This window comes from Nicotiana tabacum, chromosome 11, assembly GCF_000715075.1.
Source record: "Nicotiana tabacum cultivar K326 chromosome 11, ASM71507v2, whole genome shotgun sequence".
NCBI classification, from domain to species: Eukaryota; Viridiplantae; Streptophyta; class Magnoliopsida; order Solanales; family Solanaceae; genus Nicotiana; species Nicotiana tabacum.
In genome coordinates, this window is record NC_134090.1 from 74,722,523 (window position 1) to 74,794,611 (window position 72,089).

The window sequence follows — 72,089 nt, forward strand, 5'->3', positions numbered from 1 at the left end:
TACTTTCCAAGCTGAATCAAAGGACGCATGATAAGAATTCAAGAATGTGAAGGTTTTCCTAAAGGTTCTGCAGCCTCTCGAGGATAAATACAGACGTCTCTGTACCGATCCACGAGACTCTACTAAACCTGCTCATGACTCGCAAGACCAATGTAACTTAGGCTCTGATACCAACTTATCACGACCCCAAACCGGCCCGGTCGTGATGGCGCCTCTCGTGAAGACAAGGCCAGCCAACGCAACACCCATATTAATCCTTTAATCATTAAGAGCCATTTTTAAGCCTTTAATTAAATAATATTTCATAATATAAGTCTGAATGAAAAATGTGAAAATAACATACAAGCCCAACATCGGGGTGTCACTAGTCATGAGCATCTATCAAGGTCTGAATACAATAAGAGTCTAAAAATATACTAATTACAGTAATAGAAATGAGAGGAAGGAAGCGGTGCTGCAAACATCGTGCAACCACCTTGCTAACTCTAATGACTCCACGTCTGAGCAATCAACAACCAATACTGGGTTCCGAAATACCTGAATTTGCACACGAGGTGCAGGGAGTAATGTGAGTACTCCAACCCAATAGGTAATAAGAGTAAATAAAGATTGAGCAGTAGGAAACAATGAATCCACATTTATGTTAAACTCAATAAGCACAACAGGCCTTCAAATCAAAATACGAGTCAGTCGTCTCATTTAAAATTCAGCTTTTGGTAAAAATTGTCTGAAAATACCTTCTAACAGTTTTCAGTAGGGGTTCAATACCATTTATACTAAAAGAGATGAAAACCATAATCGGCCCATCGGGCAAAACGTAGTTCGTGAACAGCCCCTCGGGAAAAACAGGAGTCATAAATGCCTCATAATAGGAAAATCTCAGTGGAACTAACGAAAACCAAATCAGTGATTAAGTTATGAACATCTCATAAAACCCAGCTTAAGTGAAAGTTATTTAAAAACATTAATTCAACGTTTTCGTCAGAGGCTCAGTATAAAGATGAGTGAAAGCAGTCAATAAATCAACATATTCGATAGAAACTCACTTAAAGAGGAGTAAAAATCAATAAGTTCATAAACAGGCCTCTCAGGCAAAGCATCACTCATGTGCATGTATATATCTATCGCCCCTCGGGCTAGCCTCTCAGTCACTCGTGACTCAACTCTTACCAATCAATACTCACGCTCAGCACTCACGCTCAATAGGTACCATATAGTAATCGTTGCAGCGTGCAGCTCGATCCATATATCGTTGTGGCGTGCATCCCAATCCATATATCTTGTCGACAGCGCTCACTAGGGGTGTGCAGACTCCGGAGGGGCTCCTACAACCCAAGCACTATATCACTGCGGCGTGTAGCCCGATCCAACATATCATTGCGGTGTGCATCCCAATCCATATACATATATACATATATATTACTGCGGTGTGTAGCCCGATCCATAAATATATAATCCTCACAACCAGGCCCTCGGCCTCTCTCAGTCATTTACCTCATAATCAGACTCTCGGTCTATCTCAGTCATCAGCCTCACGATCACTCGGACCATCAGTAAAATAGGGAACTTAGCCCAAACAGTTTTCACATTTTTTTTAAGAAATAAAGTGATGAAACCATATTTAAAAAATAAACAGGTAAAACATGACTGAGGATATGCTTTCAAAACAAATAGAGTGAGGAAAAATAGTGAAAGTGCCCCTAAGGGTCTCAGCAGGTCGGCACAACTCCAACGGACTAAGTCACAGTCCCCAACGGTGCATAACTCCATGCTCGTCATCTAGCATGTTCGTCACCTCAAAGTAACACAATGATGTGTAATCCGGGGTTTCAAACCCTCAAGACAGTATTTACAATCATTACTTACCTCGAACCGGCTAAATCTCTAGCTCGCGATGCCTTTGACCCTCGAATCGGCCTCCACACACGTCGAATCTATCCAAAATCAGAATGAGGACATCAAAATATGCTAAGGGAACAAAGCCCAAGCGAAAACAATCAATAAAGGGCACAAATCCCGAAATTACCAAAACCTAAGCCCCGGGCCCACTTCTCGAAACTCAGAAATTTTCATACCAATAGATTCTTTATCTCCCCACGAGTTCATACATATCAAGAGATCTCAAATCCGACCCCAAATGGTCCTTCAAATCCCAAATCAAAAGTCCAATTTCTCAAGCCCTAGTTCTTCAATTTAGGCTTAGCTTTCATGTTTTTCTAGGTGGAATTCACATAATAATCGAGTTTTTAGTCCAAAAATCTTATCTCCAGGTGATTCCCCTTGAATCCCTATTCAATCCTCTTAAAAAAGCCTCAAAATCGACCAACAATGGAGGAAAACAGACCCACATTCGCGGACAAGATGACCCTTTAAACATTCTACCAGGCCTAAAAATCCTTCTTTGCGAACGCAGTCAAAGCCTCGCGTTCACGAAGCACAAAAATTTCGTTGACCAAACTTCCTCTTCGCGAACGCGACCCCACAATCGTGAACGCGAAGCCTCGGCCTCACCAACCTACGCGAACGCGACCATGACTCACGCGATCGCGATGCTTACAAAACTAGCCCTTCGTGAATGCGGTAATACCCTTCGCGAATGCGGGACTACCCTTCGTGAACACGAAGACCAAAACACCTACAACAGCTGAATCATTTTTCTGCAATTTTTTCTTAACTCAAAATGATCCGATTGAGCACTCGAAACTCACCCAAGGACCCCGGGACCTCAACCAAAGGCACCAACACATCCCAAAACCTTATTCAAACTTGTTCCAATCATCAAAACGCCTCAAACAACATCAAAATTACCCAAAACACATCGGATTCAAGCCTAAGTTTCTAAAATCTTCCGAAATATGCTTTTGATCAAAAACCCAACCAAACCACGTCCGAATGACCCGAAATTTTACACACACATCCCAAATGTCACAACGAAGCTACTGCAACTCTCGGAATTTCATTCCAACCTCTATATCAAAATCTCACCTAACAACCGGAAAATGCCGAAATCTCAATTCCGCCAATTCAAACCTAAACCTTCCATGGACTTCCAAAATGCATTCTGATCACGCTCCTAAGTCCCAAAACACCCAACGGAGCTAACCAAATCATAAAAATTCCGATCCGAGATCATATACAAATAAGTCAAATCTTGGTCAAACCTTTCAAATTTCAAGCTACAAACTGAGAACTATTTTCTTCCAAATTCATTCTGATTACCCTGAAAACCAAAACCAATGATTTACATAAGTCATAATACATCACACGGGTCAAGTCATGCATGACAGAGAATTGGCAATCAAAATGCAAATGCTCAAAATGATCGGTCGGGTCATTACAATTTTCCATCAACTTGGTGACTATGAACTTTCTTTTAAACCTATACCAATTTTCTGTGATAATTCTAGTGTTATATGTCTCTCTAGAAATCCTGTACATCACTCTAGGGCAAAACATATAGACATCAAGCATCACTTCATTAGAGATCATGTCCTTAAGGGAAATATATAAATATCTTTTGTTGGAACAACTGATCAGTTAGCAGATATTTTTACCAAGCCTTTGTTAGAAAAGAGATTTTGTTCACTAAGAAAATTACATGGCATTATTTGCATTAATAGTTAAAATTAGGATCTATGTGCCATTATTTAATTTTGTATGTAAAAGATTCCATATCTTTTTCTTACTCATTAATTACGTCTCCGTTTTCCCTCATTTTTCCTCTCTTTTCACATCAGTTGCAGAATTCAAAGAAGGAAAACCAATCATCGCGTCTGATCAACTGACGTATTTTCCTTTTCTGTACTCAACCGTTAGAAACCCTCTTTTTATGTTGAATTGTCTTTTCAATATCCATCGTCTCTATTGCCTAAAAACGCTTCTCTGAAAACCTGCTCAACCATCAATCTTCTTCAATGGCTAAACAATCCAAAAATCCCTCTACCTCCACTAGAAAGAGCATCCGCTCCAGGGCAAAAACCCCTTTCCCAGCCCCCTAAACAAGTAGACCTAGGGTCCGATCATTCTGAGGGCTTTACCTCCTCTCAGGCGGACTTCTCTGATCATTCTCAACCCTTAGGAGAAAAAGCCCTGGGAAAAAGACCCATGGAAGAACCCCCTGTCTCCTCCACTCCAAAGAAATCAAAAATCGACCTTTCTAGTTCTCTTGAGTCGGAACTCAATTTTTGGGATTCTCCAAATAAGGACTTCTTTCTTGCCCTAAAAGACAAGCCTATTGCTCATGGGAGGGTAGTCGACCTTGATGACATGGAAGTCCTAAATTGTAAGGTAAAGGACCTTTTCGTTTATCAAGGGTGGTCGAAGTTCTTCTCTGTTCCTCTGCCTAAAGTCTATGAACCCCTAGTGAGAATGTTCTATGTTAATCTTCGTTCTAGTAGGTCTGATAAGTTGGAGTCCTTAGTGTTAGGAAAGCGTATTGTTCTTGACTGTGCCATGTTTGATTCAATTTTTCAGTGCAAGTGTGCTGGTTTCCCTATTCTCTTTAAAACTTCCTGGCCCGATTATTTTGAAATTTCCTTTGATCAAACCAAAAGATGTATTGCTGAGTGTCCATATGAATCCCTTCCAAACCAGCTAGGCCCTAGTGATGTTAGTTTCGAAACTCGTGTCCTTGCCCACATTGTGGCAACCACTCTACTTCCCCGTACTGGCTCTTTCTCCACCTTCTCTCTACGAGACACTTTTCTGGTCTATTCCTTGTGACCAAAATCAAAATCAAACTATCCTCCTAGGTCATAAATTTCATGATTGAAAGTGCAAAAGATCCCACTAGTCTACCCTATGGAATGGCCATCACTCACATTCTGGAAGCTCACAATATTTCCATCTTTACATATTCATTTACCTCTATTTCAAAAACGTACAAATCCAGAGCTTTTGCAAGTATGGGTTATGTGTGTGTGAAGGGTTCATGGGTCAAGAAACAAGAAGGAGATATCAAGACTGCTCATATAGACTCCAAGTCCAAGCCTTCTGCTTCCCATCCTAGCCATAGTGATCCTGACCTTGCTGAGAAACTTAGTGCCATTGACAATCAATTCTCTTCAATCAAAGATCTTCTCATTACCACTTAGTCCATTGTTGGTACAATTCATGTTATCTCTAAAGAAACAAGGTCGAATGTCTCCAAGATAAGGGTTGTGGTTCTTAGAGTAAGGAAAAACGTTGTCAAGGCATTCAAGGAGTGTAACGATCCGACTGGTCATTTTGAGTAGTTGCGCCCTATTCAGCAGTTTGAGGTCTTGAGTAGCTTTATATTATGTGTATCGACTTGCGTGCATAGTTGGATTTTATTTCCGGACGATTCAGAGTTAAATTGGAAGAAGGAAACTAGTTTTGGAAGCTTAAACTGTGAGAATTTGACCGGAATTAGAATTTTGAGTAAACGGCCTCAAAATGGGTCGTGGATGATCTCAATAGCTTCGTATGGTTATTTTGGACTTAGTCACTCATCCGAATTTGGTTTGGAGGTCCGTAGGGTAATTTGAGGTTTTTTGGCGAAAATTGGAAAAGTTAAAGTTTGGAAAATAGAGAGGTTTGATTCATAGTTGACTTTTGTGATATCGGGGTCGGAATGCGATTCCAAGAGTTGGAACAGCTCCTTATGTCATTTTGGACTTGTCTGCAAAATTTGGCGTCATTACGGGTTGATTTGATAGGTTTCGGCACGAGTTTTACAAGTTGGAAGGTTTGAAAGTTCCTAAGTTTGATTCTTGGGGTGATTCATCATTTCGACGTTGTTTGATGTGATTTGTGACCTCGAACGAGTTCGTGTTAGGTTATATGACTTGTTTGTGTGTTTGGACGGGGTCTCGGGGGCCTCGGGTGTGTTTTGGGTGGGCTACGAGTCATTTTCCCATTGTTTGGACTGCTGTATTCTGCTTCTGGTATTCCTTCTCCGCGATTGTGAACAGCCTTTTGCGTTCGCAATATGTTATTATTGGTCACCTCATTTTCCTTCTTCGCGTTCGCATACCATGCCTCACGTTCGCGAAGCTCTGCCTTATCCTTCATCGCGTTCGCATCCCCCTCACGCGTTCGCGTCCCTCTCACGCGTTTGTGTAGTTATATCGTTCCACTCTTCGCGTTCCCGTACTAGTTCACGCTTTCGCGAAGAGCAATCTTTGGGCCATAATATTTTCCTTTTTCACATTCGCGTGAGTGCTGTCGCGTTCGCGGAGCACAACTGGGCAGCCTTCCTTTTTCTTCTTCACGAATGCGATACTTCCTTCGCATTCGCGATGCTTTAAGACCTGGGCAGAATAAATAGTACTCTATTCTGAGGGTTTGCCATTTTCACCATTTTTGGAGTTCTAGAGCTCGATTTTGGGCGATTCCTTGTGGGGTTTTCAAGCAAAACGATTGGGTAAGTGTTCTTCACCTAGAATTGATAATACTCTATGAATTTGTCTTCATTTTTATCATTTAATTTGTGATTTGGGTTGAGGAAAATATTAGTTTTTGAAGAAAATTCCTAAAAATAAAAAATCATGATTTGAGGGGGCAAATGGTATAGGAATTTAATAAATTTTGTATGGTTGAACTCATATTGGAATGGGTATTCGAGTTTTGTAAAATTTGTCGGGTTCCAAGGCACGGGCCCCGAGGTCGATTTTTGGATTTTATTAAAAATTGAGACTTTATGATCTGGAATAGTTTCTTATGTGTTTTATTTGTGATTTGAAGTTAATTTGGTTAGATTTGAGCCGTCCGGAGGTCTTTTCACTCGAGAAATGCATTTTAGAGTATCAGTTTGTTGTCTTTGAGGTAAGTATCTTGCCTAACCTTGGGGGGAGGGGACTTCCCCTTAGGATTTGAATCTTCTATGCTAATTGTAGTCCGTGCATGCAAGGTGACGAGTGTGTGCTCGGACTTCTCTGTGGAAAATTTGCTCTAGGGTTCTTAAGTCTTTATGTTCATTATGTGAAAAGTATCATGTCATGATTGGGTTTAATAATTGCTTAAATTATCTCTATATGCTCCATATGATGTTGTTAGCTTCCTCAAATCCTTACGTGTTACATTGACCCTTAATTGCCTTAATTGAAGTGATTGCCTTCCTTATTATTTTGATACTTCTTGATTGTGAGTTCCTCTACGACTTCGTGCATATAGGTTACATGTCCAATCATTGTGGTTACCGGTGTAGTTATCACGTGCTTATTTGTGATTGGTGTTAATTTGTATATTGGGATCGAGTTGCACGCCGCAATATTATTATATGGGATCGGGTTGCACACCACAACAAGGAGTAATAAGGGTGGACAGGTGGAGTCGGGTTGCATGCTGCAACATCATTATATGATTTGGATCGAGTTGCATGCCGCAACAATATTATATGGTTTGGAACGGGTTGGACGCCACAACAATATTATATGATTTGGATCGGGTTGCACGCCGCAACATCATTATATGATTTGGACCGGGTTGCACGCCGCATATGATTGGGATCGGGTTGCATGCCGCAAAAAGAAAGAATAAAAGTGAATATTGATTCTTATGGTGAGAACGAGAGTAAAAGCACGAAGGGTGATGCCGTGCACTTTCTGCTGCTGTGGTTATTTGTTGTTATCAATTCAAAGGTTTAAACCGTTTAAATTCCTTTATTGCTATGATCCTTTGTGTTAGAACCTACAGTGTTTTCAATACCTCATCGTACTTATACATATATATATACACACACATTCCAATACTTCAAACTTCAATAATTGATACATCCTTAATTCAATTAGTTTTCCAATTATATCACCTTAAACAGTCTGGAGTTGCATTTTTAAAAAGGAATTTTTACTAAGTTCTAGGTTATTAACTCTCATGATAAAGGTAATAATCCATTCGATGTTGTATTTTAAATTAAAAGGGGTACTTTCTTTACTCAAATGATTTCAAAAGAAACAATTCCATCTTTTCTCGCTGGCTTTCCTAATTAGCTTAGAAATTGTAATTTTACTTATATTAGGTAAATGGGACTTCTTGGACATATTGAGTGCATTGTATGGACATTATGTATTGTATAGCATGTGGATTTTGTTGTTAAAAGTGAGATGAAAAATATGGGGGCATAAGGTGCCATGTGTGCTGAAGGTTTGGAAGTTGAGATTATGATATGAGAAATCGAGGGTTGAGATGGTCGGGATTGTGTACTAGACATGATGTGACTGATTGAGTTGGCATTGCCTTCTTTATTTGAATACATTCTTACTTGTCTCTGTTCCTGTTATGTCAGTGTTGATTTACGTGTTTATCTTATTTACTTGGTTACCGTTCGTTGCTACCCGTGTTCTCCTTTTATTGTTCCTACTATTTGTATTTTGATTTCTCTCCGCTGTTGGTATTACCTCGTTATCTTTATCTCGATATTTTATTATCATATCCTGTTTATTTCATTTGACCAGTAGGTGTCTTGACTGTTCCTCTTCACTACCCCTACCGAGGTTAGTCTTGATACTTACTAGGCACCGCCGTGGTGTGCTCATACTACACTTCTATACATTTTTTGTGTACAGATCAAGGTATTGATCGATAGTTATTGTGTGGATCATCACGGTGGAGACTCACGGTAACCTGTAGCTGCGTTCGCAGGCCTCGGCGTCCCCTTCGTTTGTATTTACGTTCCATTGATTCCTTCTCGTTCTGGAACAGTGTTTTATTTATTTTGTATAACTACTCTTAGAAAGGCTTATGACTTGTACCGCCAGTTTTGGAAATTGTGATTTATTGAGAGTTATTCAATTTGAAGTCAGTAAATGTTAATGGTATTTCAGTAAATGTTAGGCTTACCTAGTTTAGAGACTAGGTGTCATCACGACTCTTTCAGAGGGATTTTGGGTCGAGACAAGGAGGTTCATGACATGCTTGATGGAATGAGTGTCTCAGCCAATGTCAGCTTTGATCGACTAAAGGAAGCCATCTACAATACTCTTACCTATTTTCTGCATCGTTAATGTAGAAGTTTAAGACAATATTTTTTGTTGTGCTATTTTTGGACTGAGATATCAGTCGGTGGATAATTTTTTCTTTCTTTCTTTTGTTATGTTCTAAAACTGCTAGTACATTCTGCTATGAATCATGTTTATGCATGCATTATTTTTTTATTCCCTTTTTTCCTGATGTCAAAAAAGGGGAGAAAGGATATATGTATTGTGCAGGTACTGTATTGTGCAGGTACATAATAAGTCGACTATGGGTAAGTCAGCCTTGGCACTCCTTGAGGGGGAGTCACAGAACATGAATAAGTCGATTACATGCGCCTCAACGTTAACTGCTCTTATTGAGGGGGAGCAGCGCCTCAAAGTTAACTACTCTTATTGAGGGGGAGCAAACTACAGGGAAGTCAACTGCTATTTATACATATATATTATTTTGTCATCATCAAAAAGGGGGAGATTGTTAGATCTGCTTTTAATGATGAGAATAATATATTTGCTCTTGGTATAGGAACTCTTGGATATCATTCAAGATTGGAGAAATTAATCAGCAATGATCAAGGAACGTATGGATTGGTATACAAGATTGACGCGATTAAAGGAAGAAATTAATACTGACGGAATCAATCAAGGCTAAACTAAAGGAATAAAATAAATCAAGTATATTGAAGATCCTGCCGAATATTCAATCAAGCGTCTAAATATGAGAGGATCAAGATTCTGGGTTCACACACAAAGGAAAATCTTTACAGCCTCTCGTCCGAAAGAGCCATTGCGGAATAGCCTTATTCTTGGAAAGAATCAATCTCTTTCCAAGGATCAAATCTCTTGGGTTGGCAAATCTTTCCAGAATTCAAGCCTCTCTCAAAAGTATTTAAACTTGTAATCACACCTTAGCACAAATACTTTGATCGAACCAAACACCCTCTCTTTGTTCTACTGCAAACAAACATTAAAGCTCTATTAAGATCTGCTGTGTAACAAGTTAGAGAAGAAAGAGAGAACAACACTGGTGAGACATTGTATCAAAATAGACGAGTGATATAGGAACTGAGCTATCGGTGTATATCACACCATTCTCTGTGTACTCGAAGAAACTCATTCACTGAAAAAGACCTCCCTTGTAACCCAAGGGGACTGCACTAGGATTCACATTGAATCCGAACCAGTATAAAAATTCTGGTGTCTTTAATTCCTGCATTTAATTTCTACATCTTAAATTCTGTTAGAACTGTTGTTAACTTATTACATCTAGTCGACTAATTGAAAAATTAGTCAATTAACAGCAATTAAGGTTAAAAATAAATAATTCACCCCCCTTGTACTTTCAACGTTACGTTTGGTGCTCGACAAGTAAGGCTTGGATACCCGTCGCCGGCCCTCCGGTTTGGATTGTGACCCTATGCTTGACGAGTACAATGCTTTAGTACAAAATGGCACACGGTCCTTAGTACCATTTACGTTTGCCAAGAAATTGTGGGATGCAAGTAAGTGTTCAAGTTAAAATTTAATCCAGATAGATCTATTGAATGCGACAAAGCACGCTTTATAATTAAAGGGTTCAATCAAAAAGTCGGAGTGGACTATAATGATACTTCTAGTCCAGTTGTAAAATATACTATTATCTGGGTTGTTTTAATATTAGCTTTATCTAAAGGGTAGTTAGTTCATCAACTTGATGTAAATAATATATTCCTTCATCGCGAGTTGAATGAGAAGGTATACGTAACACAACCTTGACATTTTGTTAATCTCAAGTTTTCTAATCATGTTTGTAAACTTCACAAAACTCTTTATGGACTCAACCAAGCTCTTAGAGCTTGGTTTGGACGACTAAGTTCCTCATTATATGACCTAGGTTTTGTTCCTCCAAGTAAGAAACATCTTTATTCATACAGCAACATAATTCGCATCTTTCCATTGTCTTAGTCTATGTTAATGATCTTTTGGTTACAAGAAGCTCTAAGGATCTTATTTATGGTGTTATATCTCACCTTTCATTAATGATTTCTCTCAAAGACTTATGTCCTTTTTATTACTTCTTAAGTGTTGAGGCTCCATTCACTTCAAAGATATTAGTTCTTTGCCAAATAAAATGTATCTGATACCTTCTCACTAGGGCCTCCAATAAATGGTGTGAAACCAATTTCCACCTGAATACTAAGGGGTCGTTTGGTTGGAATAGGGCTTATGCCGGTATAAGTTATGTTGGTATAAGTTATGCTGGTATAAGTTATATATGCTGATTAGTTATGATTAGTTATGCTGGGATTGTTGTTTATTCACTGTTTGGTATGTTGTATTAAGAATGACAATTGTATAATTTATAAGAAGAAGGTATAAGTTATACCGCTGCTAATTACCCCACCCTCTATAAGGTATAAGTTATCCCGGTGTTAAAATTAATACCGGGATAACTTATACCTGATTTGCTAACCAAACAGAGTAATAAGGTGGTATTAAAATTTTATACCACCCATATACCTTCTTATACCTCATACCAAACGACCCCTTAAGTGGTTACAATTGTCACAACATGTTTCATTTTCTTTCCATAATCCAGTTCTCTATCGCAAAATTGCCGTAGTTCTACAATATTTCACTATTACACAATCTGATGTTGTATTTTCAGTCAGTAAATTTTGTCAATTTATGCATGAGCCTAATGAGGCTCACTTCAATGCTATGAAGCGATTTCTTAAAGGGGACGATGCACAATGGTTTGCTACTACAATCAGCAACTTCATCATACATCAATGACTATTTTGACACTGATTGGGCAGTCTGCCCAGATAAAAGGAGATCAACACATGAATAGTGCATCTTTTTGGGACCAAATCTCATCTCATGGTGCTCCAAAAAATAGCATGTAGCTCGCTCGAGCACATAATCTGAATATCGCGGGCTCACTCGCTCCTGCCTCCTACTATTGCAAAAATTACATGGATCCAAAACCTGCTTAAGGAACTCCATATTGCCTTGCCCCATACTCCAAAGTTATGGTGTGATAATCTTTCACCTACATGCTTGACTGCTGACCCCATCTTTCATGACTGCACCAAGAATGTAGAGCTTGAATTTTACTTCGACGGTTAAATATATCATCCAAAGACCCGGGTGTGCGTTATATCAGATCATTTGATTAGGTGGCTTATATTATAATTAAAAGTTTGTCTATGCGAAGGTTCACATTTCTTAGATATAAGCTTGCCGTAGTTGTACCATAGCTACATTTGCGGGGGACTATTAAGTATATGTATTATTCGGGTATAACTCTTGGAGCAGATATGAAATTTTAATTATAAAAAGTTGGTGAGAAAGGATAAAAGTTCTAGATAGATTAGTTTTCTTTTAAATCTAAGAGCTCTAGAGAGATTAGTTTTCTTTTAAATCTACTCTAGGCCTATCTCGTATATTCTGTAATTACTTGTATATATAGGAGATCACGACACTCCTATACAATCAATATAAAAAAACTATTCGTCAATTCTCAAACTCTTTCAATGTACAGGATGCAGATGAAAGTAGCTGAAATGAGTATTTTGAGATGGATGTGTGGGCGTATTAGGTTGGATAGAATTAAGAATGAAGTTATTCGAGATAAGGTGGGAGTGACCCCTATGGAGGAAAAGATGTGTGAGGCGAGGCGGAGATGGATCGGGTATGTTAAGAGGAAAAGCACAGATGCCCCAGTCAGGAGGTGTGAGAGGTCGGTCTTGGGGGTAAGAGTAGGGGTAGAGGTAGGCGAAAGAAATCTTAGGGAGAAGTGATAAAGCGGGACATGGCGCAGCTTGAGCTAACATGACCTTGGATAGAAGGGTGTGGAGGTTAAAGATTAGGATAGAAGGTTAGTATGTAGTCGTGCGTTTCCCTCTATCTTCCCTAGTTCGACAGTATTAGTGTTAGTACAATACTCTTTTATCCTTAGTTTACTATTATCGCATTTCTTGTTCTGTTATTGCTTGCCATTGGTAATTCCATAGTTTGCTAGCAGTACTTCGTTCATATTCTCGTTTGCTACCTTGGATTTAGTTTTCTAAATATATTATCTTGCTATTACTTGCTATCGGTAAATCTTTCATATTCTCTGTTGCTATCTTCAATTTAGTTTTCTAATTATATTGTCTTGCTATTACTTGCTATCAGAACTTCTTTCACCTTCTTTAGTCGAGGGTCTATCAGAAACAGTCTTTCTGTCCTTCCAGGGTAGGGGTAAAGCTACATACATCCTGCTCTCCTCATACCCCACTTGTGAGATTACACTAGGTTGTTGTTTCAATGTACACGATGCATATGCACAATGGCTGTGACAAAGCATATTAAGTAAGTATACAAGTAAATAATAGTTCCCAAGTAATTTAAAAAATGCAACTAACTAATAAATAGTAAAAGTACAATCAAAATAAAAGTTATCCTAGAATCACAATCATATGACTCTTATACAAAAAATTAATTACTTTACTAAAATATACTAGTAAGAAGCTTACCACATGAAAAAGAAAAAATCCCTCTCTAACCAAAACTTAGGGCTTTAAAATAATCCTTAAACCATTTAATTCTTGGGGAAAAAATCCAACTCATCTTTCGAGAGGCAGAGAAAACGAATTTTATGCAATAAAATTTTGATTTTAATGAAAGTGAGAGAGTGATAGTTGTTAAGCTCCTCAATAGAAGATTTGATAAATAAAGAAGACGATTTTAGGAAAATAAAGGGGCTATTAACGTGTATGCCCTCTCAAAAGGGTAAATAGTTGTATCCTTTTTCCAAAGATTGAAAAATTAGCTTCAAAAAATCAGTGGCTTAATATAAGGAGTATTCTATAAATTGCACCATAATTCCACCTTAATTTACAATATGTGGACCGTAAAACGGTGCAGTTGAATTTATAGCATGGTTTATAGACAAACAAATCAATTTTATCCAAAAACAATAAATAAATAGAAACATGAATAAGATTAGTGACTGAAATTAAAGGAGATGACAAGCTTGACTCAAAACTTAGCCTTCTCGAGAGCAAAAGCAAAAGCAATTGTTAAACTATTTAATTGAGCGTAACAAGATAGTATATTATACCTTTTATGTGCAGAATATTTTCATGTCCCTACAATGTTTGTTAACCCTGTTATTTATAGCTCTATTTTGAAGGACATGATCCTAAAATCAAACTCCTCTTGAATGAGAATAAAATCGCCATTGATGGGTGCATAACGACTAGCTTTAAATGCAAATATTCTCTGTAACAACTGCTCAATAAACGTTACCCGATGGCAATGCGGTAAATCTTTGCGATCAGTTGTTATGTCTTTGGGGCTTGTTCGGCGATGATCGCTATCTGTTTGCAACCGGTGACAATTGTTTGTTGATTCATATCCTACTTGTCTCCAATGCCAAGTGTCATACCTCTATTCGCCCAGTTGTTATAAACCAGTTTTACCCCATACAAATAGTCCCCCTACTTTTCAATAACGCAACCTAATGTTACCAAGATGTAGATAAGAATTCCTTTCTTGGCGGGAAAGTTCCTGAACGGTCTCTCACATTCGAAAGGACGCAGTCTTCTAGCATTTAATAACCCAAACACGTGTTGCTCAACGATCCAGCAAGTATTTTCGTCAGTTTTCGAGGTAATCATGACAACGGTTTTTACCGTCGGTAACTTCTACACTACTCATCATTTTTACTCTTTTACCTTCACTTTTTTCACAACTCTTTCTCCTTCTATGAATTTCCTTTGAACCTTTCTGCAACACTCAACTTTCTTAGTAATAACTTCTTCGTTGATATTTGACCGTCGTGTCTTCTTGCATTGCTATCTTAGAAAATATTGGCCTTCTCTAATATAGATGCCCAAATAAAAGTAAAACCAAAGAGGTCGACGTAGAGTCTGAACCTCCCATCGTCAATACCATCATTCCACTTCACCTTAGCACAACGTCTGATCTCCAGGAGCAAAAAGCACCTGCATATCCCACAAGTGGGAGGTTTTGGCATGTTCGTATGTACCCCACCTCCATTCATCCTTCTAGTGTCCCTGTTGTGATGGAGGATTGTAACCGCAACAATATTGATATTATCGCCCCAGATGGGGTAGAACAAGTTACTTACTCCAGAACGGGTTCATACATGTCTATACATACCCCTTTACTTTGGGTCCCTTCACCTTGGGGTCGGGTGAAGGACTTGACCCAATAATCTTAGAGTTCTGCCACCGGTACCAGGTTTGCTTGGCACAAGCTCACCCATCTATATGGCATACGGTGGCTTACCTTCATCAGTTGTGCTTTGAGACTGGGGAAACCCTGACTCTTGCGCACATGATGAATCTTTACTTCCCAAAGATTTTTCGCAAGGTGTGCTAAAACTCAGCAAGCGTGTCCACCACGCCCTTCTCCCTAGTTTTGATGATGACAACGACTATGGTTGGATAGAATGGTTAGTTGTTATTGCTACCGGGGACATCATCCCGGCCGCAACGCCAGTTGTTCCTGAATCATGGAACCTTTTCCGTAAGTCTTCATATATTTGTTTTCTTTTCTTCATGCAAAACTTTCTCCTTAACTGACATTTTATTTTTTTCATTCTAGCTACCCATTAGGAACCACCAGGTTGAAGGACTGGCCTAATGGGTCTAAAAGATATTGGATATCACTACTTTAGGAACCCGATAATGGAAAGAGATGGCTCCTAAATACAAGTGGAGAGCTAAGAACCATGGTAAGCAAAATTCTTCTTTCTTTCAATCTTATCTGTGTAAAAATCTTAAGAATAATTTACTAATTGTCTTTTTGCTTGTATAGGGCTTTCGAGGGGTTCTATCATGTGCCAAGACGTTGATGCTCTCGATAACCCCGAGGAAGCCGAGCGAGTATTACAGAATGCTCTTAACCGAAGTAGGCTTCGTGGATTTGCTCGAGCCTCCGGTGAGGATGCCTCCTTTCGGAGTCCCCGGTCTAAAAGCAAGAAACCAAAGAGGAAGCGAACCTCCTCGACTGGGCTCAGGAGAAGAGAGTGAGAAGATCATCAATTAAACTGGTCACAGTGGTTGTTGATGATGAAGAAGGGTATAATGATGAAGGCGTGGCTCTTCAAAGAAGAAAAAGGTCTTTATCAGCACAACCAGATGCTCAGCCAGTAGATTTTCAAAATCCATCGTCAAAGGAAGTTCAGGTGCTCTGGAGGGAAATGAGTTTGGTTGAAAATGTTGATTCTCATTTTTCAATCTTTGCCGATGTTCCCTGTCTGAGGAGTTCAGCCCCTAACCTTCCTCTGTCACTGACTGTTGAGCCGTCCACAACTGTCTCCCCCTCTGCACCATCTGCCTCTTTGCCATCTACACCAATAACTTCTTATCTATCGACACTAGTTGTCCCTTCCCCACCAGCATAGACTGCTTCTCCTCCACCGGCATCAGCCGAACAAACAGGAATGCCACTCCTTCATGATCTCCTAACCATGGGAACTTGGGAAATAATTACTCGACACCTTTCCAAGATCCTCGTGGAAAGTGAACCACTCTTTCGGTTTCGAGAAGTTCTATAACAGCATGCATTGCTCGGCGCAGGTAACAATCTCACTTTTTTTTTACCTTTTTTCAATTTGTGTTTCGAAATTATAACCTTGGTTTTATCCCTTCTTCATGCCAACTTTCTTGCCTCCGAGGGCTTGCAAAGGTTGAATCTGGACAAGCAAGAGCTTGCTTCAGAACGAGATCAATTTTTGGCTGAAAGGAATCAGCTCGCTGAGCACCTCCCGGTGCTGGAGGCCAAAGTTGCTCAAATGGATAAACTCGAGGCCCGACTGTAGCAGTCCTAGCAAGACAGGATGACTCATAGTCAAGAAGCCACTCAGCTACACGAGAACCTCAAAGAACCGAAGGCTAAATGGTCCAAGTTTCACGATGTTGTGACTACTATTTCCGAGCGTGAGTCTGCCTTAACAGAACAAGTTAACAACTTGGATCCTGGCTTACGTGCCAAAACCGAGGAGGCCACTGCTGCCGAGGAGATGAGGGCCTAAATGGAAGAGAGGCTTAAGACAATCATAGAGCAAAACCGGCTTCACTCAATCACCAATGTTGAGCTTGATTCCAGACTCAGCAAAATGAAGGCTGAAAATGAGGAACTCCAGGCCAAATTGACAAACTCCGAGCAAAACTCCAGAACCAAGAATACTCGTTGTCTTTGAAAAAACCTACGCCATGTATCACATGATGAGGAAGATTTCGGAAGAGGCCAAAGAAGGCATTGCCAATATCGATGATTGCATTACCCAGGCCCGAAGACTGGAGTTAACTGTTCGTGAGAATCTTCCTACTTGGCACGATGCAGCTGACTCCTTGAGTACTAGTTCTAAGTATTCGGGAACCAAAGGAGAGAGCGAAGAGGATAAGAGCCCCGAACCGGCAGTGAAACAACCTTCTTCCACCGGGGGAAATGAAGATCCTTCTCTCCCTTCGGTTCTAGTATTAAAGAATGATGTATAATTTTTTTTATCTTTTGTAATTGTGCAAAATCTTTTTACTAAGTTTGGCGCTTTAATAAATAAAAGAATCTTTTGCTTAAGTGTTATGCAAAGAATATACTTTTTACGTTTAATTGTTAAAGCTTCGGGAATATTTTTGCATCGATAGCTTTTGATTTCGGGCATAAAAACTTTCGGAATCTACCCTTTATGAGGGTTTCATATGAGAGGGCCCTTATGTTTACGGTGCTATTGAAGAGGACGCCTCTTGTTCATTATGGAACAAGCATTTGAAGTTTTTGTTAATTCTCAATAATAAAATAAATTGACTTATCATTCAACAAGAACTAAGATAAAAACAAAAGGACTTTGACTTCTTCATTCAAGCTTCAAAAGTACACTTACATAAACATTATCGACTTAAGTAAATAAAACGGTCAATACATGTGGCTAACTAGTACAACTTATTTCTACGGAGTTGATCATGTAGTAGTCGGTATCGATAAGACATTGATCCACGTTCTAACAGTCCCTGGTTTTGGTGGCACTCTTGGTGTCGTATCAAGTATTATTCTCCCCCTATTGTTTGAATGCTAAGTATGAGAATTCGAATACTAGATGTCTTGTATTCATCGGAGGTCTTTCCCTTGGTTTTATACTTTATATTGCAGCTTCATCGGTGGAGACAACTTCTGAATGGTTAAATAATCTGTTTGAGTTTTGGGAGGCGAGGTTTGCCATTAAACCAAAGATCATTTGACCATCCACAAGTTGTTTTCCATACGAGCTCGTGGTCGTCGATCTCATCGGTAGAAGAACTTTTAGTTCCTTGATATCGAAGGTCCTGACTTTGTCGATGATCCTTCCTTCGTAGTATGCTTTATGTTACTGCCTAGTTAAAAACCTTAACAGAAAAATTCGATTGGGACAAAAACTGGACAAAGGGCAAAAGAGTGTAGCACATACTTTCAGTACCATCAAAGATCTTTAGCAATAATACCTTTTGAGGTGAGTCACGTTTCAGTTGCTCGGCAATTTGACTCCATACTAATTTTCCAACTCATATGAGCCTTTACCGGTTATAGCTGAGACCCGGTAAGGTCCTTCCCACGTTGACCCCATCTTTCCAGCATTAACTTTCTAAGTATTTGAGTAACCTTCCTCAGAACCAAATCTCCAACTTTGAAATAATGGATATTCGCCATGCGGTTGTAATACCTCTCTATCCTGTGAAATAATCCGTTAAAACCAAAAGAAATCTTACCTTTCCGGGCCCTTGTGATAAGGGACCGACTATGTCCATTCCCCATTTCATGAATGGTCATGGCAACACCACCAAATGTAGCAATTCCTCTTGTTGATGCTCTAGTTGTGTATGGCATTGGCATTGTTGCATTTTATACGAATATATTTGCGTCTTGTTCCATCCGAGGCTAATAGTAGCCGTCCCCAACTAATTTGAGAAATAATGAGTCTGCACCTGATTGGTTTCAGCAGATTCCTTCATGGACTTCCCTCGTCACGTAGTCTGCTTCCAGGGATGCTAGACAACGGGCCAATGGTCCTTGGAACGACCTCTTGTACAACTGTCCATCAACAAGACACTAACATGCTACTTTGGTCTATAGTACCCGTGATGGTTTTGGGTCCTAGGGTAATTTACCATGTCTGAGATATTCAATTAACTCATTCCTCCAGTCCTAAATCAAGTTGGTCAAATTTACTTCGCAATAACCGTCTACATCCAACACCGAATGCAATAATTGGACGACCGCGCAGGAATCAGATCCTTTCATCTCTGTGGATGAACCCAAATTAGCCAATGCGTCCACCTCCACATTTTCCTACCTCAGAATATGGACGATTTGCCACTCTCTGAATCATGTAACATGCGTTCTTCCTTGGTGTCAAAAATCCCATACACTTGGTTTACCACCAGTAGGGAATCACATTTGATCTAGATGATCTCACATCCTAATCCCCGAGCTGGTTCAAGTACTGCAACCAGAGCCTCATACTCATCTTCATTGTTAGTTAATGGTACATTTTTGATGGCCTATATCAGGGTTTCTCCCGAGCGAGTGATTAAAACAACCCCAAGGCTGGACCTTTTTTACATTAGAGGCTCCATCGGTAAACAAGATCCAAACTCTTGATATCGTTTCCTATACCAACACTGCCTCCTTGGCAGCCAAAGGCATTATATTGTATTGAAATCATCCACAAAGTCGGCCAAAGCTTATGACTTGATTGTAGTCCTGGGTTCGTACTCTATCTCGAATGCACTGGCTTTGACTTCCCATTTAGATAGATGGCCTAAAAACTCAGGATTATGAAGGACATTACTTAATGGAAAGGTTGTCACGACGACTATTGGGTGACACTGAAAGTAAGGTGTAAGATTTTGAGAGGCAACTACGAGAGTTAAGACCAACTTTTCAAGGTAAGGATAATATGTCTCCGCTCTTGATAATATTTTACTAAAGTAACAAAGAGTAAATTGCGTACCTTTTTCTTCTCGGACCAAAACGGTACTTACCACTACTTCTAAGATCGCTAAATAAATTAGAAGTTGTTCACCTTCCCCCAATTTTGACAACAACTGAGGGATGGATAGATACCTTTTTAGGTCCTACAGTTCCTGTTGGCAACACGAAGTTGTTCTCATTTTTCAAAAGTGAAAAGAAGTGGTAGCATTTTTCCGAGGAACTTTAGATGAATCTGCTGAGAGCTACCAACCTAACGGTTAACCTCTACACTTCCTTCACACTTGTTAACTGGTCGGGGATGTTCTCAATGGATTTGATTTTGTCAGGATTTACAGCGATCCCTCTTTGCGAGACCAAAACCCCCAAGAATTTACAGGAGCCAACCCCGAATCCACACTTCTTCGGGTTAAGCTTCATGTTGTATTTCCTCAGGATGTCGAACATAATCTCATGCATTTAAGGACTTATCTAACATGTCAACAATATATACTTCCATTATTTTACCTATCTGCTTTTCAAACATCTTATTAACGAGCCTATGATAAGTGGCCCCGACATTTTTAAGCTCAGAAGGCATCACATTATAGCAATATATGTCGAAGTTTGTGATAAAAGAAGTTTTTATTGATCTTTCGGGTTCATTCTAATTTGATTATACCGGAATAAGCATCAAGAAAACTCATTAACTTGTGCCTAGCCATAGCGTCAATCCTTTAATCAATGTTCGGCAACAGTGGGCATGCCTTATTCAAATCCTTATAGTTTACACACATCCTAAATTTATTTTTATTATTTTAGGCACTACTACTATGTTAGCTAGACAATCCGGGTACTTTACCTCTCGAATCGAACCGATATTGAGTAATTGAGTTACCTCTTCTTTAACAAACCTATTCTTGACCTCTACTATCAGGCGTTTCCTTTGCCTCACGGGTGGGAAGTTGGATCCGGACTTAGTTTGTGGACCGCTACCTCCAACAGAATACTTGTCATATTCGAGTGCGACCACGCAAAGTAGTCAACGTTATCTTTAAGAAAATTTATAAGTTCTAACCTGTGTTCGGGACTTAACCGCGTCCCTAAATAGAATTTCCTTTTCAAAAATTCTTCGAACAAAGCCACTTGTTCGAGATCTTCTACGGTTGACTTGGTTGTATCCACCTCCTCTGGTACCTGAAAAGACCTCGACACCTAATATAATTCTGATGACTCCTCGAATTCATCATTTTCAATTGGAAAAGGAGAAGGCATTGGTTCTTGTAATTGCTATTTGCTGGTTTCTTTGCCCTTACTAGTGAAAATGGTTACTATGTTTACCTCCCTTGTCGCCGATTGGTCTCCTCTTATCTGTTTGATCCCCTCTAGTGTTGGAAACCTTAGTAAATGATGGTAGGTCGAGGGCAAAACTTTCATCTTGTGTATTCACGGCCTTCCGAGGATCACATTGGAACCCATATCGCTATATAACACTTTGAACAAGGTGGTCTTTGTTACTCCTTCAGCATGAGTGGGTAATAGAATTTCTCCTCGGATCGTCACACTTGTTAGATTGAAGTTAGCTAGGAGTTTTGTCGCCAGAATTATTTCCAGTTAACTTTGTTTGCTCCAAGACTCTCCATTGTATGATGTTGGCTGAACTTCTTGGATCAACCAAAACACGTTCAATTTTGAAATCTAAAATATTAAGAGAAATTACTAAGGCATCATTGTGCGGTAGAAGGAATCCGTTATCATCTTACTCTGTGAAGGCGATGTCATCTTCTGAGGCTTCTCGGATCCTCTTGCTATGAGTTACCGATGCCTTTATCTTCTTCGCTGTTGAAAATGTCACCCTATTGATTTCATTCCCTCCAAAGATCATGTTGATTGTTATCCGGGGTGACATTACTATCGGTTTTGATGTCTCTACATTATCCCGGTTTCTTCCATAGTTGTTCTTAGTGCGGTCGCTTAAGAACTCTATGAGGTGACCGTTCTTCAACAATGTTGCCACCTTTTCTCGAAGGTGTCGGACGTCCCTAGTCCTATGGTCGTGAGTCCCATGGAATTCAAACCACATATTAGGATCCCTCAGGCTAGGATCCGATTTAATTGGTTTTAAAAATCCCGCATGTTTGATTTCTCATTGCCGACACCAATTCTACTAGGTAGATGTTGAAGATGAAAACCTAGGATATGCAGGATCTCGGAACCCCTGCACCTCTTTATCCTGCAAGGATCTATTATTTCGATCACGATCCATCCTCTTTTTAGAAGCGAACCTATTCGATGACTGGAACCCTTTATTGCTACGCCTATCGGTCCTCTCGTACGATAAAAAATGACCCCCAGAGGGCCTTCGATCTGTATCAAAGTCATTTTTAAACTTATCTTGATTTTTATCATAACCCCGCTCCTTGGATGACGCTAGAGAACCAAGTTGATCATCTTATATCCTTATCTTCGACTCGTAGCTATTATGGACATCTGCCCATGTGGTTTCCTGAAACTCGAGCAAGCTCTCCTTCATTTTTTGGGAGGCATTGGAACTCAGTGGATTTAGACCCTTCTGAATGCCTCTACTGCTCACTCATCCATAACCGCTAGTAGCAACATCCTTTCCTTCTAGAACCAGATTACAAATTTCCGCAATAGCTCGGATTTTCCTTGCGAAATTCTAAATATATCTACCTTCATGGCCTGGACCTTTCTTGCTTTAGCATGGGCTTTAATGAACGAATTTGCAAGCATTTCGAAAGAATCGATTGGATGCTCAAGTAAGAGGGAATACTATGTCAGGGCCCCCTTCGAGTGGGTTTCGCCAAACTTCTTCAACAAAATCGACTTGACTTCGTGCTAAGCCAAGTTATTTACTTTCACTGTCGTGGTGTAGGTCGTAATGTGCTCCTGTGGATCTGACGTCTCATCATACTTTGGTATATCTAGCATTTCGAACCTCTTGGGGATCAACTCTGGTGTCGCACTTGGTTTAAACGGAAACGACGTATACTTTTTTGAATCTAGACCCTTTAACACCGGTGGTGCGCCCTGAATCTGATCCATCAGTGCATGAAAAACTTTTGTATTCTGGTCCATTCTTTCATTCTTCTCTCTCATGAATCTTATGAGCTCGGTTTTGAAAGGACCATTCAAGTTGTTATTCCCATATCCGCTTCCGGTCCCTCCGGCTTCATCAAAACCAACTTCATCCTTTGGAGTGTTGTTATTGGTTCTTTCAGTTTTCTGATTTACGGGAACACTGAGAGAAACCTGAGCTCTTCCATTGGAGTTATTGGAAGCAACCACAAAGCTTGTTTTAATTTCGTCATCACCCGATCTTGCCTTGAGAGGTGCCCCATGATTGCTTTTTGCTGTTCTCTCAGGAGTTTGACTGTTTTAACAACGTGTTCATCCTTCGCATCATCAGGAGTTAGGCCCCGCACATGTCGAGGGTACTGACCTTCACGAACCGGGGTTGTTTCATCCCTTTTGTTGGGGGTCTCGCTGATTATGTCATCATGTTGGGATGCCTCTTCTCGTTCATCGTTGCTCCAACGTTGTAAGCGTTGTTGACATCATTAGCTGCCATATCTGATTTTAACTAAGAAAAGAGTCAAAACTTTGTTAGTAACAAACGAATGGACCAAAGCAATTGCGCAGCCATCTATGCCCCACGGTGGGCGCCAAACTGTTTATCCGTAAAACGGTATAGTTGAATTTATAGCGTGATTTATAGATAAGCGAATCGATTTGATCTAAAAACGATAAAATAAATAGGAACATAAATAAGATTAATGATTGAAATTAAAAGAGATGACAAGGCTGACTCAGAACTTAGCCTTTCCGGGGGCAAAAGTAAAAGCAATTGTTAAACTGTTTAATTGAGAGTAACAAGATAGTAAAATATAGATTTTGTGCATAATATTTTTATGTCCCTACAATGGTTGGTAACCCTGCTATTTATAACTTTATTTAGAGGGACAAGATCCTAAAATCAAACTCCTCTTGAATGAGAATAAAATCGTTGATGAGTGCATAACGACATGCTTTAAATATAAATATTTTCGGTGTTGGTTTGATTTACGGGCAGCTATTGTGGTCAAAAATGTTATTATGGGCCTATGTGTGCTGCAGTTAAATAAATTAATTGACCAATGATTATTCACTATTCTTTCCAAAATATATAGAGGAATCAAAAGAAAATATGACAATCGAAGCATCAATCGGCATAAAATTTGATCGAAAAAGTTCCATTTAAAAACTTGTACTTTGCTCCCACTTTAATGTTTAAAGGGATAGTCAGGTGTAGTTTCTCAAACTTGAATGGTCTTCCACATTTTCCTAAACTTCAGGGGTTGAAAACGAATTAATCTACACTCCCCGTACACCAAACCAACAGTCGACCAGAGCCACAAAATTTCAGAACCCAGAACCAAACAAGGCACAGACCGTCACTTCCGTTCACTATACACTTGCTTCCTCTTCCATTTTCCACTGCCTCTACTTTCCCCATGAATTATCCCCAAAAGTAGAATTCTCTGTTTCGTAGTATTGAGGTCCAAAATGGTATTTGCTGCAGCATTAGCAGCACCATTGACACCTCTAATTCCTTCACATAAAGTGTGGGCTTCTTCCGGCACAATAAGGAAAAATAGCAAGACCCAAAAGCAAAAGTTAGAACAGAATGCTATTGGGAACGTAACAGAGGTGGTTAAAAAGGACGCGGAGTTTATAAAGAGGGGAATTGGCAAGGGGATGCAATGGGCTAACAAAGCCTTTGGCATTCCGAAACTTACGAAGTCCCTTGATAATTTCATTTGGCTTCGTCATGTTGAGGACCCGCGGAGCGCTGTAACAGTTTCTGACGCTCCTTCCTGGCCCCAGCCTCGCTACCCAGGTGCCTCTTTTTTCCATTCTTTTTTTTGTTGGTTTACTTGGAATTTAATTTTACTGGGACTATAACATGTTATGCTTTGTTATGTGTAAATCTGTGTTATGTAATGCCGAGTATGTGATTGATGTAATGCCTGTGCTCTTACGCAGTAACAAGGTACTTATTTTTTTTGATAAGGTAAAAGTTTAAACAAGGTACTTTATTTTTTCCCTTTTTTCCCCCTTTCTAGTTATTTTAAAAAAAACTCCGTCAGGGTGGGAATTCCATGACCTAAAAACTGAAGAAATAGGTAGCACAGTGTGTCTGAATTAGTCTCTATAGGAGCATGATGTGATTGGACTTAAAAAAAAAAGAGTAATATAGAGTTGAAAATGAGGTAGAAAATCATTTGTCTAGTAGTATTTGCTTAAAAGACTCACAAGATAGCACCATTTGGAAAAAAGAAGAGTTTCTTACTGGGCCTTTGTCAACCGGTGGAGAAGGCAGAATTTTTACCAACGGGATTCAAAATATAAAGTAGTAAACACGTGAAAAAGCCTAAGGAACACAATTTTACTAGTGAAAATTTAAATACATTATCACAATCGTACTTGATGAGTTTTCATTTTTTAAAATGTTTTTAACAATAACATCGTTAGAAATACTATTAAATACATCTCTTTCTACATAAGACACCACACAACTGCTCAAAAGTTCATCATCAATTCGATTCTTGATAAACTTCATTGTCGAAAAAGCTCTTTCAACGGATATAGTGGCAGTAGAAGCAAAACAAGTTCACTAAGTGGAATGCAAAAGGAAATTTTAAATGCTTCTTTGTCAGCACTAACTTTCTTGAAAGATCACAAAGTCCATATAGATTGGAAAATCTTTCATGGATATCATGAACATCAATAATGTAAGTCGCAAGTTGATCAAGAGCAGTCAAACTAAACTCAATACTAGGATATAATTCAGTCATTCTCATTGTATTCTTGATGCCAAAACTAGAAAATGAATCCATGCAAACAAGAGTTACATGAAGCAATTTTCACCTTGTCAAAACCATCATTGAGTTCTTAAAATTGTCAATCAATAATTTTATAAAATATTTCACCACAATAAAAATGTAAGATAGTATAACAGTAGGTTTATGCCATTATCTTCCAGAGTTAACATATGACTCATTAAATTAGGTACCAAAATATCATACTTGATAAGAAATACAGATAGCAAATGGATAAACACATCCCATCCATTGTCTTGTAAAGTCTCCAGTCTTCTCCTAGCTACTTCAACAAGAATCATGGCTTTTATAATATTCTGCTCCTTTTAGTCCGTTCTAGGTTTCAAGGTAGTTTTATCAATTAGAATGTGCATGAGAGTGCCCTTAGTGTTCCATTAGAGCCTGAGGTCTCTTTTATTTCAACTTTTATGCTTTATTTTTATTTTTTGGGCAGGGAAGGGTGGGACAGTAGTACTACCTTCAGGGGTAAATTGGAATAAGAAGACACTCCAATTATCTTACTATTCGGTGAGTGGATTGCAGAGTGCTCATGTCAGATTTTTGTGGATGATGGAGTAAAATGGCTATATGGTAAATTTTAAAGACCTTTGTTCTTTAGGGTCCCAGTAGGCCAGTATAGCAGAGAAAAATTGAAGAAGGAACTACCAAATCTGTCTCCATTATGTTTGTTTGGTGCATATCGCTTGAAAGAAGTGGGAGGACCTTAGACTTGACTCACGACTCAATATTTCCTTGCCAAGCCACATGAAACAGATTGCGGAAGTCCGCAGAAAAATTATTGCTAATTGACCGAAGCGAGAAGCAAAATATTCTGATAAAGACGTTCATCAACTGTACTCTGTCTATCACCTAAGTCGTGTTCCTACGGAAGTTTTTGTACGTAGTAAGTGGTGCATGGCAATTAATTGTTCTTTTATTTTTATAACCCACATATCGACATGGCACCCACCCAATACAGTTGTGAAGTATACTTTTCTGGTGCCTCAAGCTTATCTAATGGAGTAATTGTATTAAAATGACACTAAGAAAGCGCAACAACAGTATTTACATCAGTAGCCAAGCAACTAAGAGCTACAGGCTGTGTCTCTATTGTGTGGCTGGGAGAAGGCTTAGGTTCAAGGATTGAAGGGACCTAATGGGCAATAGGAACATAGTAAGAACAAGGAAGGATGGGTAACACCTCAGAATACAAGCAAACAAAACTATGCAGCAAAACTCATTTCAAGCTCTGGATAAGCTAGAACAAAGCATAAGCCCAGTTAAAAATGAGGGAGGTAAGATAGCTCATCATAGGGGTTTCTATTTTAAGAAAAGGTTTAAGTTCTTCCATCATTAAGTTAAGGTCAGAGAAAAGATTTAAGTTCTTCCCCTTCTCAATAAAATTAAGTAAGGTCAGAGAGTAAGATGACTATTTTTTCAACAATTGCTTGATTCCACTAAATCTTTTTACCGGAAAACTGGCCTCGAAAACTAAAATATTTGAGCACGAGTTGATGTGGTCCATTGGCCAATTTAAGTTAGCATAGGGAAAGGATCCACTAGAGTGAGTTTTCTCAGTCACTCTTCAATGAATGTGTGGCACGTTTTAAAAATCACTTTTAAAGGTTTGGATCTTACATTCTGTACATTAACTTAAAATAAACGTATCTTAACATCTTAGACAAATTAAATAATAATTTATTTTCTTAATACACTAAGTAATTAAAAAATAAAATAATAATCAAGCACAAAAATAATAAACGAAAGAAAAGAAACAAAGAACTAGTTGTATTTTATTGCTACTGCACAAGAAAAGAAGAAACAAGTTCTAAACGAATAGTGAAAAAATAAATTGAGTTTATAATGCAAGATTGGAATCTTTCATAGCCATTTTAAGCACTTGACACACCCATAACTCCATTGAAGAGTAATGGAGCAAAATCCACAGGAGGGGATCCTTTCCCTATTTAAGGTCGATGGGAAGACCAGGTCAAATTTTACCTTTCTCCTTATAAAGTATGTTAAACCAGGCTCGCAGCAACCAGTTTGTTTCTCTGTGATAGATCTAGGAATATATTGCTAATTGTCTTTGTGTGTGGTGTGCCGGGGTAATGCTTATTACTTGTATCCATTTTCAGGTTGTTAGACAGTAAAATAAACTTAATGCATTCCTTGTTCAACGATGTTTGACATTGAAGCTTGGCATCTTTTAGCAGAACTATCTGGCATGGAATTGTTTGTGGCTGATATTGAAGCGTTGGAGGCATATCTTAATTATTTCTACTGCATATCAAAGCGATGGACCAAGCCACTTCCTGAAACGTATGATCCAGAACAAGTGTCGGAATATTTCAATTTGAGACCCCATGTGGTGGCTCTTCGTCTGCTCGAGGTAATTAAGAGTATTATTTTGGCTTTGGTTCATCTCTCCTGTTCAAGCAGTCAAATTGGGTTAATGGTCAACAACCTGTTTGCATTTTTCGCATTATACGTCTACCTGAGTACACATTTTCACGCATCTCGAGTCCTCTCTCATTTTGAAGGATATTTGTCAGCAACCTTGTGGGAGCAATTTGGCAACAATTGGAAGTTACTGCTTTTGGTTTAGTCTTTGAGCCAGGGTTTTCTGGAGTTATCCTAGACTTGTTCTTAAGTCTAGACCTCAAATACGTATATACCTCATATCATATGATTAACTTGTAGCCGTGAGTTCCTTTCTTATTTCTTTTACTGCATGCACATCTGAGATGTGGTTATCTTTACCAGTAATAAAACTCTAACCCATTATGGTAAACTTCAATGGTCTCTCATAACTAATCATCCATTACCATTCAAATCCAGAATTGTCTCCACTTTCTTACTATTAGTTTGAGTAGTGATAGGGCTTAATGTGTCTCTTCATTACACTCCTCTTCCTTGATATTAGCTCAACCAATATTGTCTTAATATTTAAATAGCCATTTTTAACTTTAACTCTAACTCTATCAATTTATATTTTTCTAGTTGAATCTCCACAAAGTGACTAGCAATTTGCATTTGGCATAATCAGTTAGAGTTTATACTAGAAGATATGTAACACATGTACTATGTGTCTCATTGTAGCTGACAATAAGAATGCTATATGCTGAAGCAGGTCAAACGGGGAACACTTGTCAAGCGTAGGTTTTATGACTTCTCTATGACTGTATATTTGCTACTAATATCATGGTAAACCTGAAAGAGAGGCAATGATTTTGACCTCATGGCTTATGTCTAGTTTTAGGCAACCCATGACTCTGTGAAACATTTGTTATTACCTTATCTGATTCCTCTGCATAATAGAGCTGTTAACAAGGTAAATCTGTAAAATTGCAATCTTACGGGGCTTTATGTTTTGTAAGGTATTTGTTGCCTTCACTTCGGCTGCAATCCAAATTAGATTATCAGGACTTCTCCCCACTTCAAATAAAGATGTTGAGAAGGAAAATTCAAACTACATTTTTGGGAAGGTTTTAAAGGAAACAATGCTAAACCTTGGGCCTACTTTTATCAAGAGTAAGTATTGAGGACTACCTTAATTTTCGGTTGTTATTGTCCAGTGCTCTCAATGAACTATTGCTGTATTCTCTTTTTCTGGTTTGAAGTTATTTGATGAATTGCATATTAAGTGTATTTCGTTTCTAATCAACAGATACCAGTTTAATGCTATTTTTCTTGTTGCGCAGTTGGTCAGTCCCTCTCAACAAGGCCCGACATAATTGGTGCTGATATTTCAAAGGTTAGTTTGTACACATATGTCCTTTATGCTACTCTTTCACCAATGTTATTTTGTCAAACTTCATAGTTGATATGCATTATTTTCTACAAGTAATGTATAGGATTTGTTGGTTGTGCTTTTTCTTCCCCTTTGAGTAGTGTTATATGTAATCTCCATCTGTATAATCCAATTGGATTAACATCACCGATGATCTGATATTTTTAAGTATTAAAATCTATAGAAGGTACAATAATCTGGAAGAAAAATTGGGGATCAAGAGAATTCATACATGTGAACATGAGAATAGCCTAGTGATATGGACCCTTCACCTCAAACCATAAGGTTGGGGGTTTCAGTTGCCAAGGGAGCAAAAGTATGGAATAACCACTGTTCAAATTCTGGGTAATAGGGTGGGGTTTACCAGTTACCGTGTATATATATATAAAGAAATTATACATTTGGGAGGATGGTTAGGCTAGTTTTTTAGGGATCATTTGGTTATCAGGATAGGGATACTAATCCCGGGATAATATTTGGAATTACATTTATCCCATATTTGGTTAAAGATATTAGCTAATACCTGTAGAAGTTTATATTAAAAACTTGGTATTTGCTATTCACATTGGATGTCAGATAATTATAATCCTGGGACTATTAATCCCTGGATATCCCATATTGGAACCAAACGACCCCTTGATGTAATGTTGAAAGTCACTTCCAGAAAAAAAAAGTTGAAAGTTGGTTCCGATTCTTCCAAAAAAAGGCAAGTATCAAAAATGAGAATGTACGAATAAGCTGTTAGGAAGCTTTCTGATCATCGGAGATCACTGGAGGAACTGAGTTTTTTCTTGAATCTGTTCTAATTTGATTAAAACATGGTTCGTGATTATGGTAACAGTGTTAAAAAGATTTTTTTCACGTCTGGGGACAATTTTTTTGATATTTCTGAGGACTTCTCGGGTTCCGAAAGGTGGTACGATTGGGTTGAAAGGAGAAGGAATTCAATGCGTAGAATGACAGTTAGTACGAAGGCAATGCTGTGGATTTGCGATTTAATGCACATGGCGTCTGCTTGGAAATTAACTGATCATCTACATAACTACTTCTGTTCTCAAAAGTACAACATATATGGTAGATTCATAAGTATTGTGGCAGTTCAAGGGGAGAGGAAATTAGTCATTATAATTCCTGAACTGTCTCCTAACAAAGGATGGGGAGGCATAGCTGCAAAAATTGAGAAGTTTATCCTCGAAAACCCAGTCAACGTAGCTGTGCAGAATCCTCAATCCCAAATCCCAGGAGATCACATATGCATAAGCAACTAACCAGAGCAAATGGCAACCTAAGCAGGGGAATCTCACTTTCGTACATCAAAGTCAGCGTATCGGCATCCTTGGATCTGTTGCTTTAACAGATAATGACACTCTCAGCAGATGTTTGGTTGGATCCTTTGCTGGGAAGACAGAAGTTCCTACTAGGTCGGAGCTAAGAAGATGGGTCGCAGATAGATGGAAGTTACCTTGCAGTGTCCAGATTTATGACCTAAACGAGCAACAATTTCTTTTTGAATTTTCCAGCAAGAAGATGGTAGAACAAGATATGATTGGGGTGTGGAGATGGAGACAAGAACCCATCAAACTGATTTGGTGGTCGCCGGAGGCCCGCTGCTCTTTGGCAGGTCTCGTTCGTGAGTCTCTTTGGATTAGGGTTATCGGCTTACCTTTACATTTATGGTCAAAGGAGGTCATGGAGGAGATAGGGATAAAATGCGGCGGATGGGTAGAAACAGAAGAAGAAACGCTTCTCAAAAACCATCTGAAATGGGCAAGAATCAGAGTAAGAGGGCCAATTGACAAAATTCCCAAATGCATTGAAGTGGAAAACGACAGTCTGGTTTTCTCCATGCCAATTTGGTGTGAATCTACTCCGACGGTGACTGTTGATCGGAGGATTACTGAGGAAAGGGATTCTAGGGCTATGGTCTGTGTACAGTCACATCTGGTGGCAGAAGATATAGGGGCTAGGGTGGCTGGTCACGTGGGAGAGCATGGGGAAGTGTCACATTTTAAAATTGGACAGCTAAAGGGGCATGCAGAGCACGTGGAGGCTCCTGTTGCTGCCAGAACAAACTCTGGGGCCAAAGACTCATGTTTGGGCCTGGTTCAAAGGCCATTTATATTGCAGAAAGGAATTGGCCAGAATTATTTTTGATTAACCCACAAAAGCCCAGTCTTGTAATGGCTGGTTATTTGGGGGGGGGGGGACAAGGGAGTCATCTAATTCCAAATTGGGATTGTTGCTAGGGCATGCTGAGCACGTGGAGGATTTAGTTTTAAATGGACCGTCTCTTGGGGCTAAAGAATCGGATTTGGGCCGGGCCCAAAGGTAGGAAATTAGGCCAGACCAAATTTTGTGCTCTTTCACCCCTCTAGAGCCCAGACCACTGAATATAGTGGATTCTTTCCTTGTTGAGATCAAAGCTAACCAAGCTTCGAAGTCATGCGACTCTTTATCAATGGTGGATTCAGCCGATGTTGCAAAAGAAGATGCTCATGTTAGTTATCAGAGTCAAAATCTTCTTCGAATTTCTGAAGGAAACGAAGAAACTTTCTATGATGCAGGGCCGGATATCGAGGGAACGGGCATAGAAAACCAAGAAAATTCTGGGCTACAATTAATTCGAGTGGAACAATCTCAACACTGCCAATTGAAGATGTCCAACCGCTAGATGTTCAAATTCAGATGGCTGAGTTAGAAGCTTCATTATAGGTTCACCGAAATGTCATTAAACTAAGCAAGCAGTTTGGGATGGACTTTCAGGGATGTGAATGGGAGGCCTGGTCTCTGTTCATCAAATTGGACAAGAAGAGGCACGAGAAGCGAAAGGAAACTAGTGGTTCTAACCCATCTACCCCAAAACAAAAGGGGATGAATGAAGTCAAGAATCTACAATTTAGCATCAAATCAAATTCAAAGAAAGTGGATCAAGGAGCAGGGGAACAAACAACTCTAGCAGTTCTTGATGAAGGTACAAATTATTTCATGGAACGTGAGGTGTTTGAATGACTTTGAAAAGAGAATGGTGATAAAATCTTTAATGCAAGAATGGAGAGCAGATATCTATTGTTTTCAAGAAACAAAGATGGAAGGGGAGTATGGCGCGGTGGTTAGGTCTTTGTGTAGCAACAGATGGGCAGACTATGTAGGTTTAGAGTCTAATGGGAGGAGTGGATGTATTCTAATTATGTGGGACAAAAGGGTGTGAGCTGGGGAATTAGTTAATACTGGGTTACATTCCATCTCCCGTAAAATTTCTTCTCTGAATAGGAATTTCTCTTTGTTCCTTACTGGGGTTTACGCCCCAAACTGTTGAAGGGAGAGAGAGGAGCTTTGGTGGGAGCTGGGTGCGATTAGAGGAGTTTGTGAAGGTGCTTGGGTGGTTTGTGGCAATTTTAACATTACTAGATACGCTACTGAAAGGAAGAATAGCAGGGGTATTACTAGAGATATGAGGGATTTTTCAGAAATTATAAAAAATCTAGAGCTTGTTGACCCTCCTTTATTGGGAGGTAGGTACACTTGGGATAGGGGAAACAATCATGATTATTCTTCAAGAATCGATAGATTCTTGTTTTCAGCTGAGTGGGACGAGGAATTTACAGTCTCTTCTTCCTAGAATTGTCTCTGATCATTGCCCTATTTCTCTGAAATGTGAGGAATGGGATTTCTCAAAATCTTATTTCAAATTTGAGAATTGGTGGATGGAAGTGGAAGGGTTTAAGGAGAGGGTGGCAGGATGGTGGAATTCATATGAGATCACTGGAAGGCCAGATTATATTCTGGCTTATAAACTCAAAATGTTGAAAGTTAAGTTAAAGGAGTGGAAGGGGGGAGCTTGAAAAATCAGGAAAAAGTTGCAAGAGGAAGAAGATTGAGCTTTTGAAAAAATCCTCTTGCAAATGAATATGTGGACTCCAGACTTAAAGGGCAGGTTCCTGGAATTCTTTGTAAGCTTGATGTTGAGAAGGCCTATGATCATGTTAATTGGAACTTTTTACTCAAAGTTCTTCAGGATATGGGTTTTGGTAGGAAGTGGATCAACTGAATATCTTTCTGCATCAAAACAGTCAGATTTTCCATTTTGGTGAATGGTGAGAGCTTTTTTCCTTCTGAGAGAGATTTGAGACAAGGGGATCCCTTATCACCTTTTCTTTCCTCTTTGCTATGGAAGTATTGAACCAAATGTTAAGAAATGCAAACAACAATGGTTGGTTGAAAGGTTTTAAAGCTTCAAACAGGGAGGGAGATAGTGTGGAGATCACCCATCCTCTATATGCTGATGACTCTTTAGTTTTTTGTGAGGCAAAAGCGGATCAACTAAAATATCTAAGAGTCATTCTTGTTATATTTGAAGCAGTCTCAGGGCTCCATGTAAATTGGAGGAAGAGCATGTTGTTCCCAGTTAAAGAAGTGGATGATATCCAGGCCCTAGCAGCAATACTGGGATGTGAGGTGGGTTCTCTACCAACTATATATTTGGGTTTATCTCTAGGCTCCAAGAACAAAGCACAAGAAATATGGAATGGGGTTCTTGAAAGATGTGAAAAGAGGCTGTCAATCTGGAAGAGCCAGTATTTATCCTTGGGTGGGAGGGTGGTATTGGTTAATAGTGTCTTGGATGCACTTCCTACATATGTAATGTCTTTGTTTCCCTTACCAAGCAAGGTAAGGAAAAGAATTGATGCACTAAGAAGGAACTTTATATGGCAAGGAAACAGAGAGAAGGAAGCTATTCATTTGGTTAACTGGAATTCCCTTATCACAAGCAAAGACAAAGGGGGCTTGGGCATTAGGAACCTTAAAGCCCACAATCAGAGTTTACTCTTGAAGTGGCTTTGGAGGTAAAATCTGGAGATTAATGCTTTGTGGAGAAAGGTCATCTGTGACAAGTATGGACAAAATAGACTATGGTGCTAACATTGTTAATAGTCCACATGGGGTTGGGTTATGGAAGTCAATCAGACTTCACTGGAATACTCTGGCTGATAATACAACCATAAAGGTGGGTAATGGAAGGAAAACACTTTTCTGGAGTGATAACTGGTTAGGACATGGTCCTCTCAAAGAACTTTTTCCTGATTTTTTCAGCATTGCAACATCGCCTACATCCACTTTAGACACTGCTTGGGATCAGCAAGTATGGAATGTTACTTTTAGAAGGGCCTTGAATGATTGGGAATTAGAGAGTGTTGTGGATTTCTTTAATATCTTGGAACAATTCCAAGGTCTTGGAGAAACTGAAGATAAATTATGTTGGAACTTTTGCAGGAGTAGGAATTTTACGGTCAAATCCGCATATACTCTAATTGCTGCTTCAAATCAACAGTTAGAACAATGGCCCTGGAGGTATATTTGGTAAGTAAAGGCACCTTTCAAGGTGGTATGCTTTTCATGGTTAGTTGCAAGAAAGGCTTGTCTAACCCAAGAGAACTTGAGAAGAAGAGGTTTTCAGCTATGCTCTAGATGCCTATTATGTGGTTCAGCTATAGAAACTAATAGCCACTTGTTTCTTCATTGTCCTTTTACTGACAAACTGTGGCAGCTATTTCTTAATATTGCGGGCCTTAAATGGAGCATGCCAGCTAACACTTGTGAACTGTTGAAGTGTTGGAATTACAATGGGGGTATAGTGAGACAGAAGAAATGGTGGCGATTGGTTCCTGCGTGCATATGGTGGACAGTCTGGAAGGAGAGAAATTTAAGAACTTTGGAAGACAGAAGCAATTCTTTACAGAAAATCAAGATGAAGTGTTTACTTTTGTTTCATTTCTGGTGTAAAGAAAGTTGCGTAGAAAATCAAGATGAAGTGTTTTCTAATGAAGTGGTCTCCTTTATATGGCTTGGTCAATCCTCACCCCATGAGCTAGCTTTTGAGGTTGAGTTAAGCCCAAGGTCCAATTCTTTATCAAGGACTAAAGTAGAAGGGAAAAGGTCAAATACTCTTGTACTTTGCATAAAGGTCTACATTTGTCCTCCGTTAGAAGTTGGGGTCAAACATACCCTCGCCGGTATACGTTTGGGCTAAAAATGCCCTTATTGACAGGCCTTTGTTTGAGTCTTAATTATCTCTGATTGTGCTGATTAATACTAGAGGCTGACACGTTGCTCTATTTTAGTTATTCCCTTTTTTCCAGCTTCCTCCACTCCCCTCCACCTTCACACCAAAACAAACCACTACTTCACCGCTGGTCTACTACCTTCTACCAGAACTTTCACCACTATTTTTACAGTCAGACCACCTTCATCAACACCACTTTCAGTCTCTCTCCCAAAAAAAATCCCTCTTCATCACCGTGACTAACTTCCATCAGAATAAAGGAACAGAATACAGAGCGAAATCAGTGGAGATGAACGCCCAAATGAACAGTAACAACAATGGGGTTCAAGGAGCCATGTCGAATCAGTGTGAAAATGCTAAGCCAAGTTGGATTTCTTGCGAAATAGATGCGGTAGCTTTAGTTATATTGTTGTCTTCTTCGTTCCGCCATGGCTACATAATTCTTCATTGTTTAAAATTACCTGTGGTCATCTATTCTAAATGCTTAAACCATAAAGCTGGGTCTTTATCTCTTTCTCTGTGTTCCTATATGTTAACATTTTAGTGGTTTTGCTTCTCGTCAATTGTTGTTTCTACTATTTTAAGAGCAATTTTCTCCTAAGAACTTCTAGATTGCAGAGTAGGTGAAGACTGGAGAGAGTACATATAGATATTCGGAGAAAAACGAGGAGATTTTGGGCAAGTAAAGAAGAAGTTAAGAGAATTGATAAGAAGGGAGATTTGGGTTTGAAGAATGAGTGCGCCTAGGTTCATAAAGTGCAGAGCTGTTGATTGATCTGTGGGTAAAGCTTGCCTTCTCTTGGGGGTGGGTACACAGGCAACAAAATGAAGGGGAGGGGTGGTGGTAAATGTGGCTAATATGGTCGGGTTAAAATTAAGCTGACACATGACAATCATTTAAAAACTAATTAGACTTTAATAGTTGTCCGTTAGTAAGTAACGGCATTTTGGCCCAAAAGTATAACAGTGAGGGTATGTTTGATGGTTTGACCTCAACTTCTGACGGAGGATAAATATAGACCTTTTTGCGAAGTACAAGGACAATTCCGACCTTTTCCCCAAGTAGAAACCTGAACAGAGGACCCACAGTAGCGCTAGCTGGTTCTCAACATAAATATCTGGATTAGAAATAAACATATATCCTTGATCCTAATGGTGCATTCAAGTAGATTGTTTTAACATGAGCAAGCAGGTCTATTTCTTCTTGCTGTTTATTGTGCCACAACCAGAGCTATGCCATGTTATAAAAAAATAAAAAAGAAATCCTGCTATGCTTACATGTTATTTCTATTTGAACTAGAATCTGACGAAATAATGAAAAGCTTGTGGGGTCACAATTCCACCACCCCAGGAGCAGAGTGCTTCCTGCTTTCAAGTTACATATTTAGGTCAGTTGGGTTCTTTGTTACAGTTTGCTTTTTTTTTCCTCATTAGTTTTTCCATGAAAAGCAGAATTGTTGTGCGACAAGATTATACAGTGCCACACCTGCCACTTAGAGTTCTGTATCCATGTTCTTTGTAAACATGAAACATATAAAGATGGTAGATCGTGTTCTATTTTCATCTTTGCTTTGAATGGTGATTACAGGCACTGTCTGAGCTCCATGATCAAATTCCACCTTTCCCCAGGGATGTGGCCATGAAGATCATTGAGGAAGATTTGGGTTCTCCTGTTACGACATATTTTAGCTACATCTCTGAAGAACCTGTTGCTGCAGCTTCATTTGGTCAGGTGGCTTTTTAATCTCTGTTTTGTAGATGGTTTTGATATTTGGAATTGTAGGATATTTCACTGTGCACTCTTTTACGTATCGAAGATATGAAGCATATCACAAAATTGTTTATTAATAGTATTGTCTTTATACGGTATAGGTGTATAAAGGGAGTACACTCAATGGTTCAAGTGTGGCAGTGAAAGTTCAGCGACCAGACTTGCACCATGTAGTAGTTCGGGATGTATATATTCTTCGTGTTGCGGTTCGTGTCTAAATTACCCGTGCCAGATTTTTTCCCCGTATAATCATTGAATTCAAGACTAACCTAGCAATTAATTGCTTCAGCTTGGACTCGTGCGGAAGATAGCCAAAAGGAAAAATGATCTTCGTCTATATGCAGACGAGCTCGGAAAAGGGTTGGTTGGGGAGTTAGATTACACCTCGGAAGCTGAAAATGCTTTGGAGTTTAAGGTATTTGATCGGTGTTTGTACAACCTCCTCCTCCCTTCCATAAGCAAAAAAAAAAAAAATGAAGTGAAAAAACGAAGGAAAAAGCAAGAAAAATAAGAAGAAAACAGGGAGAAGTCAGTTAGATAAAAATCAAAAGCAGTAAAAGCATAAATGAAGGTCCTACTAGCTAATTGCATATGCTTTTGATGGATTTAGATGTTAAACCACGATTGTGGTCCTTGGTCTTGTCTGCAAGATTTATAAGCTATTTATAAGCTTCACATATTTTTTTCACTGTTGGTTGATGTAATGCCTTCAAATTTAAGATGATATCTCAACTTTCCTTTATTCAAGTGTGGTGATTGCTGTTGTGACAAAGACAAGCATGTCTGACATTGATCTGCCCCTCATATAAAAAAAGCAATGTGCCATTCTGATGCACTGAAGTAAGATACTAACATGGACCTTGCTTCCTTGTTACTTATTTAGTTGATTTTGGGCGCATGTTGAAGTTGGAGTTTATTTGAAGTGATTATCCAACAAGCGCATACAGTTTTGCCATGAAATTATGGTGCTCCAACCTAAATTGCTTGGTTTCACATACAATTTTTTCTTATGAGAGTTCAATCCTTTTCTTCTGAATCATAGCTGAGACTTTTTTCTACGTATGTTCTTTTCCTTTTCAATGAGTAACTGAGAATATGCTCTAGCTATGAGACTCTTTCCTACATTTGTTTTTTCGTTCCTTTTCAATGAATAACTGAGAATATGCTCTAGTTATTGTCTTTCACTATCTCTTGTCAAACATCTACTGCAGGAAGTTCATTCTAGATATTCTTTCATCCGTGTTCCAAATGTTTATCAAGGTCTAAGTGGAAAGAGAGTTTTGACTATGGAATGGTTGGTTGGTGAGAGTCCAACTGATTTGATGATGATATCCACCGAGGATTCTGTTGTTCATCAATCAACACATGGAGAGGGGCGCCAAAGTGAAGCTAAACACCGTCTGCTTGATCTGGTGCATTTAGTTTTGTTTAATCATTCTTTACTTTACTGAGAACAAGACATTATTATCCTTATTGTGAAGCTATTTAAGCATTTACTAAGGTGCTTAATTCAAGGTCAACATGTTATATAGATCAAGAACTTTAACGATCTTTAGATAAAGCTGTGGGAATTCGAAATTAATAGAGAGAAAGGAGTCAGCAAAATGGTACATCTTTGTGATTGATGAATTATGGCAAGAACAATGCGATCAAAGGTGGTTATGTTAGGTACCCACTTTCAGCTGATTTTCCTCTACCAATCTGGAAAAGAAAATGGAAAGTAGACTTGAGTAGTTATCTTGAAAGGTTAAGGAACTATCTTCTTTTGCATGGCATGATGTGAGATGCATCATTCTAATATCGTTGATCCTTTCATGCTGATAGATTCTTCTCTATCAACTACTGCTCTAGGTTAACAAAGGAGTGCAGGCATCACTAATTCAACTCCTTGACACTGGGTTAATACATGCTGATCCACATCCTGGAAATTTAAGATACACATCATCAGCACAAATAGGGTATCTTTATAGTTTCTGCTGAATAATCAATTTTCTATTAGACGCAAAGAAGTTGGAATGTTGTACTTATTGCTCCCATCGAACTCTCCCTTGTTGTAGGTTTCTTGATTTTGGCTTGCTTTGTCGGATGAAAAGGAAGCATCAGTATGCTATGCTTGCATCCATTGTGCACATTGTAAATGGTGATTGGGGATCTCTTGTGCTTGATCTAACTGAAATGGATGTTGTTACGCCAGGGACTAATTTACGCCTTGTCACCATGGTATTATCTACATATCTTAGCACATCATTTTTTACTTTTCAATCTTGTGGTGTTCTGGTGCATAAAAGTATCCGATGCATATCTTTAAAGCCAACTGCTTTAAGCTCAAATGGATATCAGCTCTATAGGCTACTAACATCACCTTCTTTTTCGAAAAAATTAACCAGGATTTGGAAGTTGCTTTAGGGGAAGTTGAATTTAAGGGTGAAATTCCTGACATCAAGTTTAGTCGGGTAAGGATTATAAATTTATCAGCTGTAGTACTTGTGTTGCTTTCTCATGTTAAGTGGATGGTAGCAGTGCACAGAGCCTAGTTGGCTTGTTTTTTGAAAATTGTTTCTGAGTATATAGAGTAGTAATTATGTGTATTGTTTATAATCAGTTTTCTTTTGGAAGTAATAGCTCCAAAATTTGTCTTTTCCTTGTGATATCTGAACACTTATTGTGATTAATGAGCTGATTAGACCAGAAACAAAACGAAAACCTAAGTCAATGAGGTGAAATAATCCAAACCAAGCTGGTCCATTTATAGCATTTCCATTGCATTTCCACTAACCATGTTCTTTAGCTTATACTCCCTATGTCCCACTTTATGCGACACTTTCCTTGTTAGTCTCACAAAAAGAATGCCACCTTTCTCTTTTTGGAAACTGTTTAGCATCCCTGTTTTACACTTAATGACATGATTTGTTGGGACCCAATTGATATGAAAGTTTATTCTTCTAGGAGAGGAAAAATGAAAAGACATGAAACTCTCACTACCATTCATTTAAAAGGATTATTTTGGTACTTTGTATATATCTGGTTTACATGTCAAAAGTCTTCTTTAATTCTTAAATTCCGTGCCTAGCCAAACATCTTCACATAAAATATGACGGGGAGAGTAATAATTAGTCAACTTTTTCAAGAATCTTTTTAATTCTCTCAGTATAAATTGTAATGGGTCTTCGGTAAGGGGACATACTAAGGCCAAGTTGCTACCCCTTTAAATTGGATTGGTTGTAAGTGAACAATGGGCTTCTTCCAGAAGTGTAAAAGAAGACTTTATGAAAGCTATTGACTACTCCGAACAACGGGAGAGATTTGAGAAGAGTTCTGATGCTACATAGCTTTGATTCTTAAGAAAAAAGCAGCCAGGGAAGTGAAGGACCTTAGGCCTATTGGGTTATTGGAAGTTTCTGCAAGATTTTTACTAAGTTGCTCACAAAAAAATTAGAGTGAGAGTTATGCCAAAGCTGATTTCCAACATACAGATGACTTTCTTGAAAGGGAGGCAAATTATGGATGCAGCTTTAATTGCAAATGACCGTCTTCGCTCTAGAATGAGGGATAGGAAACCAGGCATAATGTGCAAACTTGATATTGCAAAGGCATATGATCATGTTAATTGGGGCTTCCTTCTCAATGTTCTTGTAGATTTGGGCTTTGACAGAAGTAGCAAAAATTGGATTTAGCATTGCATCACTACAGTTCGACTCTCTATTCCTATTAATGGCACCACACAAGGATTCTTTTCTTCGCAAAGAGGGTTGAGGCAAGGAGACCTAATCTCCAATCCAATTCCTGTTGGTGATGGAAGGACTCGGTGGAATGATGATTTTTGCAGTAAATTAAGGCTGGATCAAGGGCTTTATGATGAGTAGAGAACAGCAAAGTGATCTCTCCAACACATCTTCTATATGCTGAGGATACACTCAATTTTGACGAACAAGAAGTGAGACAACTAAGGTATCTGAGATTGATCTTTAATGTCTTGAGGCTATTTGCAGGGCATCATGTCAGTTGGGCAAAAAGCAGGCTAAATGCAGTCAATTCAATAGTACAATTGCACAACCTGGCAGCTATTCTTTGCCTTCACACAGAAAGTCTCCCAACAGTATATCTAGGATTGCCTTTAGGGCAAAACACAAAGCTGATTCTATATGGCAAGATGTGATTGAAAAATATGAAAAGAGACTATCCAATTGGAAGAAACAATATTTTTCTCTTGGGGGACGCTTGATTCTAGTTAATAGTGTATTGGACGCAATGCCGGCATATGTTACGTCTTTGTTTTCCAATGCCTATTAAAGTAGAAAAGAGAATGGACAAGTTTGAGAAGAGACTTCCTCTGGCAACGGAATAGAGATTGTAAAACCTTTAACTTAGTCAAATAGAGCTCTGTCACCACACAAAAAGGAGGAGGTTTGGGTACAAGAATCTAAAAATGCAAAATAGGAGTCTTTTGATGAAATGGTGTTGGAGATTTAATGATGAAAACAATACTTCATGGAGAAAGGTCGTCACTGTGAAGTATGTCAAATGATTGAATGGATTTCAAAGATGGGTCCCCACCTCATTGAGTGTTTGGAGAAACATTGGAGCTCTTTGGCTATCATTTTCTCAGGACTACTGCAATAAGAGGTGGCCATGGAAGAAAAATATCTCTAGCTTGAGATACCAAACTTACTTTAGCACTAATCAGGGAGGGTAATAGTTGGAACATTCTCTCTAGAAGAAATCCTAATGACTGGGAAGTTAGAAATATTACAAAAGTTTCAATCTTTTATCTTCATTTTCTGGTTTTGACAACAATGCTGATCAGTTAATCTGGAGAGGGCAGGACAATGGTTCACTCACAGTCAGTTCATGCTACAAGATGCTAATCAGCTTACTTTTGGCCCATGGATGAGGATTTTGAAAATTAAGGCATCGATTAAAGTCGTGTGTTTTATGTGGTTGGTCAAGGAAGAAGCATGGTTGACTAAAGACAATCTACAAAGGAGAGGGATACAACTAGTCAATAGATGCTACATGTGCGGAATAGAGGCAGAATCAGTTAACCATCTTTTCCTACATTGCTCTATATCTACACAGATTTGGCAGATGTGCCTTAAATTTTGGGATCAAAGTGGGCTATGGAAAAAGAGCTGCTGAACATCTTTCATGCTGGAAGCCTGGAACAGAAAAGGGCTATCCAAGAACCTGAAGAAGACTTGGGATACCATAGCTGCCTGTATACAGTATGGTGTATATGGAAAGAGAAATAGAAGATGTTTTGAGGACAAGAGAGCTCTATTGTTAAAGTTAAATCTGATTGCATTATGGTGCTAACCTTTTGCTGTAAAATGGAATTGGTTAGTGATGAACTTTTGTTACAGCTTATAGAAGCTTTTGTATTGACAGTGGAGGGGTTCCTTTATTTTTTTTTTTCCATTCCTTTTTTGGATGTAATGACAGCACTTTCTTAGTGCTGTTCTTTTTGACATCAATAATATGTACTCCCTCCGTTCCAGTTTATGTGAACCTATTTCCTTTTTGGTCTGTTCCAAAAAGAATGACCCCTTTCTAAATTTGGAAACAATTTAACTTGAATTCTCAATTCTACCCTTAGTGAGAAGCTTTTATAACCACACAAATATTGTGGACCCCTTTTTGAGTTGTTTAGGACCATAAATTTCAAAAGTCTTCATTTTTTCTTAAACTCTATGTCCAGTCAAACAGGTTCACATAAATTGGAACGGAGGGAGTACCTATTAAAAATTAGTTATAAACATCGGTTTTTCTTAATTATAAAGCCAATAGTTATATTAGGCATGCGAATTCAGCAAAATGAAAAATAAAAAATAACTTAGTGATTCAAAACGAAACGGAGATAAAAATATCTAAAAATAGAATGTAAAGAAAAGAAATTACAAAGAATGGGGGAACGGAAAATATCTGAAAATGAAGATAGCAGAAAAAAGTTAAAAAATTGCCATGGCGGTTGTGGAGAGGGAAACTGGTTCAATTGGAGGTAGGACAAGGCTAGAAAAATAGACACACTGAAGGTAAGGTGGCATCAGCATGACAAAGAATTTATTTGGGGCGGCATGTTGGGGAGAGAAGATATCAGAGTAACATTTTTGTTACCACGAAATATGCTAGTGCCATAGATCATTATGGAACTAAAACCTCATTTCTGTAAGGATGGCTAGGACAGGGAAAAGTGAAGTAGAGTGATCGTTTTTGTGCTAAGAAAGGAAGAAGAAGGGATCAGGAAAAACATGAGAGAAGGTTATATGCGAGAGAATATGCCACCTAATATCTAATATGACAATCCCTTGATACTACTGGCTTCCTCTTCCTTGGTTTAGAAGCACTTACCCTGATTTTGGCCTTAACAAGAGTGCTTAAAAAAATCATAACAAGTACTGGGTAACTCTTTTCTGACCTTATCTAGAACCAAATCCTTGTACCGAATGTGCTGTGCGACATTTTAAGATATCAATGGTGGAGATTATTGGTCGCACATACTTATGTACTTAAATGCTTTCATAGCTGGTGAATTAGAAAACTCATCCTTCCCCGTAACAGTCAGTGGAATTCTTTTCTTTACAAATATTTTTAGTCACAACTTAAATGCAGCTGTTTGTATGCTCTGTAAGATCATAGGTATACATTAATGTCATTTGTTCCTTCCTGAATTCGCTGAACATTTCATTTGATTTCAGCACAGGCTTAATATAATCAAAGTCAAATAGTGTTATAAGAGTGAAGAAGCACTATGTACACCTCTGCTTCTTACCTTCATATTGTTATATGGCTGATTATTATGATGTGTGTTTGCAGGTTTTGAGTAAAATAGTGTCTGTAGCATTCAAGTATCATTTCCGCATGCCACCATACTTCACCCTCCTGCTTCGTTCTCTTGCGTCATTAGAAGGTAGATAAGCATGCCAAGCTCATATTTCTTACAACTCCCCTTTTTCTTTTTGATAAGTAAGGTAAGAATTTAGTTAGAATCAAAACAGCAAAAAGATCTATGCTTCATTTGATCTTGACTAAAACTGATAACCATATGAAACCAAGGGGGTGTTAATTAAATGGGTCATTTGCTTGGCTGTATAAGGAGATAAAAATCTCGGCATAAAATTTAGCATAACTAGATAGCAACATAAAGCCCTGTATTACTAATATAATCTTTATATAGCTAATGCAATGTTTGATTTCAATCATAAAATATTGCATATGCATTATTTGGTTTCCGGTATTGAACTCTGCACTAGTGTACCATTATAACTTACGGAAGTTAATGTTTTTTTTTTGAGGGGTTGAATATGGAGTAAGCATGTGTGTAATTAACAATACCTAGATAAACATATCTAAAGACAAAAAATGCCCTATAAGTAGGTAATCCCTGCATAGCATTTTGAAATGGTGCCATTTTAAGTTGAAAAATTTGCTAATGTAAATACTACCCGAATCCCAATAAAACAACCTACAAAAGGTTAAAACTAACCTAAACCCAACCTAAACCTACAACTTGCAGCAGCCCCTAATTTCCTATCTTTCCATGGAACCTATAATTTAGCTTCTGTTGTAATTCTGATGTATAACGTGGTTGCCTTTTTTTTTTTCCTTGGAGAAGTAAAGGTAAATTTTATGATAGTACGAGCAAAAGTAAGACAGTGCATAAAAGCTACATATTGTGCAATTTCCAGATTATATCTAAGGAAATCTATGTTATTTACATAGACTAGGTTGCACCAAAAAACTAGCAAAAAGATACATCTGTGCTTCATGTTCTGTATATTCCTCTGTTTGCCTTAAAAAAACTGTTGTTTCTTTCTGTCCAAATTGTCCACCAAATGACCGAAGGTATGGTATTCCAAATCTTGTTGAGTCCAACTCTGTTTCAACTGTGTAAACAATCCAGAATATACTGTGGTATTGTCCATTTCATGACAAAGATTGCAGTGAATATGCTCCAGATCTGATAATTGATCTTACAGTGCAAAAGGGAAAAAAAAGTGATGACATAGCTCTTCAGGGTATTTTTCACATGAAGTTATCTTACATCCTCTGTCACCAGCCAAGAAATGGAAGAAAACTTCAAAGGTGCTTTGTTTTACCAAGTCATCCTCCAAAGCCAAGAGTTAGTGTTGCAAGAAGTCAATAATCTATAGCAAGACCTAACAGAGAAAATCCCATCTGAGTGACCTTTCCATTTACTAGAATTATCCTTGTGCTGGTCCCAACCCAATAGAGCTGAGAAGATCAAAAGAGAGAGTTCTTATTTCCAGTCCACTTAAGAAGAGTTTCTTTTAGGAAAAAATACCATTCATGGGTATCAAAAAATTCAACAATTGTAGCATTGTATAGAGAAGAAATGCTGTAGATGATGTATAACGTGGTTGCTATCCTTGGTGTGTGAACGTTAATGAAGTGAACCTTTGCCTATCAAAAATAAAAATGCAAAAATTCACCATTAATGATTTTTCTCCCTCTTCCAATCTGAATGTGCGTGTGTTTTGAAGGTACAACCAGTTCTTCGTTTTGTCTCAAAAATTGCTCTTAGAGCGGGTTCCTTGTGGGATTGAATTTTTAACATTATACTTATTGTGTTCCAATATAACTGTATATCTGTAACATCCACTCATCTTCTCAGGATTGGCGGTGGCTGGAGATCCATGTTTCAAAACTTTCGACGCTGCATTTCCATATGTTGTTTGGAAGCTTCTCTCTGATAATTCTGCTGCTACGAGAAAAATTCTGCATTCGGTATTTTACCGCCTTATACATTCGGTCTCTAGTCATACTGTAATTGACCTTACTGGTTGTCCCTTGACATATTAAACATCATATTTAAAATGGTGTTCACTGAGCTTATTCTGTTTACCGTTTTATCTGGTAGTTGGCTTGTGAAGGAAATAATGTTTTGACTTAATAATCTCACATCTCATTGGGGAAAAATAAACTTTAGAAAAACTCAGGCATGATAGTCAATATCTTTTACAGTGAAGTGGATCGAAGGTTACCCTTGTTAGTTTGATAGTTAAATAGTAATAAATAACCCTAATCCCATATGTATTAGGAGTAGGACATGTATTATATATATATATAGGGCTCATTGTATCATTGTCATTAATTAATCAATAATATTTTCTCCCGTGCATTCTCACATGGTATCGGAGCGGCAGTGAGAAAACATCCGAGAAAGAAAACCCAACCAAAACAGTCGTCGTGCTTCAATTACGACGACCTTTTAGGGCTGTTTTCTTGAAAAAACCAATTTTCATCGGTGTTGTGCAAAAACCAACACCACCACGAAGTAGATCAGCTTCCGGCGACCAACCCGTAAAAACTTCTCCGGCAGACCACCTCCCACGCGCCCTCACGCTCCGCCGGAAAATATTTTCCGGCGAGTCTCCGTCGTCACGCGCCGGCGCGTGAGGCTTCATCCGGCCATTTTTTGGCCGAGCTTCTTCAGGACAGCCTGGTCGCACAACAATTCCGAGCCTACCCATACTTTTTTTTTTTATTCCGAGCACTTTGAGATTTTTCCGGCGTGAACAGTAAGTTTTCCGGCGAGAACAATAATTCCTTGAAAAATTCTGCTTTTTTTCCGGCACAATATATAATGGCATTCGTATCAGAAGCCTTTAACTCACAATCCGTTGGATCCAATGCATTGGATCCAATCTAGATGGTTTCTTTACCAGATTATATTGAGTTCCTTTAGTACAAAGCTACAGTAAACAGACATTTTTAGGGATAGCTTCCGTTGTTCAAACAGATAGTAGTGTGACTTGTGTCTCCCAATCTTCAACTTCTGAGTCTTGGGTCATTGATTCAGGTGCATCTGATCATATTTCTGGTAACAAATCTCTTTTCACTAGTATTTCATATTCCCAATCTCTTCCAACAATCACAATGGCCAATGGGTCTCAAGCCATGGCAGCTGCAATAGGTCAAGCAAGTTCACTTCCTTCCTTACCTTTATACTCAATTCTTTATGTTCCTAGTAGTCCTTTTAATCTCATAGTTGTTAGTCACTTAGCCAAATCACTTAAATCTGCTGTTTTATTTCTTGATGACCTTGTTTTTATACAGGAACACAGTACAGGGCGGATCATTGGTACCAGACGTGAATCAGATGGACTTTATTACCTTATCCTTGCAAAATCACATGACTCACATCTTGTCTTCCTCCAATAACTTGTCCCGTTACTGATCCACCAAATTTATTAGATAAACGGTTAGGACATCCCAGTTTGTCAAAACTTCAGAAAATGGTACCTGGCTTATCTCACTTGTCCACTTTAGAGTGTGAGTCATGTCAGCTCGGTAAGCATACCCGCTCCCATTTCCCGCGGCGTCTTGATAATCGAGCAGAGTCACCTTTTACTTTAGTCCATTCTGATGTTTAGGGTCCTAGTCGGGTTAGTTCTACCTTGTGATTCCGCTACTTTGTCAGTTTCATTGATGATTATTTCAGGTAAACTTGGATATTTTTGATGAAAAATCGATTTGAGTTGTTTTTTAATTTTCCAGACCTTCCACGCTGAAATTCAAAATCAATTTGGGTTTTCTATCCGCACATTTCGTAGTGATAATGCCCTAGAGTATTTGTCTTCCCTATTTCAGCAGTTTATGAACTCCCATGGGATTGTTCATCAAACATCTTGTCCGTACACATCCCAACAAAATGGGGTAGCTGAAAGAAAGAATAGACATCTTATTGAAACTGCTCGTACCCTATTCATACAATCTCATGTTCCGTTGCGTTTTTGGGGGGATGCAGTTCTTACATCTTGTTATCTTATTAATCGTATGCCATCTTCAGCTATCCAAAATCAAGTTCCATTCTCTGTCCTGTTTCCCCACTTACCTTTGTTTTCTCTTCCACCCCGTGTCGTTGGGAGTACGTGCTTTGTTCATGACCTTGCTCCAGGAAAAGATAAGTTAGCTCCTCGTGCTCTTAAGTGCATATTTCTGGGTTACTCGAGAACGCAAAAGGGATATCGATGTTATTCTCCTGACCTTCCGCGATTTCTTATGTCTGCTGATGTTACCTTCTTTGAAACCCAATCATACTTCACAGGTGCAGTTAATCACTTAGATATTTCTGAGGTGCTACCAGTTCCTTCTTTTGGAGATTCAGTCCCTATCTCCCATTCATCTTCCTCCATAGCTCCACCACCTATAGTTCCAGTTACAGCTCCACCAGCTATAGCTCCAGTGCCACCACCGAGTCCAGTGCCACCACCTAGTTCAGTGCCATCATCGAGTCCAGTGCCACCACCTAGTCCAGTTCCACCAACTATAGCTACAGTGCCACCACCTAGTCCAGTTTAACTTTCTACAGCTCCACCACTCCTGACTTATCATTGTCGTCCGCACCCAGCATCAGGCCCAGCTAATTCACGTCCTGCACCTGACCCTGCTAATACTGCGGACTTGTCTCCTCTTAATCAACCGATTGCACTACGAAAAGGTATACGGTCCACACTTAATCCTAATCCTCATTATGTCAGCTTAAGTTACCATCGTCTGTCATCATCCCATTGTGCATTTGTGTCATATTTGTCCTCTGTTTCCATCCCTATGTCTACAGGTGAAGCGCTGTCTCATCCCGGATGGCAATAGGCTATGATTGACGAGCTGTCTGCTTTACATACGAGTGGTACTTGGGAGCCTCTTCCTCTTCCTTCGGGCAAATTGACCGTTGGTTGTCATTGGGTGTATGCAGTCAAAGTTGGTCCAGATGGCCAGGCTGATAGACTTAAGGCTCGTTTTGTTGCCAAAGGGTATACTCAGATATTTGGACTCGATTACAGTGATACTTTCTCTCCCGTGGCTAAAATTGCATCAGTCCGCCTTTTTCTATCCATGGCTGCTGTTCGCCATTGGCCTCTCTATCAGTTGGACATTAAGAATGCTTTTCTTCACGGTGACCTTGAGGATGAGGTTTATATGGAGCAGCCACCTGGTTTTGTTGCTCAGGGGGAGTCTAGTGGCCTTGTATGTCGGTTGCGCCGGTCCCTCTATGGTCTAAAGCAGTCTCTTCGAGCCTGGTTTGGTAAGTTCAACACAGTTATTCAGGAGTTTGGCATGACTCGTAGTGAAGTTGATCACTCTGTATTTTATCGACATTCTGCTTCAAATCTCTGTATTTATCTGGTCGTTTATGTTGACGATATTGTTATTACTGGCAATGATCAGGATAGTATTAGTAAGTTGAAGCAACATCTCTTTCAGCACTTTCAAACTAAGGATCTGGGCAGATTAAAGTATTTTCTAGATATTGAGGTCGCTCAGTCTAGCTCAGGTATTGTGATCTCACAACGGAAGTATGCCTTACATATTCTTGAGGAGACAGGAATGACAGGTTGTAGACCTGTTGACACTCCGATGGATCCGAATTCTGAACTTCTGCCGGGACAGGGGGATCCTCTTAGTGATCCAACAAGATATAGGCTGTTGGTTGGTAAATTAAATTACCTCACAGTGACTAGACCTGACATTTCCTTTCCTGTGAGTGTTGTGAGTCAGTTTATGGATTCTCCCTGTGATAGTCATTGAGATGCAGTTGTCCGCATTCTTCGGTATATAAAATCAGCTCCAGGCAAAGGCTTATTATTTGAGGATCGAGGCCATGAACAGATCGTTGGATACTCAGATGCTGATTGGGCAGGATCACCTTCTGATAGACGTTATACGTCTGGATATTGTGTCTTAGTAGGGGGAAATTTGGTGTCTTGGAAGAGCAAGAAACAGAATGTGGTTGCTCGGTCTAGTGCAGAGGCAGAATATCGAGCAATGGCTATGGCCACATGTGAGCTAATTTGGATCAAACAGTTGCTCAAGGAGTTGAAACATGGTGAGATTAGTCAGATGAGACTTGTGTGTGATAATCAAGTTGCTCTTCATATTGCGTCAAGTCCAGTGTTCCATGAGAGAACTAAACACACCGAGATTGATTGTCACTTTGTTAGAGAAAAGATACTCTCGGGAGATATTGCTACAAAATTTGTGAAGTCGAATGATCAGCTTGCTGATATTTTCACCAAGTCCCTCACTGGTCATCGTATTAGTTATATATGTAACAAGCTCGGTACATATGATTTATATACACCAGTTTGAGGGGGAATGTTAGTTTGATAGTTAAATAGTAGTAAATAACCCTAATCCCATATGTATTAGGAGTAGGACATGTATTATATTCCCTCCGTTTCAATTTATGTGAACCCATTTGACTGGGCACGGAGTTTAAGAAAAGAGAGAAGACTTTTGAACTTGTGGTGTAAAATGAGGCACATATATTTTGTGTGGATATAAATCATTGCATAAAGGTAAATTGTTTCCAAATAAGGAAAGAGGTCATTCTTTTTGGTACGGACCAAAAAGGAAATAGGTTCACATAAATTGAAACGGATGGAGTATATATATAGGGCTCATTGTATCATTGTCATTAATTAATCAATAATATTTTCTCCCGTGCATTCTCACAACCCTCACCTTATACACTTTTTCTTGATTTTTCTTTTGGAACCCTCCTCATGCTTACTTTACCTTTAAAAAAGCTTCTCCTTGTTCTGCTATACAAAATTTGCTTATTTACTGATACTGTTAACAAAAAGATGACTTTTAGACTTCTGTATCACCTTTTTCTTCAATGTTATGTTTCTGTTCCCTATTCAGGTGGTATTAAACAGAAAGAAAGAATTTCAATGGCAGAAGCTAGCTCTTTTCCTGAGAGTGGCAGCGACTAGGTACCATGACATAGTCCTTTTTCCATTATACCCTTTTTCTTTTTGGTTTTTCGATCAGTAAATTTTAAATGAATGCTTGTGTTGTTTCTTAGGGGTCGTTTGGTAGGATGTATTAGAAAAAATAATGCAAGCATTAGCTCTATGCATTACTAATACCTTATTTGGTACATTTTTTTAACTTGTGTATAACTAAACATCATACTTGGTATTATCCTATGTATAAGTAATGCATAGAAAACCTGGCATTAGTAATACCAAGGCCATTAATACATGCATTAGTATAGTTAAAGACAAAATTATCCTTAAAGTCCCTTAAAGTTAGAGAATATGGAGGGCATTTTTGTAAACAATTATTTTTCTTAAAAATTATGCAATGCATTATAATTTTAATACACCACACCAAACAATAGATAAGAAATAATATCTGCATAACTAATGCTTGCATTACTAACCCATGCATTACTAATACACCTTATTCCGCATTATTCTTATACACTCTACCAAACGACCCCTTAGTGTATTCTTTATGCTTCTTTCTTGACATCCTCTTCTGCTATATTTATCTATTGTATCTGTTGCTTAGCCTCTATACTTCTGCAAAAAGGAAGAAAGACGTAATTTTCAATGGATACAGGAGTCCCAAACTGCTTTTCTTGCTGCCTGAACTTCTCACTTATCTTTGATCATATCTTTCTAATTTGCTTTCTGAGTTTTTCATATCTTGCTTTACATGAGATTACAGTGCTTGGTTTCTGTTTCTTCTTTGACTGCTTCTTGAAAGGATCTAAAAACTGTTCTTTCATGTATCCAGTGGTGAAAGGCACTTTGCGTGCTTGAGACTTGAGAGATCTATTGTGTGTTTGAGTGGTGAAAATTTTTAGTCAGGAAAAGGAGGGAAGGGCAGGAAATGAATCATCTCGGTTTTCTCCTTTATTCCTCTGATGAGGAATGCCAGCTATGGTATTGGCAATATTTTTAAGAAGCCTGAGGAATGTGACACAGTGGACTATTTGCAAATTAGTTTCTGTGAACTTTTACATCTCCTAAAGCAATATTAGGAGTAATGCATATTTCCTGACAGCATTCTGTTTCAAATATTATACATTCTCTATGCAACGAAGAAATCTGAAAGAATTAGACTTGATGGGCCAGTTGGCTACTGCATTTGGTGCATCTTTTAGCTTCTCTTTCAGATGTGACGGTTATTAGAAGCTTTTCCTCCTAGTACCTTGTGGATGTTGACTGCTAACTCTTTCCAGGAAAGGGATAAACGCTACCATGGCACCAAATCCTCAAGCATCTCTTGCTTATCTGAACTCTATCGTGGCACCAAATCCTCAAGCATCTCTTGCTTATTCTTCTGATAGAGCTGCTGGTGTATTTGATGTTGCAGACTTGGTGTTGAGAATACTACCATCTAAAGATGGTATTGTACTGAGAAGATTGCTGATGACAGCAGTGAGTGCCTTTGCCTGATATATTGCCTTGCCCTGATATTCTTTTACTGTTACCTTAAATATGACAACCCTTTGCTTTTAAAAGAATCAAAGCTTGGCAAACTGTTGGCCTTAAATGGGATCCTGAGGCAGGGTGGGTGGTGGTTGGAAGTAGAGTCTTGCATTGAGTCATATGGTTTATTAAGTATGTAAATTCAGAAATGTAAAATTGAAGTTCAACGGAAAATTCCTTCTCATTATATGTGTTTGGTGTCTTTACAAAAATGTTTTTCGCGAACATTTGGAGGTGAAAAATTATGGTGGCCTTATTCTCTAATTTAGACATGGAAAAACTGATCGATATCTACATTTTGGTTTGCAACTTGATATCCATTTCTTGTTGTAGGATGGAGCTTCATTAGTTAGAGCATTTATTTCCAGGGAGGCAGAATTCTTTCGTCAACATCTTTGCAGAATTGCTGCTGATATACTGTCCCAGTGGATATTTGAAACACTTGGAAGTAATGTAATTAGCTCCCGAGTGCAGCTAACGGGTGCAACCACTGTAAAGATGGGATCGTCTTCGGCAGTGTTCTCACCAGACTATGATTACAAGTTAACCCTCAGGGATCGACGGCTTAAACTGATTCTCTTCAAGGTCTTAGGTTCTGCAAGAAAAAGTCCAATACTGATGATGAGGTTCTTCTGCTCTTCATTTCTGATTTTTGTCAAAGCATCAGCTTTGGCTTGTCATCGGTTTTTGGTTTGTCTCTCTAACGCTTACCTGGATCGTGTATCACTTGTTCCAAGGAAAGTCGTAGTTGGTGCATAAAGTTTTGGTTCGGCCACAAGCAGTTGAGTTATTCAATACCCTCTTTTACAAGTTATATTAAGGAGATTGCAACAAATCGCATCTTTTGAAAGATGATGAATACCAGAATCGAGTAGCCTCATTCCCAGAATGGATCTTCTTCTACTTGCTTGAGCTAAAATAGGGCCGAGCACATGCAGCAACTCGCGACCCTCTACCCATCCTCGAAATACTCAGCAGATATCGTGACTCTCACTTTGCAAGTTGTCAGAGGACTACCCTTTGGCTTGCCATATGCATAGGAATTCTATGGTTGGCGTTATAGAAAATTGTATGGACAAGTTGCATCTCTTTTTGGCATGTATATCCTTCCTCATTCTAATCCTTGTTGGTCTGAACAATTTGTACAGACTAAGAAAAAGAAGAAGGTTTATTGTATATTCTTGCATATTGAGGGACCTTTTAAGGGAAAGTAGAAAGTTTCTTATTCAGAGATGTTTTCCTAATAGAAAGAGAACGACAACTCCACAAAGTCGCAGCACGAGTTAAGTTTGAAAATGTTTCTCCCTCATTTTTTTCTTTTTGTTCTGGAGAATATTATAAATGTGTAGCACAAAAGACTTTACTAAAGTGGTCACATCTACAGTTTGGAAAAAAAATCCAAAAGACAGCTTTCTCCTGGATCCTTCTATAGGTATTCTATAGTGTCTATCATCGAATCAACATCCTGTACAAAATCTTCCTTACACCAAAAAGTGAAAAAAACAGGTAGTTCATCTTGATTTGCTGTATGGAGTTGCTGGTCCCCTTCAAAACATTTAGTGTCTTTGCTTCCATATAATATAATCTGGTATGATTTCCACCATATGCAGCCTCGTATGATCTCCACCATTTTGTCTGACCAGTGCACCAGGTAAGTTCCAGCAGTCAAGTAGCTCCCCTGTAATCTTGGGCATGATCCATGATATTCATTTCATGCTTAGAAATAGTTGCCAGAGCACTCCAGTCAGTTTACAATGTACAAAAAGATGGCTGCCACTTTTAGACTCCATTCCACATAGACACAACCTTGAACCCAATTGCATTTTTGTCTTATTTAAGTTGTCTTGTGGGAGGCAAGCATCTCTGACCACTAACCACATAAAACAGCTACCTTGGTGGTGTTTTCACTTGCCAAACTGCTTTCCAGCTCCGTATATAAGACTGTTGACCACCCTGGTTGAAATGTGAGTGCGCTCACTTTACTGATAACCACACCTTTGCTATGCCATCTCCAATTTATCTGTCCTCTGTTGTGGTCCCTTTTAACCGATCCATAACTTTTAGTAGTTCAATAAATTTGGCCAATTCCCAGTCATTGGGTTGTCTTCTAAAGTTCCATTTCCATCCTCCAAGATTTAATTTTATGGGTTCAATATTTACAGTTTTTAGTATTGAACTCGTCATATTTTCAAAGTTATGGGTTCATATTCACTATTTTTTTACAATTTTAGTAAATTTTCACACATAAATTTATGTTTAGTTTCGAAAGTTACGGGTTAAATTGAACCGTAACTATAGTGGTAGATACGCCACTATCCATCATGCTGGTCCCAGCTATCTTCCACTGTGGCTTCAGTATTTGGAGTCACAGCCTACTGCATATCATTGAACATGTCTTGCTAAGGTCCATGGCCTATTCAGTATCATTCTAGAATGACAGTCTTCCTTCATTTCCCACTCTGATATTAGTGTTTGCAACACAAAATGCCAGTATGCTCTAATGGACCTCTATATGGGGTTGTCACTGCTCTTGAGGTCCATTTCCCCTCCAAACCATATTTTTCCCTGATGCCACCTGCCATAGGGTTTGTTCCTCCCAACTAAATCTCCAAATCCATTTCGTAAATAGGCTTTTGTATGTAGCATTAGATTCCTTATACCTAAAGGAAACATTGGATCGAACAAAGCAACGGAATCATGCAAGTTTTAAATCTTTTATAATGAATCAACTTTCCAACCAATGATCTTTCTCATAAGAAGTGTACCACACAACTCCAAGGAGTCCAAATATCCTTCCTCCAAAGCTAGTCCACCAAGATCCTTTGAATATCTCTTGTACCACTTTTAAAAAAAGACTATGGCTAAGTAGATAAAGTGTTTTGTATTTTGTACAAGAGATGAGTAACTCAAGCAAAGACTTCTGTAATATTTCTCCACTAAGGCTTTCTTATATAATGCTCAATGCATCACATGCAAAGAGACAAATGTCAAGTATCAAAGAACATGTGTTTTCTACAAAGACAATCGTTCTATGAAAACAGGCAACTGTTCTTAGACTTAAGACACTTTGTATACAGTAAATAAACACCCGATGCGAATAAGTATTTACCCTCATATTGTATATCTCAGTTAAGCTAAGGGAATGGAGGTTGTCAATCACAAATTCTCATCTCTATATATTCGATCTATGAATATACGACCTAATGGCGAGACCCTAGAAACTCTTTTCTAGATCTTGTCCAACTTTGGCTAGACTCCCAAACCATAATCCCACAAGATCACATATGACGTATATTCCTCATATTAAGAGCGACTGATTCCATCTTGATTCACTCATTACCTTCAATATACACTTTCGTACTTGCAAAACGCCCTGTGAACATCCATAGATAATGTACCTAAGGTGAATCAATGCATATGTTGGTGCATATAAGATACTATGGTGATCTCAAGTCTAAGAATCACTTGCACAACCTCCATATGAGTAATTCCTATGACAAGCTAGTAGGACATCTATTAAAGTTTTCTCATACGAGTCAATCAAGTGAACTTATTCTCTAATGAGCACCCATATTCTTGTATTTGTCTCACATACACAAGTGGTTATGAGATCAATCATCCTCTCCATTGAGCATGCAGAAAATGTGCAAGTCTAACTAACGTACCGATATCCTTTCTCGATAAACAAAAACGACTAGGGATGTTCTAAGAAGGCTTCTGAGGTATCGATGTTTCATTGGTATGATCCCTAGAATAACCCTCAATTCTATACCCTAATCCAAGGGTTTCATCAGCCTTTTCAAATTATATAAACTAGACACTGTACGATAATAAATATTGCCTTTATTATAATCATACATGTAAAGAAAAGATTTATTACAAAAATATTCTTGTCACATCTCTATGTTGGCTTGAAGGTACCTTTTCAACAATACCAACACCATCGCATTTAGATATCTCCATTTCGATGAAAACCTTATTTTCTCTTTATTGCCTTAACAAATAAAGTTCCTTATAATTGCATCAGAGGCAGCCAGATCTAGAATTTAGAGGGTAGGGGAGCCACAATAGCCGATTTGATCAATTTTGGACTTGGGTTCGAATTATTCATTCTTTATGTTTATATAAACAAATATATTGAAGGGGAAAATTATAAAAAATGCAAGAGAACGAATTGATAAACCTATATTACTAGCAACATTTTGGCTGGATGAATCAATAAGAACAAGTTTTAGCACAGTGCAAACCATAATGCACTAAGCTTTTATACATCAAAAGTCACTACAATGAAAATTATATATATTGGAAAATGGTGGTCTATATACTCGAACAGTTACCTATAACTAATAAAGCCTTTTTGTGAAAGTTTAAAGTAATATAAAGGAAAAAAATATCTTAAAACATCTTATTTGAGTTTAAAGCTCGACGATGAAGATGTATATGTCTTTGATAATTTACAGGCGAATACAATTTCCGCCAACAGTTTTCACGCTTCTGAAATTTGAATGGTGTTAGCATAGGCCAATCAATAGCATTACTATTTACCGCGAAAATGGTAATAACAAATAGATTTGATCTTGTGGTTCTAAAAATACGTGATCTATTTTATGCTAGTTGTTTAGACAATAGATGCTAAGTGAAAGATCGAAAGATAAGGCAAGAGCTCGTAGACAGTGCAATAATCAAACCAAAAGGCTGGAAATCGGGGCCTCGTGCTTGCATATTCTGGGCCTCGAGGTCGAGTCGGATGCCTGACTAAGGGCAGTCAATGGAGGATTAATAGTTATGATAAATTTGATGGCGGTTCTTTATGGCCAATAATGAGCAATAACTGAAGAATAATAAATAGAACACGATGAATGCAATCAATAAATGTAAATAATGGGGCCAAGAGAGAATGTGTTAGAGAGCAAAAAGAATGTTCTTGTATATTCAATATTGTAAGAATGATATTTTGTGTGTTCAATATTGTGTATCATATGTGCCCACAAAATGACAAGGATCCCCTTTATATATGTGGGGGGAGTCGGATCCCAACTTAGTATAAATGCATCTATTACAAAGATATATGACTGGTACAACCATTTAATGCCACGGTACGAGCTCATGCTAGCCTAATAGACCTAGTTCAGCTTTAATCACGTGCTTTGGGAACTTCCCGTCCGTCCATCGTTGCCTTTTCTTTGTACTGCCTCAGGGTCGACCGTTGAGTACCCTCGGGGGCGAACTCCGAGCTAAACTTCGAGCCTTCTGGGGGTGGTCTCTACGAGGCGCCCTTATGATCATAATTACCGTATACAGATAGTCCCCGCGTTTATTAGATTAAAATGATAAGAAACGATTGTGACACCGATCTCCTCGAGCCTCTTGTGGTGATGTCATGCTTATGACATCAACTTTTGCGATAACTGAGACATCCCATCGATACGTCTTTTCTAGGAACATTTATTGTAGTGTCGGTTTACTTTCTCAAGGCGATAATATCGCCGTCGATCCGTCACCCAACAGGCATTGATTGTGCCTGTCGATACGTTTCCCAAAGACATTGATTGCAGCATCGGTTGCGCTGCCACCTTTTCTATAAATGGAAGCTTTCTGGAACCAAAGCTTCATTCAATCGTTCTTCAACAACCTTTTTACTCTCTTCTTCTTTTCGTCCTCATCCAGTGCTATTTCTCATGTTTGAATCCCGTGGCCTTAAGGTCACATGGTATTGTCCTCTTCAGTTATGCCATGGCCCTTTCCCAGAGCTTTCCCCTACTGAGCGGGATTGTATTGATTTGTTGTTGTTGTTGCTGTTGTTGGCCCGAGGTAATGAGAGAGAAATCTCAAATTATCTTCGCATTAAAGGGTATGCGGACTGCGAACTTCTACTCATCTCTCTTAACTACCCGGTGCGGCACCTCACTCCTTTTGCTTTCCATGGAGTGAGGTGGTGCCATCTACTAACTGTTGCATCCTGCACCGGTGCAACGTCTCAAGAAGTGGCTTCATAATAGTAGTGCTGGCGAGATCCATATTTGCCAAATTTTTCACCCAACCACTTCTTCATCCCTCTCCGCTTCTTCATCATTTTCTGCTTCTTCCTCATATTTTTCTGCTTCTTCTTCATCATTTTCTGCTTCTTCGTCATCCTAGAAGATGCCATTTGGAAGATCGAGATAAGGCCCCCGAGGAGATGGTTCTCGAAGATACTGCCGCCGAGGACACACCCCCGAGAATAGATTAGACTCTTAGTTTTTATTATTATTCTTTTTTTTGCTTCTTTGTTTTTGTGTAAGGACCCCTCGTGGGATTTTGTAATCAAGTGTAATGGCCCTTCATGGGCTTTTGTAATCATGGTTTATTAATACAAAGATGTTTCTTCGATTGTCTCTGATTTATGCTGGATTTCCTTTTATTTGCGTTTGTGAAGAATCTGAGCATGCGACTCTACCGATTATTACGAATACAAGACCCGGGCGTAGGTATTCCCTTGGTTCTTGGTCGGTCATTATGATTTTCCCTGAAACCCTTTACCATTTCTCGGACCAAGTCCGGGTCGACTTGGTACAGACGTAGACCGCCGAAATTGGCGACTTAGAATCGAGTGAAAATGGGGACTCGATTTTTAGAACAAACTTAGCTCCTTTTAGACCCCTTTGGTAGTCTTCGAGGGAGAATTTGCTCAAACGCCTGAGAATAAAGGTAGCCCCAAGACCTTCACAGACAATCCCCGAGTGAGATTTAGCCCAAGTTGGGTGGCCTAAAAAACATGATTTGAACTTAGAGTGAAGGTAGCCCTAAGGCTTCATTAGTAATTCTTGAGTGTGAACTAGCTCGAGCTCAGGTAGCTCGAGGGCCAAGGAACCAGGTGAATGACCCACATACGTAATAATAGAAATCCTCAAGGCAGGATACCACCTCGAGGTTGGGCTTATATATGAGTAGCTCTTTAGAGCTTATCTTTCGTTTTTATAGGGATCCTCGAGATCGGGCACCATCTCTAGGCTTGTAATGATACTCGAGGCTTGTAATAATATTAATGGCTCCTTAGAGACTTTCTTCTTTTTTGACGGAGGTCCTCGAGATCTTGTGCCATCTCAAGGCTTGTAATGATATTAATGGCTCCTTAGAGTTTTTCTTCTTTTTTGTTGGAGGTCCTCGAGATCGGGTACCATCTCAAGGCTAGGTTGATGCGGGGGTCTTTGATCCCAAAACATCGTATGGCAGCGTCAATTGTATGACATGGTTAAGAAAAGACCGAGACGATCCCGCCGGTACATCTTCCCAAAGCGATAAAGGCTTAGTCAATATTTTTTAATTGACCTTTGAGGCAGGCGGATAGTTATCGCTTTCTCTCTATATATAGGTTTGTCTTCCTTCCTTTGAGGATTCCGCTATCCTGAGTACCTATCCCCCTTCACGGACTTCTTCTTTCCTGCATTAGGTCTTTCACCATTTTAACTTTGAAGCCCTCACTCAAACTCCCGCTCTAATTCTCTGATTTTACCATAGTTATGGCTGGTATGCCGGGATCCGTTCAGCAAGGAGGAGGAAGTTCCACCTCTTGTTCCCGCCTAGTTGGTGGTGTGGCACTGATGCCAGCCGAGCCAACCTCGGGACATTTTGTTTCGAGGGGGGATTTTTCGTCAGAAAAACCTCCCAACGTTCAGGGTCATTGTGAGTATGTCTCGAAGTTTATTTCTTTAATAGTAGAAGGGAACCTTGAGTCAGTGAGGAAGGATTGTGGATGAGGGGAAAAGGTAGTATTATAGGTATCTTCCCCGGAGGAGAGAATTATGGATCATGCCGAGGGTTTTTTGAACATATACACATACCCCTTTATGCTGGGTCCCCTTGATAGGGTTGTGCTCGACTTTTGTCGAAGGTATCGGGCTACCTTGGCATAGGTTCATCCATCATTTTGGAGGATAGTATTGATGATGCAATTCTTTGCGGAGGAAGCAGAGCTCGAGTTCACCCTTAGCCATGTTATCAAGCTGTACCGGCCTTTTCACAGCCGAGGCCTGCTAAGCCTACGATGCCGATTCACCAGGCCCTTCACTGTCGACGATGAAGAAGATGGGGATCGGGGATGGATGAGCCAATTCATCTGAGTACAGACTGTTGACATTATCCCCCCGGAGTTTCTGCCGTTTCCTGAGGAATGGAATTTTACACGTAAGTGGTAAACTTTTTCCTTTGTTGTTTTGTTTATGGCGGAGGCGGGCCCCGTAAATGCGCCTTTCTTTCCCTTTCTGGAACAATTCCATGGATTCCATATGAGGTTCCCGACCTAATAGATTGGACTTGGAAGTTGGTGACCCACTCAACTTATGATGGGCGTAAGTGGTGAGACTTGTCTAAGGGTAGATGGAAGGCAAACCACCACGGTACGTGCTATGTGATTTTCACCCTTTTTGAAAGGCACTTTCTTTTTACGCGTACTAACTCCATCATCGTAGGCATTGGGGAGTTCTTCGAGGCGAGATCATGCCCTCTCGTAAAAGGCTCATCAGCTTCGGGATGGAGGAATGACAATAACAAGCAAAAGGGACCTTCGCAGGGCGACGGTGCTTGTAGCAAGACGAATCCAGGCCGGGGGCTCAGAGAGGATGTATCAGCCGAGCCTGCAGCACCCGAGATCTCTGGTTTTAGAAAAACAGTCCCTCCTTCGCTGCCATCTTCTTTTCTCATCGAATGTACCTCGAGGAGCGAGGGTTTTCTACCGCCGACTTCTTCTCCTGTCGAAGGTACTTTGAGGGACATTCGAAGCTAGGGGCCACATATATCGGGTGACCGTATACCAACCGAGAATGGTTCTGTTGGGGTTGATGGAGTCCGGCTAGTAGATGTGCGCTCGACTTTTGAGGAAGCTCAGCGGCTCTACTCTGTGGTGAGTTTTAGCCTATCGTATTGGTTTTATAGTTTTTGCAATTTTCACTCTCTTATCGAGTTTCTCTTCCATAAACTTTTAAGAAGCTCAAGTCTGAGCTAATTCGCCGTGAGGCCATGCTGCAAAAAGCCGTGGATGGGGAGAAATCCCTCTGGCTTCTTTGTGATGAAAGGGAAGACGAGTTGGCACATTTGCGGTATGAGGCGAGTCGAAGTTTGAACTACGAAAGCTACCTCGAGGAGCAGGTAATTTTTGTTCCAAGGGGGAGCATGCTTCTTCTTCTATCTTTTGAGGCTAATGTTTCATTTACTTCAGTTGCAAAAAAAGACGGAAGACCTGGAACGCCTTTGGGGTGAAGTCGGTCAAGCCAAGCGTGAGTGCGATGAGCTAGAGGCTCAGATGGATACCCATATCACAGCCAAGAAGAATGCTTTGGCTAAGGTTTCTGCTCTCAAGATACAGCTTCAGAATGCCCGTGAAAATAGCTTAGTTCAGACAAGCAAGATTGCAAGTCTCGAGTCTGATTTTTTGAAGATGAAGGCTGATATCGTGGACGCCCGGGCTGAAGCTAAAGAGATTCGGGCTAAGTCCGACAAGAAAGTGGTTGTTTACTTAAAAGACGTTGCTGATGCTTGAGCTAAATTGAGCGGTGCTCCCGATCGGGAGAGTAGAAGCAATGAGTATGCCCGGTGTAAATCTCGGAGGGAAACCCTCGAAGAGATTCATGCTAGGGGCTTCGATCTCTCGGAGGAGATAGTGCAGGACAAGACGGATGAATACAATGCCAAGTTCCTTTGTCTGATGCCAAGGATAACGAGGAAAAGGTCGACGGGCCACAGTCCCCAAGGGGGACGTAGACTAGACCTTTTCTTCTTGATTCTTTGTACAGTGTTCTTGGAGAACTTTTGCAAATGTAACCTTTGCATAGTTTCATACGTGCGTATATAAAAAACCTTTTGGTTTTCTCCTTCCATGGATTTCTATTTGCTTGTGTATGCCCTTCTTTGTTTTTGAGTTTTGACGTTTTGTCGATGATTAGCCAGGCGAATTGGCTTTTGAGAAAAAACCTTTAGGTTTATAGTTCGGCCCTGGGGCTCGTTAGGTTGGCTCGCAGGCTCTTACGCATTTGCCTTCAGGCGTATTTAGTTAACTATTTCAGGCTTAGTCTCCGGGTCGGATTTTGACTTGAGCTCATTGTCCCTCAAGTTTTTAGGTTAGCTCATAGGCTCTTATATGTAGGGTCGGTACGACCTCTTAACATGGTCTGGGGACAATGGCTCTTACGTGTAGGTCGGTACGACCTCTTAATATGGGCTGGCGATAGTGGCTCTTACGCGTAGGGTCAGTATGACCTCTTCAGGCTTTATTTTCCCTCGTAAAAGATTTTAAAATTTTTGTGTTCGCCCGACTCTTCGACGGCTTGCTAAGAGCCTTGATTGTGAGTCGTTATGTAACGATGAACGAGTACCTCGAGAGGTTTGCTCGATGGCTGAATGTTTCGAAGCTTATATTTTGGAGCTGACACGGTCTAAGATCTTTTGCCTATATCGAGGGTAGCATTTTTAACCGGTTCTTTTCGAAGTACTTTCGAAGTATTTGAAGGCTTGTGATTTTATAGCGATGGTCGGGCATCCCCGAGTCGCGTTAGTTTGGATGGTACAGCCTTGTGACCGTAGTCATTATGTTTGGCCAGAGTCTTTCAGTCCCCGAGTGAAGTAGTTTCGGCATCTATATCAAGGGTATGCCTTTTTAGGAGTCTTACAAGTTCGAATATATAGCCTTAACTTTAAGGTCAGGATAATGCCTTTTTGTAAGGTCTTATAATTTTTACATGCCTTTGAGATATTACAGTTTTGGTTACTTGGTACAAGTATGGTTCATGCCTTGCTTGAGGTCTTACAGTTTTGGTGTTTCCTTATAAAGGTCTTACGGGGTCGAGGTTGCCTATATGGGGTCTTATGGCCTCGGTAGTCCCCGGGACATTGAAAGTTTTGTTGGCCTTGGAGTCATTTTTGTAGATTTGACGTTGCCTCATTGAGGGCTTATGAGTTTGAAGCTTCCGACCTGGGGGTCATACAGTTTCTAGTTTTTGACTCCAGTCCCCGAGTGTTCGGGACATTTTTGGCTCTGGAGCCATTTTTGTAAAAAATACTGAACTCCTTCGAAATGCTTTGATGGAGGGGAAAATATTCTTTGATTTACTTGGTACAAGTATACACATTTATGCTGTCAAGGGATCAATTATTCTATACGGACACGGTTCGTTCGACCGTTTGGCCCGGTACATCTTTTTCCTATTGAGGCCCTATTTAGCACATCTTGGATTTTCCTATCGAGGCCTTAAATACTTGTTGAGTCTTCCTTAGGTAGAATATGGATGTTTCCTCATTACAAACCTTGCCGGTAAAACCCTTTTCGGGATAAAATCCCGGTCGAAGGAAAAGAGTGCAACGTATGCTTTGAAACCTTAAGGTCTTCGAGCTGGATAGCGCTTCGACTGTCTTGGCCGGACACCTGCACGAAGGTTAGTGTAAGATGTAAACAAAAAAGAAGAATGGCCATACCTTAGTGGCGACGGTACTTTGAGCCTCGATATGCTCCCAACGTTCGCTTAGGGGATGCGGTATGGTCCTTTGTTTGTTTTATTTGGGTGTAGCCGAGGATGTGCCTCGTGGGCGCTATTTACTATTTGCTTATCCTTTGACTCCTTCAATGTTGAAGGCATTGATGTTGGTGCCTCATCGTGCACCACGAACATCTCCTTGGCTGCATGTTGTTCTCCATATACGATTTTTATTCCATCTTTCGTAGAAAAATTTCATCATTTGATGCAGGGTTGATGATACTGCTCTCATGCAGTGTATCCATGGCCTCCCGAGCAAGGCGTTGTACCTCATGTCTCCTTCGATGACATGAAATTTGGCATTTTGCATTGTTCCAACCACGTTGACCAGGAGGGTGATTTCCCCTTTGGTTGTCTCGCTCGCCATATTGACTCAAGAGACGGGCATGATCTGGTCGAGCCCTCCGAGCTACTCCACGACCCTTGACCTAATAATGTTGGCCAAGCTACCTGGATCCACAAGTACATGTTTAATTTGAAATGTATTCACAAGAAAAGAAATTACCAATACGTCGTTATGAGGCTGAGACATGGTCTCGATGTCCTCGTCACTGAATGTGAGAGCGTCCTCGGGTATGTAACCTCAAGTTCGCTTTTCTCTGGTAATGGATATTTTTGTTCTTCTGATAGTGGGTTCCTGTGGGATGTCGATTCCTACCATGATCATGTGGATGGCATGTTATGGCTCATCTATTTCATTCTTTCTGTTCGCCTCTCTTTCCCAGAATTGATTTTTGTCTCGATCGCCGAGGAACTCTCGGAGGTGTCCTTTACTGAGTAGTCGGGCTACTTCTTCCCGGAGCTATCTACAGTCTTCGGTCTTGTGACCATGTGTGCCGTGGAATTTGCATACTAAATTGTGGTTCCTTTGTGACGTATCCGATTGTACGGGCCTTGGCCACCTAGCATCTCTGATTTTGCCAATGGCAGATACGATGCCCGACACGTCAACGTTGAAGTTGTATTCCGATAGGCGTGGTGCCTCTGTCTGTCAGTCCTGTGTGCCTATTGAATTCAACTCTATTCATGAGTCCCCGAGGGTTCTGACCTCAGTTTGTTCTTCGATCATTTCGGTGTATTTTACGCCTCAAGGCATTTCTCCTATCTTCGGTGTATGGCTGGTACCTTTCTTTGTTTGGCTTTGGCTCTTTTGCCAGATCTGATTGGGTATACTCAGCCCGAGGGGGCTCCTAGTTGGTCGTCCTCGACCCTAATCTTTGATTGATATCGGTTGTGAACATCCGACCAAGTCACTGCGGGGTACTCAACCAAGTTCTGCTTTAGCTGTTTCGAAGTCACCGAGCTTCGTTCGTTCAAAGCTTGAGTGAAGACCTGTACTGCCCAGTCATCGAAGACTGGTGGTAGTTCCATTCGTTCCATTTGAAAGTGATATACAAACTCCCGCAACATCTCGTTCTCCCTTTGCTTGATTTTGAAGACGTCAGATTTCCTTGTTTCTACTTTGATAGCACCAGCATGTGCCTTTATGAAGGAATCTGCCAGCATGGCGAACGAATCTATCAAGTTTGGGGCTAGGTTGTGATACCATATCATCGCCCCTTTTGAAAGCGTCTCTCCGAACTTTTTCAGTAGGACAGATTCGATCTCGTCATTCTTTAGGTCCTTGCCCTTTACCGTACAAGTGTAAGCAGTGATGTGCTCATAGGGTCCGAGGTTCCGTTGTACTTTAGAAGGTCTGGCATTCTGAAATTCTTTGGAATGGGTTTTGGAGCCTCTTCCTGCAGGAATGGCTTATGTACGAATTTCTTCAAATCGACACCCTTCAGGATCGGGGGTGCGCTCGGAATTTGGTCGACCCTGGAATTGTAGGTCTCTACTTTCTTGTCATTGGCTTCTATTATCTCTCGCCCGACTCGATCCTCTTTGTGAGGTCCTCGAGCATCTTTATGATGGCGGGGTCAGCTGTCGACCCGTTATTGGTTGATCGTTCTGGAACTTACTCGGCTTGGGGAGCCATTTCTGGTGCTACCGTACTGGGAGTTTTCTGGTGGCTTTGTAGCTAAGAAATTTCCAGCTATTGTGCCTGTAACATTTCAAAAATAACGTGAAGGCTAATCTCTCGTTCTTCCCTAGCTGGGGATTTCTGAGCTTTTTGTTGGTCTCTTTGGCATATGCTCCTGTTAGTGTGGGAGCTTATATCGACGTGTTGGGCATAGCGTGAGACCATATCCGCGGGGATTGGCTCCGGCACGCCTTCAGGGTTCAGTGGTGGTGCGCCAACACATGGAACAACTACACTATTCTCTCCATGGTCCTTAGGACCATTGTTTTCATATGCTTTTACTGAGTTAGACATTTTGACCTGAAATCACAGATTCTTGGACAAGAAAAGGCGTGAAAGATAACTTGTGTTATGTAGTAAACCAGCAAGAAAACAATCACTATTATTTTTAGCCCCACGGTGGGCACCAAACTGTTTACCGCGAAAATGGTAATAATAATTAGATTTGATCTTGTGGTTCTAAAAATACGTGATCTATTTTTATGTTAGTTGTTTAGACAATAGATGCTAAGTGAAAGATTGAAAGATAATACAAGAGCTCGTAGACAATGCAATAATCAAACCAAAAGGCTAGAAATCGGGGCCTCGGGCTTGAGTATTCTGGGCCTCGAGGTCGAGTTGGAGGCCCGACTAAGGGCAGTCAATGGAGGATTAACAGTTATGATAAATTTGATGGCGGTTCTTTATGGCCAATAATGAGCAATAACTGATGAATAATAAATAGAACACAATGAATGCAATATAAATGTAAATAATGGGGTCAAGAGAGAATGTGTTAGAGAGCAAAGAGAATGTTCTTGTATATTCAGTGTTGTAAAAATGATATCTTGTGTGTTCAATATTGTGTATCAGATGTGCCCACAAAATGGCAAGGATCCCCTTTATATATGTGGGGGGAATCCCAATATAGTACAAATACATTTATTACAAAGATATATGGCTGGTACAACCATTTAATGCCACGGTACGGGCTCATGCTAGCCTAATAGACCTAGGTCAGCTTTAATCATGTGCTTTGGGAACTTCCCACCCGTCCATCATAGCCTTTGCTTTGTACTGCCTCGGGGTCGACTGTTGAGAACCTTCGAGGGCGAACTCCGAGCTAAACTTTGCCTTCCGGCGGTGGTCTCTACGAGGCACCCTTATGATCATAAAATCGAGCCCTCCGATTTTACCGTATACAATTACGTACACAAAGACACACATAAACAAATCAATTCCCATGGATTCAACTGTAGCTCCATAAGTAACCATTTTTAGTCCATTTCACGTACTTATTGGGTTCTGAATCTAGAAAAAAAGAAAAAATATTTAATTCTATTTTAAAACTTTTTTTAACAAAAAAAGTCAACAATCAATAAATAAATAAAAAGCTTGTGAACGAGTATATAATGTTTCCGTATGATCATGTCTATATATAAACATAATTGTGTTTCAGTTTCTTGTCTTTTTAGTTTCAGAAAGCTAAAAAAATTAAGTAATATAGCTAGCCAGATTCGAATTCGTGCCAGCTTGATGCAAAATCCAAACCCTTACCACTGGCACCCTGACCACTTTTCTTATTGTGGGTGGCAGCACAAATATTTGTAAGATTTCTTACAAATATATACATATATACACAAAATTTCGCCGAAGCTTGTGGGTGGCGTGACACCCACACACTCCTTCGTAGATCCGACCCTGAATTGCATCAACCCATTTTACTAGTTTAGCGTGAATAGAAAAAAGGAACATCATATATGTGGAAAGTGCATCTAAAATACTATTAACCCGCTATTAATAGGTATTAGCTTTTCTACCTAGCCAATCTTACAACTCTCTAATACACCCTCCATATTTCAAGAAATTTATCGTTATATCCCGGTCAGATCTCCAGATACGTTATAGAGCCTTCATTGTACGATTCCGGAACCAAAGTGTGATATTTTTTGAGTCAAAGTATAAAAATAGGTGAAAAATCAAGTGATGACCAATTTATATATAACACATGGTGTAACGACTCGACATGTCATTTTGAGCTTTTGCACTTTGCTCGCCAGTTCTCGGGCATGACTTGCCCCGTGTGATGTATTTTGACTTATGTAAATCGTTGGTTTTGGTTTTCAGGATAATCAGAATGAAATTTGGAAGAACAGTTCTCATTTGAAGCTTGAAATTTGAAAGGTTTGACCAAGATTTGTCTTGTTTGTATATGATCTCGGATCAAAATTTTTATGATTTGGTTAGCTTCGTTAGGTAATTTGGGACTTAGGAGCGTGATCGAAATGCATTTTGGAAGTCCGTGGAAGGTTTAGGCTAGAATTGGCGAAATTGAGATTTCGGCATTTTCCGGTCGATAGGCGAGATTTTATTATAGAGGTCGGAATAGAATTTCAGAGGTTGCAGCAGTTCTGTTGTGTCATTTGGGATGTGTGTTCAAAATTTCAGGTTATTCAGACGCGGTTTGGTTGGATTTTTGATCAAACGTGTAATTTGGAAGTTCTTGGAATTCTTAGGCTTGAATCCGATGTGATTTTGGTGTTTTCATGTTGCTTTGAGCGTTCTGAAGGTTGGACCAAGTTTGAATGAGGTTATGGGATATGTTGGCATATTTGGTTGAGGTCCCGAGGGCCTCGGATGAGTTTCGGGTGGTCTATCGGACCATTTCATGTTGTTGGGAATTACAGAAATTCAGCTGAAGTGTTGCAGAGAATTAGACCTTCGCGTTCGCGAGTAGGTCCTCACATTCTTGAAGGGATAGTTGGTGAAGGCTGGGAGTTAAGCCTTCCCGTTCGCGAGGAAGGCTACGCGTTCACGAAGTGCTAGATGTTTGGTCATCGCATTCGCGTAGTCGCGTAGAGTAATTATGGTTAGCTGGACTTGAGGCATTTTTATTCATCGCGTTCGTGAGTGTTGTGACGCGATCGCGAAGGTTTAGTTTGAGGAAGAATCACATTCGCGATGGGCATGTCGCGATCGCGAAGAGGAAATTCTGGTCAAAGTTATTTTGTGCTTCGCGAACGCGAGGCTTTGACCGCGTTTGCGAAGCAGGATTTTTATGCCTGGGCAGAATGTTTTAAAAGGGCTATTCCGCGATTTTGAAGCTAAGAACCTCCATTGTTGGGTGATTTTGAAGCTTGAGAGAGCTAATTGAAGAGGGAATTCAAGAAAGTTTCCCGGAGGTAAGATTTTTGAACTCAAAACTCGATTCTTGTGTGAATTCCACCTAATTAATCATAGAATTAAGCCTAAAATTGAGAAATTAGGGCTTGAATTTGGAGAGTGTAAAATTGGGATTTGAGGGACCATTTGAGGTCCAATTTTGATGTTCTTGGTATGTATAGGCTCGTGAGAGGATGAGGATTCCATTGATGTTAATTTTATCGAATTCCGAGATGTGGCCTCGGGGGCCCAGGTTTGAGAAATTTCGAGATTTTGATGTTAAATTGGATATTTTCGAGTGGGCTTCGTTCCCTTAGGATATTTTAATGATTAAGTACTGATTGTGGCTAGATTTGGAGCATCCGGAGGTCGATTCATGCAGGCGAGACATCGCGGGCTAGAGTTTGGACCGAATCGAGGTGAGTAATGATTGTAAATAATGTTCTGAGCATTTGAAACCCCGGATTGCACATCGTGGTGCTATATTGAGGTGAGGCACATGCTTGATGATGAGCATGGGGTCGTCCACTATTGGGAATTGTGACTTGGTCCGTCCCGATTGATGATTTTACCGAGTATTTGATTAAAAACTATTTCTATCATCATTATTTGGGCTGAATACCATATTTGGACCTAATGCCAACTATTTGAACTCTTCGGGGGCTTTTGTTGATATTTCTCACTGTTTTGACTTTATACTTGAACTTAGTCATGTTATTTTCCATTGTTTTCAAAACTCAGCCAAGTTTACTTTGCTTTAACACTTGAAATGATATTTCAAATAATATTTTGGGCTGAGCATCATGTTTTACTGTTGCCCGAGGGGCTTATGTGATTTTTGACTGATTATGAGGCCGAGGGCCTGTGTTGTGAGGATATCTTTTGGGTCGGACTGCACACCACAGCAGTGATACACTGATCTGATTATAAGGCCGATGGCCTAAGATATATATGCCACGAGGTGGCTTGTTGATATTGATATGAGGTGAGAGCCTGTTTATGATGCCACGAGGTGTCTTGATATTGCGCTTGGGCTGTAAGGGGCCCCTCCAGAAGTCTGCACACCCCATGTGAGTGCGGGTACCCATAGTGATGTGAGATATAGCCCGAGGGGCTGGTAATGTTCTATGTGATTTCCCGATGGGCTGGTATTGTTCTATGTGATTGCCCGAGGGGCTGGTGCCATTCTATGTGATTGCCCGAGGGGCTGGTATTGTTCTGAGATATTGCCCGAGGGGAGGAGTTGTTGACATTGTGCCCGAGGGGCGAACCTTATGTGCTTATCTTTCTTATTTGCCTGCCATTTACCTGTTTGATTGTGTATTTGTGCCCGCGGGGCGGATTTCTGTGCTTCTCTACACTAATTGTTTTGTATTCATTTGAGTAACTGTTGAAAAAGTTATTTTCAAAGAAGTTTAAACTGAGCTAAGATGTTTTAAGAGATTTTACAGCTTCATTGCTTTCTTACTGGTTTTTGAACTGCTTCTATATAACATCTTGATATGCTTTACGTGATTTCTTACTATTCCGACTTTAGTTATGATTATTACTCACTGAGTTGGAGTACTTACTTTACTCCCTACACCTTGTGTGCAGATTCAGGTATTTTTGAACCCGGTAGCGGGTATTGGCTGATCGGAGGCAGAGTCTTCCGAGTTTAGCAAGGTAGCTGCCGACATTCGCAACACTGCTTTTCTCCCTCTTTATTCCATTAGTCTGTATTTTGTACATTTCAGACTTTTCAGTTGTATTTAGACCCTAGTAGATGCTCGTGACTTGTGACACCTCGGTATCGGGCTGTGTTTGGGTTGTATTCTGCACATTATAAATCTTTTGCTTAGTCTTTGGTTTATTTACTCTTGCTTAGACTGTTTGTTAATGTTTAACTATTTAAAAATTGAATTGGGACTAGTTGGCTGGCCTTGTCTTCACGAGAGACGCCATCACGACCGGGTTCGGGTCTTTGGTCGTGACAAGTTGGTATCAGAGCCTAGGTTACATAGGTCTCACAAGTCATGAGCAGGTTTAGTAGAGTCTCGCGGATCGGTACAGAGACATCTATATTTATCCTCGAGAGGCTGCAGAACCTTTAGGAAAAACTTCACATTATTGAATTCTTATCGCGCGTCCTTGATTCAGCTTGAAATGTAACTCTTTGAATTCCTTCCACGCATTCCTATGCACGCATGAGCGCTCAGTATCCGATGCACATCGATGTCTTGTGATTCCCTGATCGAGGGGCGAGATGTGATCTCTGTGAGTTGATGTTGGGCCAGTCTGGAGGACTTGACGCCGGATCTTTGCATATAGCTTGAGCACCGAGGTACTGATTGTGTGCGCAAGTATTTTTGAACTTATATGTTCAGTAGCGTTCCTATTAGTGGAAGTGACGGCTGGATGTCTATGTGATGAGTATGTTAGTACTGTGAGATGTATCCATATGATTTGGAAGCGACGAGAAGGGTCTGCTGGAGGATAGAAGAACTATTAGGTGCTTGAATTCCATCTTGATTCGAGGTATAGCCTCGAGTTATGGCGTGTGAAGAATCTTCTCATGTTTCCTAGTTGGGAGTGAAGTAAATTTCATGTTGCAGTATGAGTTCAGACTCAGGAAGACTAAGTGACTGCGTAAAGTTTATGACGGTGGAAGGTATGCGGAAAGGTTAGTTCGAGCCGAAACAGGTGGGTTATCTCCTGCGGAGTGTTCAGAAGTTTGTGCGATCTTTATGTTATCTATTAGAAGATCTCATTTGCAAGTGAAAGATATGTGTTGTAATTTGAATTGGGTCGCTTAAAAGAGT

At 39.7% G+C, this 72,089-nt stretch overlaps 1 protein-coding gene across 3 annotated transcripts; it reads left to right on the plus strand.

Moving 5' to 3' along the window:
* The first annotated feature begins 24,263 nt into the window (after positions 1 to 24,263).
* LOC107826645 (uncharacterized) lies at positions 24,264 to 53,919 on the plus strand. Of its 3 annotated transcripts, none has more exons than XM_016653645.2 (16): positions 24,264 to 24,771; positions 27,970 to 28,145; positions 29,134 to 29,287; positions 29,458 to 29,510; positions 37,196 to 37,339; positions 37,480 to 37,584; positions 37,668 to 37,793; positions 38,590 to 38,790; positions 39,230 to 39,336; positions 39,436 to 39,598; positions 39,766 to 39,831; positions 44,189 to 44,282; positions 46,008 to 46,120; positions 51,044 to 51,114; positions 52,374 to 52,572; positions 52,957 to 53,919. In XM_016653645.2, the coding sequence occupies exons 1-16, from the start codon at positions 24,438 to 24,440 to the stop codon at positions 53,380 to 53,382; spliced, it is 2,532 nt and encodes an 843-aa protein (XP_016509131.1). In that variant the 5' UTR covers positions 24,264 to 24,437; the 3' UTR covers positions 53,383 to 53,919. The 3 variants fall into 3 exon arrangements, with proteins under 3 accessions (XP_016509131.1, XP_016509130.1, XP_075081277.1); XM_016653644.2 differs by having other exon boundaries at positions 24,270 to 24,771; positions 27,967 to 28,145; XM_075225176.1 differs by having other exon boundaries at positions 24,303 to 24,771; positions 27,892 to 28,145.
* Positions 53,920 to 72,089: the final 18,170 nt, after the last annotated feature.

Bases quoted from the DNA above. Each gene is read 5' to 3' on its own strand.
- LOC107826645 (XM_016653644.2), top strand. From the start codon at position 24,438: ATGGTATTTGCTGCAGCATTAGCAGCACCATTGACACCTCTAATTCCT. The intron at 29,511-37,195 runs GTTAGTTTGTAC...TGGTGATTACAG, and splicing joins TTGGTGCTGATATTTCAAAG to GCACTGTCTGAGCTCCATGA. The intron at 39,337-39,435 runs GTATCTTTATAG...CCCTTGTTGTAG, and splicing joins ACATCATCAGCACAAATAGG to GTTTCTTGATTTTGGCTTGC.